The 72,089-nt window shown below is 41.5% G+C and overlaps 1 protein-coding gene and 1 non-coding gene across 2 annotated transcripts; both read right to left on the reverse strand.

Annotated features, from left to right (window-relative positions):
- Nucleotides 1-8,121: 8,121 nt before the first annotated feature.
- On the reverse strand, nt 8,122-8,228 carry LOC142168469 (small nucleolar RNA R71). Its single transcript, XR_012698328.1, has one exon. It is a non-coding gene; the product is annotated as a small nucleolar RNA R71 (small nucleolar RNA).
- Nucleotides 8,229-32,730: 24,502 nt separating this feature from the next.
- Nucleotides 32,731-34,155, reverse strand: LOC107803149 (CDT1-like protein a, chloroplastic). The gene is made up of 3 exons (XM_016626787.2): nt 33,715-34,155; nt 33,318-33,519; nt 32,731-33,222 (listed from the first exon to the last, which is right to left on the reverse strand). Exons 1-3 carry the CDS (start codon nt 34,015-34,017, stop codon nt 33,146-33,148), a joined length of 582 nt encoding a protein of 193 aa, XP_016482273.1. The 5' UTR covers nt 34,018-34,155; the 3' UTR covers nt 32,731-33,145.
- Nucleotides 34,156-72,089: the final 37,934 nt, after the last annotated feature.

Raw genomic sequence — 72,089 nt, forward strand, 5'->3', positions numbered from 1 at the left:
ATTAGAGGTGGAGGTCAGGTCATTAGAGGTGGAGGTCAGACCGTTAGAGGTGGAGGCCAGCCAATTAGAGGCCGTCCCAGGGACGCGGTTTAGAGTGGTGGGGCCCAGCCCCGATTTTATGCTTTTCCAGCTAGGCCTGAGGCCGAGTCATCTGATGTTGTGATCACAAGTATTATTCCAATTTGCCATAGAGATGCTTCAGTTCTATTTGATCCAGGATCTACTTATTCCTATGTGTCCTCCTATTTTGCTTCATATTTGGTTATGCCTTATGATTCTCTGAGTGCTTCTTTATGTGTATCTACACTAGTGGGAGACTCTGTTGTATTAGATCATGTCTATCGTTCGTGTGTGGTTACTATTGGTAGTCTTAAGACTAGTGTGGATTTTCTACTTCTTGATATGGTAGATTTTGATGTCATCTTGGGTATGGATTGGTTGTCATCTTATCATGCTATATTTGATTGTCATGCCAAGACAGTAACCCTAGCCATGCCGGGGTTACCTCAGTTAGAGTGGAAAGGAACTCCTGGTCATTCTGCCAGCAGGGTTATTTCTTATATGAAAGCTCGGCGTATGGTAGAGAAAGGGTGTCTAGCCTATTTGGCTTATATTCGCGATCCTAGTGCAGATGTTCCTTCTATGGACTCAATAACAGTTGTTCGTGAATTTTCAGAAGTATTTCCTACAGATTTGCTGGGGATGCCACCCGACAGAGATATTGACTTCTGTATTGACTTGTTCTCCGGGCACTCAGCCCATTTCTATTCCACCATACCATATGGCCCCGCCGGAGTTGAAAGAATTGAAAAAACAGTTACAAGACTTGCTTGATCAGGGATTCATTAGACCCTGTGTCTCGCCCTGGGGTGCACCAGTATTATTTGTAAAGAAGAAAGATGGCTCTATGCGGATGTGTATAGATTATCGGTAGTTGAACAAGGCCACTATCAAAAACAAATATCCGTTGCCAAGAATTGATGACTTATTTGATCAGCTTCAGGGTGCCAAGGTATTTTCGAAGATTGATTTGAGGTCTGGTTATCATCAGTTGAAGATTAGGGCATCTGATATCCCTAAAATAGATTTTCGAACTCGGTATGGGCATTACGAATTCCTAGTGATGTCATTTGGGTTGACAAATGCCCCAGCAACATTTATGGATTTGATGAATCAGGTGTTCAAGCCCTATTTGGATTCTTTTGTGGTTGTATTCATTGATGATATCTTGATTTACTCCAGCAGTCGAGAGGAGCATGAGCAGCATCTACGGAGTGTGCTTCATACTTTGAAGAATAATCAATTATATTCCAAGTTTTCAAAATGTGAGTTTTGGTTAGACTCAATTGCCTTTTTAGGGCATGTTGTGTCGGCAGAAGGCATAAATGTGGATCCTAATAAGATAGAGGCTGTTCAGAATTGGCCTAGACCTACTTCAGTTACAGAGATCCGGAGTTTCCTGGGTTTGGCAGGTTATTATCGTCGTTCATGGAATGGTTTTCATCTATAGCAAGCACATTGACCAGACTAACCCAGAAAGGTGTCCCATTCAGATGGTCAGGCGAGTGTGAGTTGAGCTTTCAGAAGCTCAAGACCGTTTTGACTACGACGCCAGTGTTGGTGTTACCTACAGGTTCAGGATCGTATACGGTATATTGTGATGCATCTCACATTGGGCTTGGTGCAGTATTAATGCAAGATGGCAAGGTAATTGCATATGCGTCGCGGTAGTTGAAAGTTCATGAGAAGAATTATCCTATTCATGACTTAGAATTGGCAGCCATTGTTCATGCGCTGAAGATTTGGAGGCATTACCTCTACGGTGTCTCGTGTGAGGTATTTACTGATCGTCGTAGCCTTCAGTATCTTTTCAAACAAAAGGATCTTAATTTGAGGTAGAGAAGATGGTTGGAGTTATTGAAAGACTATGACATCACCATTTTGTATCACCCCAGAAGGGCCAATGTGGTGGCCGATGCTTTGAGTAGAAAGGCTGTGAGTATGGGCAGTCTAGCGTATATGCCGGTTTGTGAGAGGCCATTAGCTGCAGATGTTCAGACTTTGGCTAATTAGTTCATGAGGTTAGATGTTTCAGAACCCAGTCGGGTTCTAGCTTGCACAGTCGCTCGGTCTTCTTTATATGAGCGCATCAGAGAGAGGCGGTATGATGATCCTCATTTACTTGTCCTTAAGGACATGGTGCGGCACAGTGATGCTAAACAAGTTGCTGTGGGGAGAGATGGAGTTCTGGGAATGCAGGGTCATATTTGTGTGCCTAATGTGGATGGGCTTCGTGAATTAATTCTTGAAGATTCATACAGTTCTAGGTACTCTATTCATCCAGGTACCGCCAAAATGTATCAAGATTTGCGGCATCATTATTGGTGGAGGAGAATGAAAAAGGATATAGTTGCTTATGTAGCTCGGTGTCTGAATTGTCTGCAAGTTAAGTACGAGCATCAGAGACCTGGTGGTTTGCTTCAGAAGTTAGAAATTCCTGAGTGGAAGTGGGAGCGTATAACTATAGATTTTGTTATTGGGCTCCCACGGACTTAGAGAAAATTTGACGCAGTTTGGGTCATTGTGGACAGGTTGACTAAGTCAGCACATTTCATTCCAGTGGCAGTTACCTATTCTTCAGAGAGGTTAGCTGAAATTTACATTCGTGAGATTATCCGCCTACACAGTATGCCCGTGTCTATTATTTCAGATCGAGGTATGCAATTTACCTCACACTTCTGAAGGGCTGTACATCATGAGTTAGGCACGCGGGTTGAGTTGAGTATAACATTTCATCCATAGACAGATGGACAGTCAGAGCGCACCATTCAGATATTGGAAGATATGCTTCACGCTTATGTTATAGACTTTGGAGTTTCTTGGGATTAGTTCTTGCCACCTGTAGAGTTTGCTTATAATAATAGCTACCGGTCGAGCATTCAGATGGTTCCATATAAGGCATTATACGGAAGGCGATGTCGTTTTCCAGTTGGCTGGTTTGAACCGGGATAGGCTCGGTTGTTGGGTACCGATTTGGTACAGGATGCCTTGGATAAGGTCAAGATTATTCAGGATCGACTTCGCACAGCTCAGTCTAGGAAAAAGAGTTACGTCGACCGTAAAGTTTGTGATATTGCATTCATGGTTGGAGAAAGAATACTGCTCCGGGTTTCACCTATGAAAGGTGTAATAAGGTTCGGAAAGAAGGGCAAGTTGAGCCGTAGGTATATCGGACCCTTTGAAATTCTTGAAAGGGTGGGTGGAGTAGCCTACAGGCTTGCATTACCACCTAGTTTATCAGCAGTTCATCCGGTGTTCCATGTGTCTATGCTCCGGAAATATCATGGTGATCCGTCCCGTGTGTTAGATTTCAGCTCAGTCCAATTGGACAAAGATTTGATTTACGAGGAGGAGCCGGTGGCTATTCTAGCCCGGCAGGTCCGACAGTTGAGGTCTAAGAGTTATCCTTCAGTTCGAGTGCAATGGAGAGGTCAGCCGGTAGAGGCATCTACCTGGGAGTCCGAGTCGGACATGCTGAGCAAATATTCACACCTTTCTCCAGCTCAGGTACTTTTTCTAACTCCGTTCGAGGACGAACGTTTGTTTTAGAGATGGAGAATGTGATGACCCAAAATGTCATCTTTAAATTTAATAAGTAATTCTATGTTCTAAGACCTCGAAAAGTACTAATTATCATTCCTCGACTTGCGTGCACAGTTCATAAAATTTTTCGGAAAGTTTTTATGTAAAAAATAGATTAAAATATGAAATAGAGCCTGAAAACTCAACTGAGTTGACTTTGGTCAACATTTTTAGCAAACGGACCCGAATCAGTATTTTGATAGTTCCGGTAGCTCCGTATCGTGATTTGGGACTTGAGCTTGTGCCCGGAATTTAATTTGGAGGTCCCTAACACAAGTTATGACCATTTAACAGAAACTAGTAATTTAAAGGCTAAAGATTTTGAAGTTTGACCACGGGGTTGACTTTTTGATATCGGAGCGAAAATCCGATTCTAGAAAATTGAATAGCTCTCTTATGTTATTTATGACTTGTGTGCCAAATTTGAAGTCATTCCGGATTCATTTAATATGTTTTGGCACGAGATTTGTAAATTAAAAAGTTTAAAACTCAAAGTTTGAATCGAGGTGTGAATTGCAATTTCGATGTTATTTGACATGATTTTAGACACCGAGTAAGTCCGTATTATATTACGGGACTTGTTGGTATATTCGGACGGGGTCCCGAGTACCCCAAGTGTGACTCGAATCGAAATCGGAACAAGAATTAGACTTAAACAAAATCTAAAATTTTGCCTTCTGTTATAATCGCACCTGCGGATTTTTGACCGCAGGTGCGAGCTCGTAAAAGAGAGCCTTCCATCGCAGAAGCGACCTGGGCAGGCTGGGCAAAGGACCGCAGGTGCAGAAACTTGCATGCACCCGCGCGTCCGCAGAAGCGGACTAGGCAATGGCAGAAGCGGAAGGCAGCGCAAGTGCGCATTTTTCCTCCGCAGGTGCGAGGCCTCGCCTGGCAGCCCCATTTCGCAGATGCGAGATTTTTCTCTCAGATGTGAGCTCGCATGTGCGAGCCCAGGCACCGCAGGTGCGGAAATTCCTGGGCAGTGTATATATCGAAGAGTCCGATATTTTTACTCATTTTGGTCATTTTGAGCTCGGTTAAGGCAAAGTTTTGAGAGGGTTTTTTACGATTTCGAACTGGGTAAGTGTTCTATAACAAAAAGTGATTATATTTCACGAATCCATGTCTATATTCATCATATATTTCGGATTTAGATGGAAAAAATTAGAATTTTTGTAAAACTTTCCAAAAACAAAAAATTTAGATTTGAAGGTTCATTTCACATCGGAATTGGATAATTTTTGTATGGTTGAACTCGTAGCGGAACGGGTGTTTGGATTTCGCGAGTTTTTCCAGGATTTGAGATTTGGGTCCACTGTCGAATATTTTAATTAATTTAGGATTTTTATCCGGAAAATTAATAAATTCATATGGAATTAATTCTTATGATTTGTATTGAGTATATTGAATTGTTTATGAATAGATTTGAAGCTTTTGGAGACAAATTTAAAAGAAAAAGCTGTGGTCGAGTAATTGATTGAAATTTAGAAAGCGAGGTAAGTGTCGTGGTTATCCTTGACTTGAGGGAATAAAACTCTTAAATTATTTGTTATGTGAAATGCATGTGAACGACGTATAGGCGAGGTGAGGTGTGTCTATACGTCGTCAAATTAATTGTTTGCATAATTACTTGAAAAATCATAAATTATTTTAAATCATGAATTAATTATTATAATAATTATTTTTTTTCCTATTCTTAGCCAAATATTAATTCTTGAATTTCTGCATTAATTGTTACATGCTGCTTGAATTATGTGTCTTAATTGTTATTTGACATTTAGCATATTAAATATTAAACTGTCTATTTTCTCCCTGATTTCTATAATAATTTGCTATTTGACATTGTCTGTTTCATGATTAAATCATAATTATTGTATGCTTGTTGTCTTATAATTTCATATTAATTATTGCATTTATTGGGGAAATTCCTTCTATAAGAATTGGCAAATGAATATACTGGTGGAGCGGGTTGCACGCCGCAACAGAATTGATTGAAATGAATATATTGGACGATCGGGTTGCACACCGCAACAGACTTATTAAAAGTCCATATTGGAGGATCGGGTTGCACGCCGCAACAAACTTGTTAAAAGTCTATATTGGAGGATCGGGTTGCACGCCGTAATAGACTTATTTAAAATCGACATACATATATATATTGGTGGATCGGGTTGCACGCCGCAACAGACTTGATTAAAATAAATATATTGGAGGATCGGGTTGCACGGCGCAACAAAATTGAATGTGAATATATTGTGAGAGCGGGTTGCACGCTGCAACAGAATTGATGGAAATGATAATTGGTTATAACTATTGAGTTGGCTTCAATTATTATAAATGAGTTACCTGATTTATTTCTATTTTTGTTGTTGTTACTAATATTGCGTACAGGTAATATAAGTGACTCGTCTTAGACTCGTCACTACTTCGTCGAGGTTAGGCTCAGCACTTACCAGTACATGGGGTCGGTTTTACTGATACTACACTCTGCACTTCTTGTACAGATTTCGGAGTTGGTCCTAGCGGCGTACCATAGACTTGCTCGGATTTTAGCTACTCGGAGGAGACTTGAGGTATAACTGCATGGCGTCCGCATTTCTGAAGTCTCCGTCTATTTTACTTTGGCTGTGTGTTTATTTTCAGACAACTTCATTTTTATTCAGACCTTTATTTGTATTATTTTAGAAGCTCGTGCACTTGTGACACCAATTCTGCGATGGTATTTAGACACCGTTATTTTTTATGGATTATTTCACTATATTTCAAACTCTGCTTCCGCTTTTGTTTCCTTGATTATTAATAATTTAAAAATTGGCTAATATTATTCTAACGTTGGCTTGCCTAGCAAGTGAAATGTTAGGCGCCATCACGGTCCGAAGGAGGAAATTTTGGGTCATGACAAATTTCATATATTTTGACATTATTTATCCTACTTGCTTGTTGTTTGGATGCTAATTTGTGCGACAATTGAGCTTAATAGATCTTATTTCACGTGCAGGAATGCCTGAACATGAAGTGGAGAAAAGTTGTATGAAATGGTTTCTCAAAGCTAAAAAATGGAGCAATAAAAGAAGATGTGCAAGGCAATGAAATGTCACGGCCGTAGACAGTGCAAGGCTTTGTCTAGGGCATTGTCATTGGCGCCTCTTACAGTGCCTCACAAGGAAATATTGGCGCCTCTGATGGTGCCTCGCGGAGTAATGTTGGTGCCTCTGACAATGCCTCGTGCTGACGATGCTTATCCGAGCCACTTTTATTTCCTCATTATGTTTGGACATGTAGACCTCAGCCCCACCATATAAATACCTCTTAAAGTTAGTTTTTGAAGGGTTAAACATCATTCGAGAGGCAAGAGGCTACAAAACACTCTGGAGCACGAATGGAACCAATTGTTGGATGAAGTCTTGATTGCGTATTGATATAATTGAGCCGTTTTTACTCTCTAATTGTTCAACTATGTATTTCTTGTGTTTAATTGAGGGGCCCTTGATTAATCATGTCTAGTTATCTTATATTTCTTGAGAGAGAACACTTGATTAGATTGTTGTTGAACAATGTCACTTTCCAGTAAGTTAAGAGATTAATTACTTGAATTTAAAAGCGGGATTAGAGATAACAAAGCTTTGGCGCGATCTTTATGAGTTGTACGAATTGTCAGCTAGAATAGTTCGAGAGAATACTTCTAATAAATTATCGTAATTGATCGAGAGATAATTGCGATAAATAAGAACTCATAATCTTTAGAGAGTGTTGCGGCGAGATTATAGCTAACGTGTCAGGAATTAATTCGGCAATTAGGAAAATCGTAAATTCTAGATTTTGTTTATCCTAGGTTCAATCTCATTCTTTCTAGTCGATAGTTTTTATTGTCATTTGTTGTTAGTTAAGTAATTTATGTTAAGTCACAAATCAAATCTTGAACTCTGAAAGTTGTCTGAGCTTATCATTAATGATACTGAAAAGTTGTAGTAAATAAGTTAGTTCCCTGTGGGATTCGACTCCAGACTCTTGAACGAGATTATTTTTGCAGCGATCGCTTAGTCCTTTTTATAAGTCATAGTTGGGCGTGATCAAATTTTGGCGCCGTTGCCGGGGAACTAATGGTGTTATTCATTACAACTTGAAAGAATTGCTAGGGTTTTTAGTTTAGATCAATTTTCCGTGGTGCTAAAAATATTTCCATTAAAATTCTCACATTTGAACTCTTCTGTGCCTTAGGTGCATGCCTAGAAGCTCCTTGAGAAATGGTGAACTATTTGAAGGTCTCTCAGATCCCGAGAAAGCATTCAGGACATTGAATCGGGCTAATAAGAAGGGCAAACAACTAAAATTCAATGAACAAATCAAAATTGAAATGGGTGACGTTGAGAAATCAACTTTTCAAATTGGCTGAATTCGCTCCCGATAAACTCCATTGCTACATGGGAGGAACTAGTTAAGCAGTTCTTAAAAAAGTTCTACCCACCCAACAAGACTGCAATGCAAATTGATGAGATATTGAAGTTTAGGCAAAAACCAACTGAAACTTTGCAAGAAACATGGGAGAGGTTTAAGGGTATGTTGGTGAAATGTCCACACTATGGCATCCCGGATCAGATGCTAGGACAGAGATTCTATATGGGTTTGGCTGACATTCTGAAGGCTAATGCAGATGCTTGAGCGGGGGTGTATTCTTGAGCAAATCATTCACAGAGTGTAAGATTCTTCTTGACAAGATGGCTCAAAATTCAGGCTGGATGACAAGGGATACAACACTCACTCTAATAGTGCATTCTGTTTCTCTTGACCTAAACAATACAAATGTAGAAAACATAGCCACTCTCATGACCCAGATGAGCTTGTTGACAAAGAAAATTGATGAGATGAGCACGAAACAGGTTCACATTGTTGACATAACCAATGGAGGCCTATGCACTCCTTGCATCAATCAGCCGTATGTTTGCTCATAAAGTGGAGAAAGTGATAGCCAGGGCTTTGAAGAAGACATGAATTACGTAAATAATTTTGGGGGTCAGAGGCAAGGTGGACAACAATGGGGACCTCAGAATCAGTAGTACAGACTAGCCTAGCAATAATACAATACCAATCCTATGGGAGCATAACCACAAGGCCAAGTGTCATATACTCCAATGCCAATTGAGATCGATGAGTCGACGGAGCTCACAGAGGTCATAGTTGAGCAAGCACAAGTTGACAAAGGCAAGGAGAAAGAAATTGAACAGTTCCCAAAACAGGTATTAGAAAAGACTTCTAATCAGGAAGAGACATAGAGCAGTGGGCAGAAGCTAGTTCTAGCACCATTCCCTCAAAGGTTGGTAAAGAAAAAGAAAGATGATCAATACAGGAAATTCATAGAAATGCTCAGACAATTTCTATTGAATATTTTGTTGATCGATGCTTTGAGGGAAATTCCAGGTTATGCTAAAATGATGAAGGATTTGATGTCTTGAAAGTTTGACTTCCAGGACCTGTCTACTATAACTCTGACTCAAACGTGTAGTGCGGTAGTGACAAGACCTATGGCTCAAAAGTTGTCTGATCCCGGTAGTTTCACTATCCCACGCACAATTGGAAGTTATACTTTTGCTAAAGCATTGTGTGACTTAGGAGCCAATATTAACTTGATGCCCTTGGCAATCTACATAAAGTCAGGCTTTGGTAGAGCTAGACCAAACTCAATGTTACTGAAACTAGCTGATCGCACAGTGAAAAGGCCAACAAGAATCCTAGATGATGTGCTCGTTCAAGTGGGTAAGTTCGTATTTCCTGCCGACTTTGTTATTCTTGACTGCCAAGTTGACAAAGAAATACCCATAATTTTGGGAAGGCTTTTTTTAGCTATTGGGAGAGCATTGATTGACTGTGAGACTGTAGAGTTGGAAATGAGGTTGAATAATGAAGAAATAATATTCAACGTTCAACAATCTATGAGGAGGCCTAGCGAATTTTCAAATTGTTCGCTAGTGGAGGCAGTTGATGTGATACTACAAGAGGAGGATGAGACTCTTAATATCAGAGACCCATTAAAAGCTTGTTTGATGAATTTGAAAGAAGTGGATGGTGAAGAGTTGTCAGAACGGGTTATGGCTCTCGAAGGTCAAGGTTTCTGGAAAAGGGAACCTCAATTTGAGCCATTACACTTAGAAGAAAGAAAAACAACACCTGCGAAGACGTCAATAGAGGAGCCACCATAGTTGGACCTAAAACTGCTTCCAGCTCACCTCAGGTATGCTTTCTTAGGGCCTAACTCTACTTTACCTATTATTATCTCATCTGGTTTTTTAGCTGTGCAGGTAGAACAACTCTTACAGGAATGTAAGACTGCTATTGGTTGGACCATGGCAGGCATTAAGGGTATCATCCCGGCCTTTTGCATGCATAAGATTCTCTTAAAAGAGGGGCAAAAACCTTCCAGGGAACATCAAAGAAGGCCGAACCAGAATATGAAGGAAGTGGTGAAGAAGGAAGTGATAAAGTGGTTGGATGAGGGCATCATCTTTCCTATATCAGGTAGCATCTTGGTAAGCCCAGTCCAATGTGTTCCGAAGAAAGGTGGCATGACTATTAACTAGAATGAGAATAATGAGTTGATCTCTACTTGTACAGTCATAGGTTGGCAAATTTGCATGGATTACAGAAAACTGAACACTGCCACCCGGAAAGACCATTTTCCCCTACCGTTCATTGACAAAATGTTGGATAGATTGCTAGGGAGGTCTCACTTTTGCTTTTGGATGGATATTCAGAGTACAATAAGATCACAATAGCCCCTCAAGATAAAGAGAAAACGTCATTCACTTGTCTGTATGGCATCTTTGCCTTTCAGAGAATGTCGTTTGGCCTATGCAATGCACCAACCGCTTTCCAGAGGTGTATGTTAGCCATTTTCACTGATATGGTTGAAGATATTATGGAAGTCTTTATGGATGATTTCTCAGTGGTGGGGAATTCATTCGATGATTGTCATAACAATTTGAGAAGAGTTTTGAAAAGGTGTGTGGAGACAAACCTGGTGCTGAACTAGGAGACATGCCATTTTATGGTACAAGAAGGTATAGTTTTGGAGCATCGAGTGTCAAGTACTGGTATTGAGGTCGACCATGCTAAGGTTGACGTGATAAGGAAGTTTCCACCACCCACTTTGGTCAAGGCAGTAAGAAGTTTCCTTGGGCACGCCGGTTTCTACATGTGATTTATAAAGGATTTCTTTAAAATTGCTAATCCATTATATAAAATGATTGAAAAGGATCACCCCTTTGTGTTTTCTGATGATTGCAGGTTAGCATTTGAGGAGCTGAAGAAGAGACTGGTGACTGCACCAATCATTGTTGTACCCGACTGGGAGCAGCCGTTTGAGCTCATGTGTGATGCGAGTGACTATGCTATAAGAGTAGTTTTGGGGCAGCGAAAAGACAAAATGGTGCACCCAATTTACTATGCAAGTAGAACACTAAGCGGTGCATAGCTCAATTATACTGTGACTGAGAAAGAGATGTTGGATGTAGTGTTTGCATTCGACAAATTCAGTCTTATTTGATAGGTTTAAAAGTAAGTGTTTATACTGATCATGCAACACTTAGGTACTTGATAACAAAGAAGGAGTCAAAGCCACGCTTGATTCGTTGGGTTCTTTTTCTACAAGAATTTGATTTGGAGATCCACGATAGGAAAGGAATGGAGAACCAAGTGGCAAACCACCTTTCAAGGTTGGAGGGAGATGAAAAGAAAGTACAGGTTGAAGATATAATAGAGACATTCTCGGATGAACAATTACTAGCAGTGGCAATGAAGGAGACGCCTTGGTATACTGATATTGCTAACTATTTGTCAAACGGTATTGTACCTTATGAACTCTCTTCGATTCAAAAGAAAATTTTCTTTCGTTATTGTCGGTCTTATTACTGGGATAAACCTTTACTTTTTAAAATATGTGTGGATAACATGATTCGGAGGTGTATCCCGAGAAAGATCAATCTTCTGTTTTGCAGTCTTGCCATGCTTCACCATATGATGGGCACTTTGGAGGAATTCGGACAGCCGCGAAGGTGTTGGAGTCGGGTTTGTATTGGCCGACACTATTTAAGAATGCCCATGATCGGGTGAAAAGTAATGATGAGTGCCAAAGAACCAACAACATATCTCGCCATCATGAGATGCCGATGACTACAATTCAATAGGTGGAAGTGTTTGACGTGTAGGGGATTAATTTTATGGGACCATTTGTCAGCTCGTATGGTAACAAGTACATATTGGTAGCAGTTGACTATGTCTCCAAATGGGTTAAAGCTGTGGCTCTTCCAATAAATGATGCCAAAGGAGTAATAGGATTTCTAAGAAAAAACTTTTCACATGGTTTGGCACTCCGAGAGCTATAATCAGTGAGGGTGGAACTCATTTCTGCAACAGAGCGTTCGCAAGGCTGTTAGAAAAGTATGGAGTTCGCCATAAGGTTGTCACACCTTACCACCCGCAAACGAGCACGTAAGTGGAAGTGTCCAATAGGGAAATCAAAAGTGTCTTGATCAAGACAGTGAATGCGACTCGGACTGATTAGGCAAGGAAGTTGGATGATACGTTATGGGCTTACCACACAATATTTAAAACTCCAATTGGTATGTCTCCGTACAAGTTGGTGTTTGGAAAAGCATGCCATCTTCCGGTGAAGCTTGAGCATAAAGACTTATGGGCACTGTGATAGTTGAATTTGGATATGGAAACCGCGAGCACAAGTAGAGTTACAGAGTTAAATGAACTCGAGGAGTTTCGGTTCTAGGAATTCGAGAGTACAAGATTGTACAATGAAAGGATGAAGATGATGCATGATAAGCACATTCTAGATAGGAACTTCAAACCCGGAGATCTAGTGTTGTTATACAAATCGAGATTGAAATTATTTCCGGGTAAGCTGAAATCAAGATGGTTGGGACCATTTAGAGATGTGCAAGTGTTCCCAAGTGAAGTTGTAGAGATTGAGTCTGAAGATGGAACGAACAGGTTTAAAGTGAATGTGCAAAGGTTGAAACACTACCTTGGAATGATTGAAGAAAAATGGGAGAAAGATGTGATGTACTTGGAAGAGCCCTAATATGTGAGCGAAGTGTAATCTTGAAAGCATGCGTAGTGTCGCGGCGTTAAATCAGACGCTTCCTGGAATGCAACCCATGGCCGTGTTGTATTCGTCATGCCATGACATTAACAAAGGTGCTTATTGGGAGGCAACCCAATTCATAGCGTAGATTTAGTTTAGTTTTGGTTTTAGTTTTAGTTTGATATTGAGGTGGACTAACAAGTGAATTTTGTGTGAATTTGAAGTGTTTTGATAGGTTGTAGAGCTACTTGGAAGAAAGATGTGCTCGGGGCTAAAACAATTATTGCAAAACGAACAAGAAAACACCGAGCCATAGCGGGGAAAAGTCAAATGCGCAATCTTAGCATACCTCGCGTTGCTTAGCACAAAGGTACAATGCCCCACACCCCGCCCTGCGTTAAAACTTCACTGCCCCACACGATGCCTCACAGGATCTAGCGCGTGATTATTAGCGCGCCTGCTAGCGCCTCACGGGTTTTGGATGTCGCCCCTCACACGACCTGGCTATATCCAGCGTGACAAATTTAGCGCGCCCGAGGGCACCTCGCACAACTTCAATGCCGCGTCTCATGCTGCCTCGCGTAGACCAGCGCCAAGAGGCCCAGGTAAGTCTTTCCTTTCTTTTTTTTTTTCTTGTGTTTTTTCCCTTTCACCTAAAACCCTACACCCCTCTTAATTAATTACCCAACCCCAAAAACACCCCTTCCCTTGTAAAAACCCACACACCCCAGCCTCTAAACCAAAACAACACAAACACCTTCTGCCTAACTTCCAACCCCACTATCCCATTCCCAAGCTGAAACAAAAAAAAATCCCAACTCTGTAAGTCACCATCTCACCCCACTGCCTCGTTCTATCTCTCAATTCCCACGTATGAATTTATCTCTCTCTCTCTCTCTCTCTCTCTCTCTCTCTCTCTCTCTCCCCTCTATTCTCTCTTTTTCTATGTAAATTCTAGTTGTTGGGTAATATGCTCTACAAAGTGCAACAATGGTGCATTTGTGCTAAAACTTTCCCAACCCCTAAATACACCATAAGATATCTTATGATTGTTGTAATGAGTGTTTCACACTCGATTCCCAAGCCGATTTGGGAAGATGGAGCAATCCTTCACCCACAAATAATGCATACAAGGTGTTCGATAAATTGCCTCATTGGCGATTTTAGTCCCAATTGGAGCCCGAGTCTCCGGGATTGGTTGTTTTGTGTTAGGTGAGCATGATTGATATGAAAATCTACGTATAGGGTGACTCTATGGAGTCGGGGTGGATTGATAAATCGTGTTTGCAATGACATACAAACTATGTGCAGTGCGAAATTTAGATGCTAATATGCTTACTTGATGAAGGCGAAGTCTGAATAGCCTATGGTTTAATGTAATTAGTATATCTTAGAGCTTTAAGTGTGGGGTCACTCCGACCTTATTTTTGGGATAGTTTTTGTTTCCTTGAATTGACAATTGGCATGGTTGACAGGTACGTGCAATATGGTTCGTCCAACAGCTAGTTTTAAGGCACCGGCTAAGGCTAAGGCACCACCAAAGGCAAAGGCTACCCCGTCAGGCCACCGCCAAAGAAAAGGAACAGAGTTGAGGCTATGTATGGTAGTCACAGTGGTAAAGGAAAGCAAGTGTCTTTTGTTTCAACCGAGGCGCAACCTCAAGAAAAGGCGACTTGTGAGTATGGCATCAAGAGCGTGCCCCCATCTAGGAGGGCATGGTACAAGAAGTGTCGTCCAAACTCATATCTCCCTGATTTTGCAGTTGATGAGCACAAATTGAAGTCCCGTTATCCTCAAATTTAGGAAAGAATACATGAACTAGGACTGGGTTTTGTATTTAAAAATCAGGGAGAGGCAAACTTTAGCTTAGTGCGCGAGTTCTACGCCGGGTGGAACCTTGAGGTTGAGGAGCAATTGGTGCCTATTCGTGGGAGGCTTATTGATATTTCGGCTAGCGCATCATATAGATTTTTGGATGCCCCTGATGTTCCATGTGGGCCATTGTGTGACTTTATTGACCGGCCTACTTACACAGATATTAGGCACAGACAGTGTTGTGTTAATTTGAATGCGGTGTGGATAAGAGACAAGAGATACAACAACCATGTCTCTTTGCCTAAATTGAAGTTTACAAAAATTTCTAAAGTGTGATTGCGCTTGGTGAACACGAGACTACTTCCGTGTGATCATGATTCTGCTGTTGTCTGAGAGAGAATATATGAGGTGTATTTCTTGATGAAAGGGGGGCCAGTGAATGCGGGCCAGTTGATACGTAGTCAGATGGCACAGTCTAGAAAAGGCACGCTTACTAGGATATTCTTTGTGAATCTGCTTATGCAATATTTGCGTATGGAGCAAGTGGATGAGGAGCCCAGGTTTGACATGTGGATTCCATCCACAGCTCGAGCTACTGACATCGCTGTCATGTGGGCCTGATGAGGAAGATGGTACTACATTGACTACATCGGAGCGTCAGGCTCGCGATGAGAGCGTCCTAGCTCATTTGTATAGGATGATGGACTTGCAGTTGCGGATTGGGGGTAGGCCTGCTACTTCAGAGGAGAGGACTCAGTTGACTGAGCGGTTCCCGCTCACCATACCTGCATAGTGATTGGTTAGTTTAGCTGTGGGCCAGGGGGCCACCAGATGAAGATATCAACACTCCAGAGCATTCAGTATATGGCGACGAGGAGCAGGTTGATCCAGCGGTTGATGCCACTGGTGAGGATCTGGGTGATGATGTTGATGATTGAGATGAGGCTGACCGATCCTTCTTCGATGAGGGCCAACATCTCGAGGATTGATCAGGGAGTTCTTATTCACCCTTTCTACTTTAATTATGCATTGGGGACACTGCATGTTTTAAGTGTGGGGTGGGTAACTCTCGTTTTGCATAGTAGTAATAGATTAGTAACCATATTAGCTTCTTATATTTTTAATTTCTAGCTTCTTATATTTTTACTTTATAGCTTCTTATTTTCTTTATTATTAGCTTCTTGTTTTATTATTTTAGGATACTTTAGAATAGTATTGAGTACCGTCGTGGTTTTTATTTTTATTTTTTATTTTTATATAAAAGAAAAAAATAAAAAAACATAAAAAATAGACTTTTCCCAACGATGGATCTCCTAGACAGTTTTCTTGAGGGATTTAAGTCTAAACAAAAATACAAAAAAATAATAATTAGAAAATAGAAAAAATACAAGAACATGTCTTTTATTTTTCTTAGGTAGTAATAATCCTCCGTGGTTTTTCTTCATGCCTCGGTTCTTTTTTATGGGATGTAACTTGAACCGGGTAGTAGTTTTAATTTTTGTTTTAACTTTTAGAGTAGTATGTAGGAAATAAAGGAGAAGAACTGATGTGAATTGCACTTTTTGACTTGTTTGATGGTTGCCTACTTAGGTTCTAGCATGCGTTTCACCTTCCCTGAGCTTTAAATATATGATGATGCCTTGGTAAAAATGAATAGCATGTGGTATGACTTCTATTTCTCAGTTGCTTTACTTGTGTTCACTTTGTGCTTTATGCTTAATATATCTCTTGGCTTCGAGAATACTTGTTTGATTAAGAGTATGAATGAAACCGTCCTTAGTAAGTCATGTGCCATATGTGAAGTGAGTTCTTTGCATAGTCGATGTTATTGCATTTGCGTCTAGAACTTGCCCGAAATGTGAATTGAATCGAAATCCTAGGTGTTGCTCGATTTAAAAAGTGATGTTAGGTTTTTTTGATCTTTTTGAGTTTTGTTGCCTATCATAAATAAAATCAACCCTAGTTACCCTTTTGAGCCTATAAGCCTTTCTTTTAGTACCCGCATTACAAGTCTATCCCCTTTTGTTCTGAATAATATTTTAAAAGGCATTTTCGGAGTGAGCCCTGGGGAAAGGTGCACCAAAAACGCCCCGAGGCGATAGTATGGGGCGAAAGTCTCAAGAGGCGTACGCCCGGGCGTTCGGGGCGTACGCTCGGGCGTTTGAGGCGCATTTTTGTAGTGAGACGTAAGCCACAGAGACCTTTTCAAATTAAAATAAAATTTGTTGAATAAGTCCTTCATATAATACCCAAATTCTCAAAAGTTAGCTTGTAATTACTCAAAAGTTTTAAAAAGGAACTGAAATGTATCAAATGTAAAAGTCAAAACCTTTTTATTGATTAAAGCCCTAATTCATGATCTTTTCTAATTATTTATCTTGTTCGCTAGTATGCTAATATCTCCCAAAACTACGAATATTCAATTTCTTTTACAAATACAAAGAGAACTCCATTCTCCTTCATAGCAGCAAGTCTCCTTCATAGCAGCAAGTTCAAATTTCAAATTGCAGGTTAGTCATCCTATTTGTTCCTCCATGTAGAAAATTTTATTCTTTTCGGCTCAAGTTAGTTGTGCTTGTTAGTAGCGTATAATAAATTATTTTGACTTATTTTTTGTGGGGATGGAGCGCGCGCGCGCACACACACACACACATACATATATATATATATATATATATATATATATATATATATATATATATATATATATATATATATTTCCCCCCACATATTTATAGTTTTCTTTAATTTTTATGCAATTTTACCTGTTTATAAATATTTACTGTAATTATATTATCTTATAAAATAGTAAAAATTAAATACCCATGGGGCTTATGCCTCGCTGAGGCATATGTAAAATGCCTCGCCTTACGCCCACGCCTTTTAAAACACTTGTTCTTAATTGAATTATTTTGATCCTTATATCTCTTAAAGCACTTGAATTGTAAAGAGAGCGCTAAACAGATGTAATGAGAAAACTTGGGGTAACTTTTGAGTGGAACCAATAGAAGGAAAAAATGTGCACTTGTGCTTTAAATAAAAATCCACTAGCGGCAAGGCAAAAAAAATACAAAAAAAAGAATAAATGAAGAAATAAAGGTTTCTTATTTTTGCTAGTGGATGTGGTCTGAAGCAGTGTGTAAAGAAGAAGGAAAATATTTTGGGGTGAGCTATCTTGTGATGATTGAAGGACTTTTGCGCTTAAAGATGAATACGTGATGTGTTAAAGTGCTTAGGAGGGTTAGCCACTATATCCTAAATATATCCTACCCATCCCTTAGCTCACATTACAACCATAGTAAAGTTCTAGTTGATTTCGGACCGAGCATGCCTACATTAGTAAGGTTTACATAATGGGCAAGCCTATGGTACCTTTTGCGTGCATGTGACTTTTTTTGAGAGAGAGAGTGATTTTTCTTCATGTGTGAGTCCTTAAAATATATTCTATCATGTGATTTGGATGTGTGGACTGCTTACTCTTTGTTTTATTGTGAGGGCATATGGTTTTACAAAGGATAGGTAACGTTATTAGACCTCTCTGTTAGATTAAGTAGTCAAGCCTCGAGTGCATTATGACATTGAGTTAGTTTTCGAGGCTAAGATTGTTATAATCATGTTGTTCCTGGGTTGGATATTTTGAAATTGGGCATAAGTATGGGAAGTGTATTTTGACCGCATATGCTAGAGCCTAATTGTTGCTATCAACCATGGTCATAGGTGTAGTGTTGTGAATGTGTGGCTTGTTGGGTCCTTGAAGAGGAAGTGTTTGGTTGGTTGACTCGAGGGCGAGCAATATTTAAGTGTGGGGTGTTGATATCGTGCTATAATTTCATATATTTTGATGTTATTTACCCTACTTGCTTGTTGTTTGGATGCTAATTTGTACGACAATTGAGCTTAATAGAGCTTATTTCACGCTTAGAAATGCTTGGACATGAAGTGGAGAAAAGTTGCACGAAACGGTACCTCAAAAGCTACAAAATGGAGCAATAAAAGAAGATGTGCAAGGCAATGAAAAGTCACGGCTGCAAACAGTGCAAGGCGTTGTCCAAGACACTGTTATTGGCGCCTATGACAGTGCCTCATGGGGAAACGTTGGTGCTTCTGATGGTGCCTCGCATAGTAATGTTGGTGCCTCTAACAATGCCCCACGCCGACGATACTTATCCGAGCCACTTTTATTTACTCATTATGTTTGGACGTACCTCGGCCCCACCATATAAATACCTCTTAAAGTTAGTTTTTGAAGGGTTAAACGTCATTAGAGAGGCAAGAGGCTATGAAACACTCTAGAGCACGAATCACACGAGTTTTTCTCTCCGCTTTCCATTAATATGTAGTTTAATACTTTTGTATATTACTATTATTATCTACACAATTATGAGTAGCTAAACCCGTCATCTAAGATTGATGGAAACAATTGTTGGATGAAGTCTTGATTGCGTATTGATCTAATTGAGTCATTTTTACTCTCTAATTGTTCAACTATGTATTTCTTATGGTTAATTGAAGGGCCCTTGATTAATCATGCCTAGTTATCTTGTGTTGCTTGAGAGAGAACACTTGATTAGATTGTTGTTGAACAACGTCACTTTCGAGTAAGTTAAGAGATTAATTACTTGAATTTAAAAGCGGGATTAGATATAACAAAGGTTTGGCGCAATCTTTTTGTCACGACCCCAAATTTCCCTCCGTAGGATATCGTGATGGCACATAGTCTTTAAGACCAGGTAAGCCTAATGCTTACTAAATTAATAGCAAAATTCAACCAACACCTATTAAATATGAAATAGAAATTTCTATACAAAGCTAACAATCCCAAAACCGGTAGTACAAGTCATAAGCTCTACTGAGTTCACTCTAAAAAATCTCTAAGTACAATTATTTCGGAATAGAATTAAACTGTACAAAAATAACTTCCGAAGGTGACCCCGAGGCCTGCGAACGCGATGACAGGTATACCTTGAAGTCTCCGCAGTGATATCTGGTCCGCTATCTAATAATCAACAGACTCTGAGTACCTAGATCTGCACAAAAATGTGCAGAAGTATAGTATGAGTACACCACGGTCGGTATCCAGTAAGTATCAAGACTAACTTGACGAGGTACAAGTCAAGACACTCACTAGACAAGATAACCTGTGCAGGATAGAGGTATAAAGCTAATAATGGAAGTCAGGAATCACTAAATGGCAACAAAATCAACATGTGATATAAACAGTAAAGCAACAAGAACACCGTAAGTATCATTGAAACCAAATAAGGAAGCACAAAGGACAATCAATTAATCAAGCCGTTCTAACACAAGTTTCACAACGAAATCACTCCGTGGTACTTCATCTCATATTCACAAGTCGCGGGTCTCAACCTATCATCATGTACTCACGGCATCTCGTGCCCACATCTCGAATCGCACCCGCACGGACAACTCACATGCCAAGATCACAATCCGCCCGGCATGATCACAGGCTCACAATCACAATCCGCGCGGTATGGTCACAGGCTCACAATATCAACATGGAAACAGATAATACAAGAACACATGGGCATGATTGATAAATATCAAGTTTCGTACTCATGAGCTAGTATATGTGGCATGCTACAGTGTATGCTTGTGCGAGTGTACTACTGCAGCCCAAGTCAACAAGTAATATCAAGGACATCGAATAACTCATCGAAACAACAAAACAAGTCACGCAAGGTGTATGACAAACACAAGAAAAATCACACCATCACACGAAAATCACTAACACAATGTCTCCAAACCATCACACATCATCCTTGACATTGCCGCTCTTATCTCTCCGATAGCCACCCGTATCACTCCGCCATAACAATATCATTAGCCACCCTTATCTCTCCTATAGCTACCCGTATCGCTCCGTATAATAGCCACCAATATCACTCTGTATAATAGCCACCCTTATTACTCTGCCCAGACAATAACACAATAGCCACCCATATCACTCCGTACATTCAACAATAGTGAGATGCTACCCTTATGCCCCGTATAACAACAACGGTGAAATGTCACCCTTATACTCCACACAACAACAATCAAACCACAAAACAATTCACACATGCTATCATCACAATAACACAACATGTCACTCTTATCACAAGTGTCCATAGGCCATAACCTTTCTAAGGATTCAACGATATCAATATTTTCACAACAAATAGCACACGTCTCAACACTATGTATATAGAATCTCAATAACAACAAAATGAACCGAAAAGTAACTTAACAAGGAACAACACCTCCTTTAAACACAACTTCCATTAAAATAGATTAATGACTCTCGATGACTTTAATTCCAATTAATTGTTTAAGGATAAACTCAATAGTGAAAGTGTCTCCATGAAATGGCAACTCCGGATTCTAGTGTACGAATTAAGCTAACAATGAAAGAGATGACACTAGCTAGTACTTCGTCTAAAGGCATGAGAGTAAATCGACAACAAGGGATATCATGTACCAATAATCTCAATGAAGAGCAACTCAACGATAAAAGCAATCACGTAATGGTAAAAGTGGTAACAACTCCAAATAAAGAATATAAGAGCAAACTCGACAAGTAAAGAATGTGACATGTAACGACAACTTCAAATAAAGCATGTGATAGTAGACATGACGAATAAAAGGTATAACATGTGCTAACAATTCCAAATAAGTACATAAAAGATGCCTAAGGGTCTAAACCGGTAGATTTCCACATATAAACTGAGTACGTACTCGTCACCTTGCATACACGGCTTTCACATGATACAAATAGCACATTGCAGGCGCGATTAACCTTCCTCTTCTGCGAGACTCCCTCGCTTCTGCGCCTCACGAATCCGCTCCTGCGCTTCCGCAGATGCGACCAATTCTCCGCATTTGCGGACTTACCTAGCCACCCAAAATGCGCTTATGTGCCAACTCTGCCGCTTTTGCGCCCAAAGTTCCGCAAGTGCGACCACACTAGATCCTGCCCACAACAGCTCCACCCAACATGATCCAAACGATCCGAAACCCGTCCGAAACACATCCGGCCCCCCGGACCCCCTCAAAACATACCAATAAGTTCCATAACATAACGCGGACCTGATCGAGGCCTTAAATCACATCAAACAACATCAAAACTATGAATCGCACCTCGAATAGAATTTAATGAACTTATGAACTTTTAACTTTTATAACTCGCACCGAATCATATCATATCAACCCGGAATGACGTCAAATTTTGCATGCAAGTTCCAAATGAAACAATGGAGCTATACCAACTCCCGAAAATGAAATTCGAACCCGATATCAATAAAATCAATTCTCGGTCAAACCTCTCAACCTTCCAAACCTTCAACTTTCCAATTTTTGCCGAAATGCATCAAATTAACCTACGGACCTCCAAATCTAAATCCAAATTCGGACACACGCCTAAGTCCAAAATTACCATACGAAACTATTGGAATCATCAAAATACAATTCTGGAGTTGTCTACACAAAGTCAAACTCCGGCCAACTTTTATCGCTTAAGCTTCTAAAGCAAGAATCCTTCTTCCAAATCAATCCCGAATCATCCGAAATCTGAACTCGACCACACATGCATGTCATAATACATAATACGAAACTGCTTGAGACCTTAAGTCACCGAACGGGACGCTAATTCTCAAAATGACCTGTCGGACTGTTACACTTTATGAGTTGTACGAATTATCAGTTAGAGTAGTTTGAAAGAATACTTCTAGTAAATTATCGTAATTGATCGAGAGATAATTGCGATAAACAAGAACTCATAATCTTTAGAGAGTGTTGCGGCGAGATTATAGCTAACGTGTCAGGAATTAATCCGGCAATTGGGGAAATCATAAACCCTAGATTTTTTTATCCTTGATTCAATCTCATTATTGCTAATCGATAGTTTTTATTGTCATTTGTTCTTAGTTAAGTAATTTCTGTTAATTCACAAATCAAATCTTGAACTTTGAAAGTTGTCTGAGCTTATCATTAATGATACTGAAAAGTTGTAGCAAATAGGTTAGTTTCCTATGGGATTCGACTCCGGACTCTTGAACCAGATTATTTTTGCAGCGACCGCTTAGTCATTTTTATAATGCATAGTTGGGCGTGATCAAAAGTTAAATCTCTTTTCCCCCAAGTTTATGTCAAATATAATGAACATAAATTGTTAACTATTTAACATAAACCAAAAGTGTTAACTTTGACAAACTTAAAGGATCAAAATTACTTGGGGCATACTTAAAAGACCCCTTTCAACCTTACCCTCAAATATAAGGAACTATATTTGTTATTTTCTCAGTATTAAGTATAATGAGTTAATTAAGCCAGCAACATCTACCCCTTCTCCCAAAATAAGTTGGGTGTCCATACTAATATCTATGTTTTTTTTATATATTTAGATTCTTCTCAAATCAATAATTATACAAAATACAATTAAAAAAAAAAGGGAAAGTTCCATTATACCATATCTTGTGCTAAATTTGAATGGACTTAGGGAGATTGACGGTATTTCTAGACAAGTTCCTCTCATGTAATGCTATTTTAGGTCAACTTTATTCCCTTGTAATTTTCGGATAACTCCTCGAGAATCATGTTATTTGCCTAAACTTTCATTTATTAATGATTTCACTCCTACAGACCTTTACATCCGTGTCAACATCGGGCTAATCAAATCATCTTAAATGATCTTCTATCATTTTATCCTCAATATGTACATCAAAATATTCTTTCTTCACTCAATGGGCATCATATCATCGCTTTTAGTATATTATTAAATAGTTTGGCGAGTCATCCTATTCCAATCTCTTCAAAATACTTTCAAACCTTTATGAGATTACCATTTTAATCACATATTTTTTAATCCTCATATTTTTCATTGCATCCTTACCTCAATCGGCCTATTTTTACAAGTGTATTTAATCAATTAGCAAAATAACTTGCATAAATTATGCAGTATTTGATTGATAATATAAGACAAAATAATATTTTCACAACTAGTGTAGCGATTGGTTATACAAGAGTTTATGCAAGATATAGGTTGTAAAATAGCAATACACGTATCAGCAATATGAGAATCAAACTATTTAAATACAAAAATACTTCTCAAGTAAGTAACTCTTGTATAGTAAGTTTTCAGTTGTCAATCACTCACAAATTCCTCAATTTATCAATCCTTACCTAACAATTTTTATGTAAGTAGCATATAAATCAAGCGGCTGTATACCTTGAGCCTTTGGTTCCCATCCGATCTGTGGTAGGTAACAGTCACAACCCAACATAAAGGAGGTTGTTTGGGGGTTGGAAGAAATAACAAAATATTGCTACATATGTAAGTTTCGTTCACATTGATCTTTATAGAAGACTTCAACATGTTGAATTTTAATTCTCTTTATCGCTTGCAGATGTTATTAATAGTATTTAGCGTAAGAAAACTGGTTTGTTGTTGTTGTTGTAGTGTAGAAAAATGAGCTTATCTATGACCAGTTTTAGTGATAGTTCATAAACGTTAAGTGTGATAACTGGTTATTCGGCCGTGCACTTTAGGTGCTTGGTGAGTGTAGTATAATAGTGAGTGTAAGCTAAACCTGATAAGGTCCATAATGGGAGGGCCAACCACAACAACGACAATAAATTCAGTGTAATCTTACAAGTGGGGTATGGAGAGGGGAATGTGTGCGCAGACCTTACCCCTACCTTCAAGAAGGCAGAGAGGTTGTTTTCGGTAGACCCTCGACTTAGGAAAAGTAAAAGGAAGGGCAGCAACGGGCACACCAATTAGAAAATCGAAGTAAAAATACAACAACAAACCTAGTGTAATCCCATAAATGGAGTCTGGAGAGGGTAATGTATACGCAGACCTTACCCCTATTTTATAAAGATAGAGAGGTTGTTTCCCATATACCCTCGACTCAAGGAACAATAGAGATAAGATAAAGTAACCAAGTAGTAAACAAAGGTGACAATAATGCATTATGGTGGCGAGTGTGAATGACACAACAACAACAACAACAACAACAACAATAACAACAACAACAACAACAACAAACACAACATGTAATAATAAATAACCATGACTAAGATAATACAATAATGGTCTTAGTACTACTGGTAAGCCTAGGAGGAACACACTACTAACTATCAACTTACAACCCTAATTCTCGACCTCTACACCTTCCTATCATGGTTCATATCCACAGTAAGCTGAAGCAATGACATGTCCTGCCTAATAACCTCTTCCCATACTTCTTAGGCCTACCCCTTCCTTTCTGCAGACTCGCCATGGACAACTCCTCACACCTCCTGACCGGTGTATTTATGTCTCTCCTCGTCACATGCCCGAACCATCTCAACCTAGATTCCCACAACTTGTCCTCCACAGATGCCACTCCTACCTTTTTCCTATTAACTTTATTCCTAATCCTGTCTTTCCTGGTATGCCCACCCATCCATCTCAACATCTGCATTTTAGCTACTTTCATCTTCTGGACATGGAATTTCTTGACAGGCCAGCACTCAATCCCATACAACTAGCCGGTTGAACCACCACTCTGTAGAACCTACCCTTAAGTCCAGGTGACACATTCTTATCACACAAAACCCCCCAGGCGAGCCTCCATCTCATCCACCATGCTCCAATACGATGAGTAACATCCTCGTCAATCTCGTATTGTATTGAATAATAGCCCTAAGATACTTAAAACTATCTCTTTTCGGGAGACTTGAGTGCCAATCTTCATTCCACTTCTTATTCATGCAACCCATCACTAAACTTGCACTCCATGTACTCAGCTTTTGACCTACTCAACTTGAAATCTTTAGACTCTGGCGTCTGTCTCCAAACTTCCAACCTAGCATTAACTCCGCCTCGCGTCTCATCCATCAATGTAGAAAACCGAAGCAAAAATAAAAAACTAAAACTAAGTACTACAATCAGAAAGCAGAAACGAAAGCAACAACAAGTAATCACAGAAGTCAAGAAATACGAAAATATACAAATAACACTAACTCATGTACTAAAACTACTGTTACAGACAAGGACAACGCTCGACTACCTATCCTAACCATTTACCTTTATTCTAAACTTCCACACTTTCCTATCCATGGTCATGTCCTCACGGCCAACCAGATTTTTATATTGCAACTAGATCCCTTCTCTAGTCCTTATATAAACATAAAGTTAGAATTATTTTATAACATTATGTGGTTGTTGTTGTATGTGGTAGTTGTCTCATTGACACCACCATAATGAAGAAAGGGTAATAAAGAAAGAGTAATAGACAGGAAGATCTGGTCTTTCGCCAATTCACGATATGACTCAAACATACACGCAACTTTTCTTATTAATCTAAATTATTTTGTTTTAATATCATGTTTCATCTTGAGTTATTAATATTCTTACATTGAGCTCATGGAAGTTAAGTCTTTATCTTTCAATTGCTAAACCTCATTAACTCCTTATGATATTTTTCTTCTCTAGTTAAATCTCCCGCAATATGCCTACATATTACACTTTATGTGGAGAGCCCCATTATCATCTCACCAAAACTGGCATAATGGTGTGCACTTTTTTTGACCATTCTTTTCGTGGGCCTTCTCTAACCATTTTGTCTTAATGCCATCACTCGTGACGCCGAAAGGTGCCATAAAATAAATACCCAAGAAATTTAAAGAGCACTGTTTCTTCAATAAATAGGATTTTCATTAGAGTTCCTCGTCAGAAGAGATTTATGTCTATTTTCGTTAGTATTTTCTTAATAGACTAGCTATTTTTAGATGTCAATTATATTGTATGATATTGGGAAGTTTGATAGGAAAACCAACTTTACTTTATGGAAAATAAAGATGCATGCCGTTCTTGTACAAAATAGTTTACATAAAGCATTGAAAGGGGAGAAACCATTCGATATGGAAGATGAGATTTGGGATGAGATCGATGAACAAGCTCGATCAATTATTCATTTTTATCTCGCAGATGAAATTTTGTGCGAAGTAATTAATGAAAAGACGACAAAGAAATTGTGGGACAAGTTGGAAGCTCTTCATTTGGAAAATATTCGCGTGAATAAATTGCTTAAAAAGCAATGCTTATATTCTCTTCGTATGAAAGAAGGTACACCTCTTACTTCTCATATTAACGAGTTTGAATCAATCGTAACGGATTTAGAGAATTTGGATGAGAAAATTGACGATGAAAATAAGGCGTTATTGTTATTGCGTACATTACCGTCTTCGTATAAACATTTTGGACTATGTCAAAGCTGCTTTGAAATCCAAGGAGGGAGAGTCAAGTGAAAGTATTGTCATATTTTAGATCTAAATCAAGAAAAGGATATATAGTGTGTTGGAATTGTGGCAAAACTGGTCATACCCGTAAAAATTGTGAAGTTTTGAAATTGTGAAGAATGAAAAAGACACTTTTGATCCTTTTGTTGGGGCAATGAAATTTGCATAAATTACAGAAGTGAGAAGTGAGAACTAACTCCTAATGGAAGCCTTTAGCCCCTCACACAATTATTAATTCCTGTTTCGTGACATTAAAACATGAAAAAATGATGTTAGTCATATTAAGTATTGCTCACAATGGCATATTTGATTGGTCCACCAATTTTCAAGCCAATCAGAGTCCGTCAACCAAACTCAAGAAAATTACGTATATAAACACAAAAAATGGACATAATCATTAATTGCTCTCTCTTGACCCCAAAATGCTAGAAATGATGTTAATCATGGTGAGTATTGCTCACAAGGCTGTATCCCATGGATCCACCAATTTTTAAGCCAATCTGAGTCCATTAACCAAATTTAGAAAAATCATCGTGTAATCATTAATTCACATTTCATGTGGCCATGCATAGTATTTTTATGACTAAAAATACTAAAAATAATAATATTAGTCATAGTGAGTATTGCTCACAAGGTCGTAACCGATGGATCTATTAATTTTTGAGCCAATCGGAGTCCGTCAACCAAACTCAAGAAAATCATCATGTATATAAATACACGAAAAATAGACATAATAATTAATTCCTATTCCATGACTCCAAAATATCAAAAAATGATGTTAGTCATGATGCTTATTGCTCACAATGCCATATTCAATAGATCCATCAATATTTAGACCAATCCGAGTTTGTCAACCAAACTCGGGAAAATCATCACATGTATAAACACACAAAAAATGGATAAAATCATTAATCTGAAACGCTAAAAAACGATGTTAGTCTTGGTGAGTATTGCTCATAAGGCTGTATTCAATAGATCCATAAATTTTTAAGCCAATCCGAGCCCGTCAATCAAACTCAGAAAAACCATCATGTATACATATGAAAAAATGAACATAATCATCAATTACTACTTCTTGACCCCAAAAAATCAAAAAATAATGTTAGTCATGGTGAGTATTAATCACAAGGCCGTATCTGATGGATCCTCCAATTTTAGGCCAATCGAAGTTCATCTAATAAATTTAGGAAAATCATCACATATATAAACACGAAAAAATGGACGTTCATGTTTCACGTGGCCTTTAGGACGATTTCTAAATTTTCATGTGTTATAGTCCACACCATCTGCATGAATTTGTGCAATAAGCCACCTCAAACACCGTCTGAAATCTCATTCGGCGCCATCAATACGCCAACAAGCTACAACTCGAATATGACCCATAAAGAAGAACGAACTCTGGCAAAAAACTATCCAGCTCGCGTAACGAATAAAATGGTCGAACAGATGCTATGAACCTACGTTAGAGAATGAGAAACAAGGCACACAAATAAGCATAAGGAACCATACTCAACATCTTACTGTTGCGGCGTACAACCCGATCTACACATGACACCGTTGCGGCGTGCAACCCGATCCAAACATGACACCGTTACAGTGGACAACCCGATCCAAATAACATACCCGTGGCGGCGTGCCACCCGATCCATACATAACAATAAATAAGGAAATACTCATCAAGCCATAATACTCATACCTACGAAATACCCAAATATCGACCACAAGCACGCCAAATGCATAAATACAACCATGGGAGGCGGATAGCGCCATGTGCTACAAACACTCAAGCATGACTAAAGTGCAATAAACGACCTGCATCTAGAGAGCTATCTTGCTCATACCACACCAAAAGCTAGACGTGATCATAACACATGTTCGAATAATCCAGTCGTCTCACAACCCACATGGCATAATAGAGTATTAAATAGAATATTTGACGACATGAATAACATCCAACACCCGAAGACTCCTCCATAAGCAATGTTATGCTGAATGAACACACCCGATCTAATGTAGAGCATATATTCACATTAGATCTACCAACGGACCTCAAGCCGATTCCAATCATCCCATACTGGGCCAATAATCTTTCAAGGATCCACAATGACCATATCCATAACAAACACGAGCAGCCGTCCAATCCAGAACAAACTCCCATAGTCCACTCCTATAGGAATAGAGCGCCTCTCAGGTACAAACTATCCCATCAGCGACAACACCAGATCTCCATAGCCGATCTCAATCTCTGACAATCAAAAAACTAACACGTCGCACTCATACGAACTTTCCGTGGAATATACCCCCACAACCTTCCATGCTAGGTAGCAAAATCTGAACATGAATGGCCATCAACCATGCTATTTCTGTAATACCAAGTAAGAATCCACAACCCAATACACAATGCCTCTTCCACAGAACATCGTCCTTAGGCGACATTAAGATAATGCCAGCTTATTCTGAACATCTAAATTCTCCCCCGCTCCCCCGAGTTCGTGACATTCTTATCAACACCAAACCGACACCTTGATCCTCAACTCCCAATTTCTATATCGCTCACTGCACCTAACATGCCGCTATGCGAGAGTACATGAATTTCACCATAACCCCTGAACCACTAGTAAAATAAATACTTCATCGGCTAAAACCCCTTTCACTCAGCACATTTAAGAAGAATAATTGCAACACACAACCAAATTCCCATGACCGCAGAAAATACAAACCTCAAGTCGTAGTCTAAACCGCCATAACTCTTCCGGGATCCATTTACACATAACAAAACTATCAGAATCAAATACCTCCAAATCAATTAAATTACGGTGGCTGTCAAGACCGTACATACAACCACGAATCACCTGCATAGCTTCACACACTGAAGGAATCGATGATTTCCACAACCATGCTGATTCAAACCATCACTAACTGATTTCACTTCTTCCAATTTACTCTTGAATTGCCTTTGAAGTAATAGTTTTATTCAAACACATAACGTACCTCAAACAACACTCATCCCGAGTGACCTAAATCACAAGACCACATCGTCTCAATACCCATAAACCATCTCATACCCTCCTTGTACACTCAATAGTATCTCTAACGGATACACCCGTTCTAAAAGAACTTCTACGAATCCGAAGTTGTTTCTCTCATTCCTCCAACACTGCACTGCTGATCTGATGATAACATAGAAATCCCTTGAGTATTCTTCACACTCTATGGCAAAACCCAGTCCTCAGCCACATAGCAAACCCAAAATCCATAGACACCGCACTTAAATTCTTGAACCCACTAGAACCATTATTGAGAGTCACCCACTTTGACATGTTCCCGAATATAACCAAACTCTAGTGCTTTGCTAGCACATGAACACTTCCAAGGAAACAATCAGATGAATCTCTTTCCTTGCACATCACATACATAAGAAGCATAAAGTCTGAGTCATCCCAACATCGGCACATGAATCGATAAGGTAAAATTTAGCACACATACATCAAATTCCTTACCCGAAAAACTCTTGATGTTTCTCCCCTTGGTCATAACTAATCTACAACCGATAATCCGATACTGCCAAGGCACACAACCACATGACCCAATCGTAGACGATAGGCTCACCCACTTTGCTTTAAGCCACAATTTCATAAATCCATAAATCGCAATGATTCCTCCTCCTCGGTTACCATGATTTTGCACCGCCACTCCGCAAAAATCCTCGCAATCTCTTGTTAAACTTTGCATAACATAACTTGAATTATCATCTCCAAACACACACTCGACCTCCTGACCTCTACACCATCTTCTTCAAGCGATCCCATCTCACATCGTAGTACATAATTCATGTTGGATAGAAAAATGAAATTCTTCAGAGGACCTTTACTAGAAATCACGCAACTCCTAACACCTCACATGAGATAGCCCACATGTGTAACCCCATATCGACTTCTTCCAACGACATTGCCCTGATTACAGCCATCACAAAATTAGTTAATCCTCTTAAGCCCATGCTAGCCCACCAGTCGAAGGCGCCCGCTCATTACCGTCAACATCAGATGAAGGTCTAGCGATGCATCCAAAACTCGAAGTCATATTACATCCCAAGCAAACTCTTTCCATCATATTCAAACTTTCGAAGCACAAAGCTACCATCTCAAATGAAATATACATACTTAGTCCCTTGTTCACCATGACCATAATAGCATCAAGTTTTCTGGAAGCATGTGGCTATCCTACCATGAAATCCCTATGATATGCTAACATTCCCACTCTAAGTTAACCATCTTCCAAAGAGAACTACTCGACCTATAACAATTCAACCTCCGCGAGACACCTCCCACCATGTTCTTCCTCATCATTCGCTGCCTAAATACTGCCTCAAATCATAATCCATGTCTATGGCACCATAACTAATAAATCACTACCAATTCTAAGCCTCCTCGAAGATCATCTTTTTTGAGCCATCAACATTAGAAACACTGATTCCACTTTGAAATCGCTACACACCTCCTTCTCTGACAACCATTTCTTAGGCACCATTTCACAACACATTGCCCCGAAGGAAAATCAAAGAAGATCATAACACTGACGAGCCTTAATGCGTTCAAACAAGGACGACGACACTACATCACAAATGATAATTCCACCACGTCCGAGAGTATCAAGTCTCGCTACTCTGTCAACCAAGGCCTGAACACCCATAGTCCGATTGCCTTTCATGCGCTGGAATTAAATGCCGAACCTCTAAACCATGAATCGGATAATCCTCCTTTTGAATCATTCACTGCCACGATACATAAATAGGCACTTTACCATTTACACCAATACTGCATGATAACAATGTGTGAACATTGTAATACACTGTACATAGCCTCAAAACCGTAGGCAATACTAGCACTGAGCGGAAATGATAGAGCATCCTTCCACAAGACGACGATAAAGCGCGCCCGAATACGCAGGAAGAAACATCCTGCGCCACGTCTGCATTACCACTACAACTCCTCGATGCCCGATTGATAACAACCGTTCAATATCGTATAAGAGTGAGTAGGAAGGAAATGAAGGCATAAACTTCAATGGAATCAAATCGCACGACAAGGAATCAAGAAGGGAAGTGCTCCTAACATCTCTGTAGCCTCTCGAAGATAAGTACAAACGTCTTCGAATCGATCCGCAAGACTCTACTAGACTCGCTTATGATCGTGACACCCAAGTGAACCTAGAGCTCTAATATCAAGTTGTCACGGCCCAAAACCCACTATAGGTCGTGAGGGCACCCAACGTCGCCGTTAGGCGAGCCAACAGTGAACGAACTTAATTATTTATTTTATTATTTTTGAAATCATGAATCTTATTAGATAGAGGAATTTATGCATTAAAAATCATAAATAAATACATTTCGGATAAATTATAAAGCAAATATATGTCAATGTAAAGCAAACCTTAAACAAATTCTAGAACATCCCAAAACTCGGTATCACAAGTGAATGGGCATCTACTAAAGAGTGCCATAATAATAATACAACATATGACTGGAATATAAAATAGACATGGTAAAGTAAATAAATAAGATGGAGACTCGGTGGGTTGTGACACGTAGCCTGGAATGCAGCTCACCATAAATTTCCCTCTGCAGCTGCGCCTACGCGCCAAGATGACCATCGATTGAACTTGTTAGATCCTGCACATTTTGTGCAGAAGTGTAGCGAGAGTATGTAAATCAATGCATACCCAGTAAGTATCTAGCCTAACACCGGAGAAGTAATGACGAGGGGTCGACATCAACACTTACTAGTGGTCCAATAAATAAAATACAAGAATTTTATGTAGACATGAAATACAACCACATCAATAGAATAAGAAACAGTAATTAACGTGATCCTTTCATGAAATATCAATTTAAAATTTCCATATAGTACACGCCATCTTAACAAATAAGAATCATCTAAGTAATTTATCCAATCTCCGGTCACAAGGGGATATCATGTAATTTCCAAGTTCAATCAAGAGGAAAAATCTTGTGGGTATTCGGACTCCCAGCGATTTTACGCACGAATTATGCCGAGGTCGTTCGGCCTGATCCATATAGTTGTGTACATACACTAGCGTTATAGGGCAATGAAACTGAAATTCTGCCCGATTCTCATATTTTTGTGTCTTATACCATGCTCTCTAGTGGGGCCCCAGCAACCGAAACCGAATCACCTAAAATTTTACTGGCCCATCAAAAATGACCTAAGGAACAATAGTCACCACCTCACCATGACCGTTACTTGTTTTTTGGTATTTTAGGGCCATAAAATCGAAATTCTGCCCGATTTCCAAATTTTTTTATGCTATAGCCCACATTTCATGGATCCATTCAGGAGCTATTTTTAGCAATAACCGGAGTTGCTCTTCAACTTCTCCTGCAAAGAAAGAAGACAGAGGTTTAAAGTCAGAAGCAACTTCAAAATGCCAAAGCACTCCAAGTATTTAAACGATTATCAACCGCCAGACTTACTTCTATCAGTAATCTCTAGATGGCTTGAAAGTACTTTGTGCATAAGCTCCTCTTTAGTAATCACAGAACGTTTAATTGATTGAAATAGGAAGTAAATCATGTCGAAGAACTTAGGTAAGCTCAAAATCATTTTCTTGCGCCATTTCGCTTGGGATATAGCTGGATCTTTCTCCTCTAATTGCTTTTGCTCCTTTTCTCTGATCTGCAGATCCATGAAACATTTAGCCGCTAACCTTTAGAAGTAGACCAAGAAATATAGAATATAGATTTCCTAATTTCTCAGTTCAATGGATCAATTTTTTTTTTTTAATTTAATGATGCCATGCAAAATTAGTCAAAATTATATATTATCAACAAGGAAATGGTGTCTTGAAAGAAAAGTTCTTTCGTGTCTTACCGATAGCAGAAGATTCTCAGGAAGAATGTCAAAGATTTCATCATCTATTGACGATTCTCTACTATGGATGACTTCAGAAACCTTTGAACTCTTCACAGGAGTATCAAAGGTCAATGACCTAATACGAGGAGGGTGCCTAACTAGCTTTTGTGGTGATTCAGTTAACTCTCCATCCGGACTCATATAACATCTCTTGGTAGGTTGGAGCACAGGTGTAGAAGTCATCAATTTTGCTGGTGTAGATGTATGTTTTGCTGGAGTTTCGTCAGCACTTAATAAAGGCGAACCATCTCCACCCTTCATGTTTTTTTAATGGAGTTGTGGGTAAAGGAGATGGTGGTAAAGTACCAGAAAGAACCCCTCCTGCTGATAATTTTGCTCTGCTAGTTTGTGTCGAAAGCAATTTGGAAGGAGTTTTATCGGCAGATGTAGAGGTGTAGTTCTCAGTGGAATTCTCTGCAATCTGGGGTTCTGAGACTCGACAAAGTGAAGAACGAGGAAATTCGAATTTGGAAGGAATTTTCATGTGCTATAGTCCACTCGATCCGGATCTTCCAAAATTTTTGTCGGCCCATCAAAACCGACCTAAGGAACAATAGTTGCCGCCTCGCCATGGCTGTTCATCATATTTTTGCGTTTTAGGGCCATAAAATAGGAATTCTACCCAATTTCTCAATTTTCATGTGCTATAATAGCCCACGCGAGCTGGTGGGACCTATACCACCAGACCCTGATTGCCTAAAATTGCGCCGGCCCATAAAAAACGACTAAAGGAACAATAAACACCGCCTCGCCATGACCGTTTCTCATGTTTTGGGCGTTTTAGAGCCATAAACTGGAATTCCACTCGATTCCCTCATTTTCGTATCCTATAGACCACGCCATCTGGTGGGGCCCGGGCCACTAGACCCGAATCGCCTAAATTTTTGTCGGCCCATCAAAAACGATACACCGCCTCGCTATTACCGTTTCTCGTGTTTTACATTTTAGGGCCATAAAACTGGAATTTCACCCGATTCCTAGATTTTCGAATGCTATGCCATCTGGTGTGGCCTAGCCTCTATACCCGGGTAGCCTAAAATTTTTCCGGTCCATCAAAAATGACCTGAGGAAAAATATTCACTGCCTCGCTATGACTGTTACTCTTTTTGGCGTTTTAGGGCCATAAAACTAGAATTTCGCCCGATTCTCATATTTTCATGTGTTGTAGCCTATGTCATCTAGTGATGCCGGGGCCACCGGACTCGGATCGCCTAAAATTTTGGTGGTCCATAAAAAATGACCAAAGGAACAATAGTCATATTCCTCATTGTTTGGCATTTTCGGGCCATAAAATTAGAATTTTGCCTGATTCCCTGATATTCTTATGCGGAGCCTAGGTCCACCGGACCTAGATCGCCTAAAATTTTGCATGCCCATCAAAAACGACCTAAGGCACAATAATCACCACCTTGCCATGACCGTTCCTCGTTTTTATAATGTTAGAGCCATAAAACTAGAATTCCACCTGTTTTTTTAGATTTTCGTGTGCTATAGCCCACGCTATCTTGTGGAGCCCGTGCCACCGGACCCGGATCACATAAAGGTTTTTTGGCCTAAGGAATCGAGAGTAATTCCAGTTTATGGCCCTAAAACGACCTAAGAAACAATAGTCACCGCCTCACCATGGCAGTTCCTTATTTTTTGGCGTTATAGGGTCATAAAACTAGAATTCCGCCCGATTTCTCAATTTTTTGTGTGCTACAGCCCATGCTAGCTGGTGGAGCCCAGACCAGATCTAGATCACCTAAAATTTTTGTCGGTCCATAAAAAGTAACAAAGGAACAATAGTCACCACCTTGCCATGATCGTTCCTCATTTTTTGGTATTTTAGGGCCATAAAAGTAGAATTCCTCCCCATTCCCAGATTTCCGTGTCCTATAGCCCACGTTATCTGGTGGGCCCTAGGCCACCAGACTTGGATTGCCTAATTTTTTGTCGGCCTATAAAAAAAGACCTAAGGAACAATATTCACTGCCTCGCCATGATCGTTTTTTATTTTTTGGCGTTTTAGGGACATAAAACTGGAATTCAGCCTGATTTCCAGATTTTCGTGTGCTGCCTACGCCACTAGTGAGTCTCGGGCCACCAGACTCAAATCGCCTAAAATTTTGCCTGCTCATCGGAAACGACCTAAGGAACAATAGTCAGTGCCTCGCCACGACTGTTCCTCGTGTTTTGGCGTTTTAGGGCCATAAAACTGGAATTTAGCTCGCTTCCCAAATTTTCGTGTGCTATAACCCACGCCATATGGTGGGGCCCGGGCTACCGGTCCCTGATCGCCTAAAATTTGTCGGCCCAACAAAAATGACGTGAGGAACGATAGTCACCGCATCACCATGATCGTTCCTTACTTTTTGGCGTTTTAGCACTATAAAACTGAAATTTGCCTGATTCTCACATTTTTGTGTGCTCACGTCATCTAATGGTCCCCTGCCCACCGGACCCGCATCGCCTAAACTTTTTTCGGCCCATCAAAAATGACCTAAAGAACAATAGTCATCGCCTCGCCATAACCGTTCCTCGTGTTTTGGCATTTTAGGGCCGTAAAACTGGAATTCCTCCCCATTCCCAGATTTTTATGTCCTATAACCCACACTATCAGGTGGCCCCCAGACAATCTGACCTAGATCGCCTAAATTTTTGTCGGCCTATAAAAAAAGACCTAAGGAACAATATTCACCGCCTCTCCATTACCGTTTTTTTTGGCGTTTTAGAGTCATAAAACTGGAATTCAGCCTAGTTCCCAGATTTTCGTGTGCTTATAGCCTACGCCACTAGTGGGGCTTGGGCCACCGGACCCGGATCGTCTAAAATTTTTTCGACCCATCAAAATGACCTAAGGAACAATAGTCACCGCCTCGCCATGATCGTTCCTCATTTTTTGGGTGTTTTAGGGCCATAAACTAGAATTCCTCCGAATTTCTAGATTTTCGTGTCCTATTGTCCATGGCATCTAGTGAGGCCCGGGCTACTGGACCCGTATTGCATAAATTTTTGTCGGCCTAATAAAAAAGACCTAAGGAACAATATTCACCGCCCCGCTATTACCGTTCCTCATTTTTTGACGTTCTAGTGCCATAAAACTAGAATTCTGCCCGATTACTTGATTTTCGTGTCCCACGCCATCTGGTGGGCCCGGGCCACCGGACCCGGATCACCTAAAATTTTTTCGGTCCATTAAAAAAGACCTAAGGAATAATATTCACTGCCTCTCCATGACTGTTTCTTAGTTTTTGGTGTTTTAGGGCCATAAAACTGGAATTCGACCCGATTCCCAGATTTTTGTATATTATAGTCCACACTATTTGCTGGGGCTCGGGCCACCAGACCCGGATCACCTAAAATTTTTCTGTTCCATAAAAAATGACCTAAGGAACAATAGTCATCGCCTCACCATGACCGTTCATCATATTTTGGCGTTTTAGGGCTATAAAACTGGAATTCCATCTGATTGCCAGATTTTCGTAAGCTATAGTCCACACCATCTGGTAAGGCCGGGGGCATCAAACCCGAATCGCCTAATATTTTACCGGCCCATCAAAAATGACCTAAGGAAAAGTAGTCACCGCCTCGCTATGATTTTTTCTCGATGTTTTTCATTTTATAGCCATAATACTAGAATTCCGCCTTATTCCCAGATTTTCTTGTGCTATAGCCCGTGCCATATGGTGGGGCTCGGGAAACCAGACCCGGATCGCCTAAAATTTTTTCAGCCCATCGAAACCACTTAAGGAACAATAGTCACCGCCTCGCCATGACCATTTCTCATTTTTTGGCATTTTAGGGCTATAAAACTGGAATTCTGCAAGATTCCCAGATTTTTGCGTTTCGGACAAGGAACGGTCATGGCGAGGCGGTGACTATTGTTCCTTAGGTCGCATTTGATGGGTTGAAATTTTTTTAAGGACGGGTCAGGTGGCCCGGTCCCACTAGATGGCGTGGGCTATAGCACATTAAAAACCTGGGATACAAGAGGAATTCTAGTTTTATGGCCCTAAAACATAAAAAAATGAGGAACAGTCATGGAGAGGCAGTGGCAATTGTTCCTTAGGTCGTATTTAATTAGCCAAAAAATTTTAGGCGATCCGTGTCTAGTGGCCTAGACCCCACCAGATGGCGTGGGCTATGAACATGAAAATATGAAAATCGGGCGGAATTCCAGTTTTATGGCCCTAAAATGCCAAAATATTAGGAACGGTCAAGGCAAGGCGATGACTATTGATCCTTATGTCGTTTCTAATGGGAGGAAAATTTTTTAGGCGATCCAGGTCTGGTGGCCCGAGCCCCACCAGATGGCGTGGGCTATAATACACAAAAATATTAGAATCGGGAGGAATTCCAGTTTATGGCCCTAAAACGCCTAAAAATGTGAAATGTCATGGCGAAGCGGTGTTTATTGTTCCATTGGTCTTTTTTATGGGGCGTCAAAATTTTAGATGATCCGGGCCTGGTGGCACTGGCCTCACTAGCACGCGTGGGCTATAGCACACGAAAATTGAGAGATCGGGTGAAATTCAAGTTTTATGGCCCTAAAACGCCAAAATATGAGTAACGGTCATTGCGAGGAGGTGACTATTGTTACTAAGATCATTTTTTATAGGATAGAAAATTTTTAGGCGATCCAGGTCTGGTGGTTCTGGCCCCACCTGATAGCGTGGGCTACAACACACGAAAATATGAAATTCGGAAGGAATTCCACTTTTATTTCCCTAAAATGCAAAATAATGAGGAACGATCATGGAGAGGTGGTGACTATCATTCCTTAGTTCATATTTGATAGGCCAAATAAATTTTAGGCGATCCGGGTCTGGTGGCTCGGGCACCACCAGATGGGGCTTTAGCACACGAAAATCTAATAATCGGGCGCATATCTAATTTTATGGACTCTAAAATGCCAAAATCTGAAAAACGGTCATGACGGGGTGGTGACAATTGTTCCTTAGGCGATTTTTGATGGGCCGACAAAATATTACGCGATCCAAGTTCGGTGGCCCTAGCCCCACCAGATGATGAGGGCTATAGAGTACGAAAATCTGTGCATCAGGCAGAATTCTGGTTTTATGGCCCTAAAACTCTAAAAAATGAGGAACGATCATAGCGAGGCAGTGACTATTGTTCATTAGCTTATATTTGATGGACTGGCAAAATTTTAGGCGATCCGGGTTCGGTGGCTCGAGCATCACCAGATGGCCTGGGCTATAGCACAAGAATCTGAGAATCGGGGGAAATTCAAATTTTATGGCCCTAAAATGCCAAAAAGCGAGTAATAGTCATGGAAAAGTGGTGACTCTTGTTCCTTAGGAATTTTTTAATAGGCTGGCAAAAATTCAGGTGATCCAGGCCTGTGGTCTGGGCCCCACCAGATAGCATGGGCTATAGGACACGAAAATGGGAATGGGCAGAAATTCTAGTTTTATGGCCCTAAAACACCAAAAAATGAGGAACGGTCATGGCGAGGTAGTGCCTAATGTTCCTTCAGCCTTTTTTGATAGGCCGATGAAATTTTAGGCGATTCAGATGTGGTTGCCCGGGTCCCACCAGCTAGCGTGGGCTGTATCACCCGAAAATTGAGAAATCGGCCGAAATTCCAGTTTATGACCCTATAACGCCAAAAAATAAGGAACGTTCATGATGAGGCGGTGACTATTGTTCCTTAGGTCGTTTTAGGTCCATAAATTGGTATTACTCTCAATTCTTTAGGCCGAAAAACTATTACGTGATCCGGGTCCGATGGCACGGGCTCCACAAGATGGCGTCGGCTATAACACACAAATATCTTGGAATTCAGGCGGAATTCTAATTTTATGGCTCTAACATTATAAAAAAGAGGAACGGTCATGGCGAGGTGGTGATTATTGTGCCTTAGGTCATTTTTATGGGCATGCAAAATTTTAGGCGATCCAGGTCCGGTAGATCTGGGCCCCACCAGATGGCGTAGAATATAGTTCAGGAAAATCTAGGAATCGGGCGAAATTCCTGTTTTATGGCCCTAAAACGCCAATAAATGAGGAACATGACTATTGTTCCTTTGGTCATTTTTGAAGGGCCAGAAAAATTTTAGGCGATCCGGGTCTGGTGTCCCGGGCATCACCAAATGGCGTGGGCTACAACACATTAAAATCGGAGAATCAGGCGAAATTCCAGTTTTATGGACCTAAAACGCCAAAAAGAGTAACTGTCATAGCGAGGCAGTGAATATTGTTCCTCAGGTCATTTTTTATGGGCCGAAAGAATTTTAGGCGATCCGGGTCTAGTGGCCATGCCCCCACCAAATGGCGTGGGCTATACGCAAATCTGGGAATCAGGTGAAATTCCAGTTTTATGGCCCTAAAACGTAAAAAATGAGAAACAGTAATAGCGAAGCGGTGAATATTGTTCCTTTGGTCATTTTTTATGGGCCGACACAATTTTAGGCGATCCGGGTCTGGTGGCATGGGCCCCACCAACTCGCGTGGGCACACGAAAATTGAGTAATCGGGTTAGAATTCGTGTTTTATGGCCCTAAAATGCAAAAATACGATGAACGGTCCTAGCGAGGCAGAAACTATTATTCCTTAGGTTGTTTTTGATGGGCCGGAAAAATTTTAGGATATCCGGATCCAGTGGCCCGGGTATTACTAGATGGCATGGGCTATAACATATGAAAATCCGAGAATCGGGCGAAATCCAAATTTTATGGCCCTAAAACGCCAAAAACGAATAATGGTCATGGAGAGGCGGTGACTATTGTTTCTCATGTCATTTTTTATGGGACAGAAAATTTTTACGCTATCCAGATCCGGTGGCCCAGGCCCCACCAGATAACATGGGATATAGCACATGAAAATCTGGGATACGGGAGGAATTCTAGTTTTACGGCCCCAAAACGCCAAAAAATAAGGAACGATCTTGGCAAGGCCATGAGTATTGGTCTTTAGGTCATATTTGATGGGCCGGAAACATTTTAGGCGATCGATGGGGTTAGCACACGAAATGGGCCCCACCAGATGGGGCTTTAGCACACGAAAATCTAATAATCTGGCGCATATCTAATTTTATGGACTCTAAAATGCCAAGATCTGAAAAACGGTCATGACGGGGTGGTGACAATTGTTCCTTAGGCTGTTTTTGATGGGCCGACAAAATTTTACACGATCCAGGTTCGGTGTCCCGAGCCTCACCAGATGGTGTGGGCTATAAAATACGAAAATCTGTGAATCGGGAGGAATTCTAGTTTTATGGCCCTAAAACGCCAAAAAATGAGGAACGGTCATAGCGAGGCAGTGACTATTGTTCATTAGCTCATTTTTGATGGACTGGCAATATTTTAGGCATTCCGGGTCGCTCGAGCATCACCAGATGGCCTGGGCTATAACACATGAAAATTTGAGAATCGGGCAAAATTCTAGTTTTATGGCCCTAAAATACCAAAACACGAGTAACAGTCATGGCGAAGTGGTGAATGTTGTTCATTAGGTTGCAGTTGATGAGCCGGGAAAATTTTAAGCGATCCAGTTTTGGTGGCCCGGGCCCCACTAGATGGCGGAATTTTAGTTTTATGGCCCTAAAATGCCAAACAATGAGGAACGATCATGGAGAGGTGGTGACTATTGTACCTTAGGTCATATTTGATGGGCGAAAAAGTATTAGGCAATGCGGGTCCGGTGGCCCGAGCCCTACCAGATGGTGTGGGTTATAGCAAACGAAAATCTGGGATTCAGGAGGAATTTCAGTTTTTTTGCTCTAAAACACAGAAAAATGAGGAACGGTCATGGAGAGGCCGTGACTATTTTCCTTAGGTCGTATTTGATGGGTTAACAAAATTTTAGGTGATCCAGGTCCGAGCCCGGGCCTCACCAGATGGCGTGGGCTATACCACACGAAAATCTAGGAATTTTACAGAATTCCAGTTTTATTGCCCTAAAATGCCAAAAAATGTGGAATGGTCATGGTGAGGCGGTTACTATTATTCCTTAAGTGGTTTCGATGCGCTGGAAAAGTTTTAGGTGATTCGGATCCGGTTTCCCGAGCCCCACCATATGGCACGGGCTATAGCATAGGAAAATCTGGGAATGAGGTGGAATTATAGTATTATGGCTCTAAAATGACAAAACTCGAGGAACGGTCATGGCGAGGCGGTGAATACTATTCCTTAGGTCGTTTGTGATGGTCTGGTAAAACATTAGGCGACCCGGGTTCGGTGGCCCCGGCCTTACCAGATGGTGTGGGCTATAGCATATGAAAATCTGGGAATTAGACGAAATTCCAGTTTTATGGCCCTAAAACGCCATAAATCGAGGAACAACTATGGAGAGGCGATGAATATTATTTCTTAGGTCGGTTTTTATGGGACGGCCAAATTTTAGGCGATCCGGGTATGGTGACCCGAGCCCAAGCAAATGGCGTGGACTATAACATACTAAAATCTAGGAATCGGGTGAAATTCCAATTTTATGGCCCTAAAACTCCAAAACATGAGAACTGGCCATGGAGAGACGGTGAATATTGTTCCTTAGGTCTTTTTTAGTGGGCCGACAAAGTTTTAGGTGATCCGGGTTAGGTGGCCAGGGCCCACCAGATGGCGTGGGATACGAAAATCAAGTAATCGGGCAAAATTCTAGTTTTATGGCCCTAGAACGTCAAAAAATAAGGAACGGTAATGGCGAGACGGTGAATATTGTTCCTTAGGACTTTTTTAATAGGCTGGCAAAAATTTAGGTGATTCGGGTCCAGTAGCCCGGGCCTCACCAGATGTCGTGGACTATAGGATACAAAAATCTGGAAATCTGGAAAAATTCTAGTTTATGGCCCTAAAACAATCAAAAAATAAGGAACTGTCATGGCGAGCCGGTGAGTATTGTTCCTTAGGTCGTTTTGATGGGTTGAAAATTTTTTAGACGATCCGGGTCCTGTGGCCCAAGCCCCACTAGTGGCGTGGGCTATAAGCACAAGAAAATCAGGGAATCAGGCTGAATTCCAGTTTTATGACCCTAAAATGCCAAAAGATGAATAACAGTCATGGCGAGGCGGTGAATATTGTTCCTTAGGTCTTTGTTTATAGGCCGACAAAAATTTAGGCGATCCAGGTCAGGTGGCCTGTGCCCCACCAGATAACGTGGGCTATAGGACACGAAAATCTTGGAATGGGGAGAAATTCTAGTTTTATGGCCCTAAAACGCCAAAAAATGAGGAACGGACATGGGGAGGCGGTAACTATTGTTCCTTTGGTCATTCTTGATGGGCCCACAAAATTTCAGGCGATCCAGGTCTGGTGGTCCTGGACCCACCAGCTAGCATGGGCTATAGCACACAAAATTGAGAAATCGGGCGGAATTCCAATTTTATGGCCCTATAACGCCAAAAATAAAGAACGGTCATGGTGAGGCGGTGACTGTTGTACCTTAGGTCATTTTAGGGACATAAACTGGAATTACTCTCGATTCCTTAGGCCGAAAAACCTTTATGTGATCCGGGTCCGGTGGCACGGCCTCCATAAGATGGCGTGGGCTATAGCACACGAAAATCTAGAAATCATGCAGAATTCTAGTTTTATGGCTCTAACATTATAAAAAACGAGGAACGGTCATAGCGAGGTGGTGCTTTTTGTACCTTTGGTCGTTTTCGATGGGCATGCAAAATTTTAGGCAATCCAAGTCTGGTGGAACTGGGCTCCCTACATAAAAATCTGGGAATCGGGCGAAATTCCATTTTTATGGCCCTAAAACGCCAAAAAATAAGGAACATAACTATTGTTCCTTAGGTCATTTTTGATGGGCCAGCAAATTTTTAGGCGATCCGGGTCCGGTGGCCCGGGCATCACCAGATGGCGTGGGCTAAAGCACATGAAAATCTGAGAATCAGATGAAATTCTAGTTTTATGGCCCTAAAATGCCAAAAAGAGCAATAGTCATAGCGAGGTAGTGAATATTTTTCCTCAGGTCATTTTTGATGGACCTAAAAATTTTTAGGCGACCCGGGTCCAGAGGCCAGGCCCCACCAGATGGTGTGGGCTATATCATATGAAAATCTAGGAATCGGGTAAAATTTCAGTTTTATGGCCCAAAAACGTAAAAAATGAGAAACGGTAATAGCGAGGCGGTGTATTGTTCCTTGGGTCATTTTTTATGGGCCGACAAAAATTTAGGCGATCCGGGTCTAGTGGCCCGGGCCCCACCAGATGGCGTGGGCTATAGGACACGAAAACCAAGGAATCGAGTGGAATTCCAGTTTATGGACCTAAAACGCCCAAAAATGAGAAACGATCATGGCGAGGCGGTGTTTATTGTTCCTTTGATCGTTTTTTATGGGACGATGCAATTTTTGGCAATCCGGGTCTGGTGGCATGGGCCCCAATAGCTCGCATGAGTTATAGCACACGCAAATTGAGAAATCGGGTAGAATTCCTATTTTATGGCCCTAAAGCACAAAAATACGATGAACAATCATGGCGAGATGGTGACTATTGTTCCTTAGGTCGTAATTGATGAGCCGGAAAATTTTTAAGCGATCCGGTTCCGGTGGCCCGGGCCCCACCAGATGACGGGGGCTACAACACACTAAAATCTGGGATTCGGGAGGAATTTTAGTTTTATGGCCCTAAAACGCAAAAAAACGAGGAACGATCATGGAGAGGCGGTGACTATTGTTCCTTAGATCGTATTTGATGGGGAAAAAACTTTTTAGTCAATGCGGGTCCAGTGCCCCGAGCCTTATCAGATGGTGCGACTTATAGCAAAAGAAAATCTGAGATACGGGAGGAATTCCAGTTCTTTTGCCCGAAAACACAAAAACAAAATGAGGAACGGTCATGGAGAGGCCGTGACTATTTTTCCTTAGGTTGTATTTGATGGGCCAACAAAATTTTAGGCGATCCAGGTCCGGGCCCGTGCCTCACCAGATGGCGTGGGCTATACCACACGAAAATCTGGGAATCTTGTAGAATTCCAGTTTTATAGCCCTAAAATGCCAAACAAATGAGGAATGGTCATGGCGAGGCGGTGACTATTGTTCCTTAAGTGGTTTCGATGGGATGGAAAATTTTTAGGCGATCCGGGTCTAGTTTCCCGGGCCCTACCATATGGCACGGACTATAGCACAGAAAAATTTGGGAATAAGGCAGAATTCTAGTATTATGGCTATAAAATAAAACAAATCGAGGAACGATCATGGCGAGGCGGTGAATACTATTCCTTAGGTCGTTTGTGATGGGCCGGTAAAATATTAGGTGATCCGGGTTTGATGTCCCCGGCCTTACTAGATGGTGTGGGCTATAGCATACGAAAATCTAGGAATCAGATGGAATTCCAGTTTTATAGCCCTAAAATGCCAAAACATGAGGAATGTTCATGGCGAGGCGATGACTATTGTTCCTTAGGTTGTTTTTTATGGAACGGCAAAATTTTAGGCGATCCGGGTCAGGTAGCCCGAGCCCCAGCAAATGGTGTGGACTATAACATACGAAAATCAGGGAATCGGGTGGAATTCCATTTTTATGGCCCTAAAACAACAAAAACTGAGAAACGGTCATGGAGAGGCGGTGAATATTATTCCTTAGGTCTTTTTTAATGGGCCGGAAAAATTTTAGGTGATCCGGGTCCGGTGACCCGAGCCCACCAGATGGCGTGGGACACGAAAATCAAGTAATCGGGCAGAATTCTAGTTTTATGGCACTAGAACGTCAAAAATGAGGAACGGTAATAGCGGGGCAGTGAATATTGTTCCTTAGGTCTTTTTTAATAGGCCGGCAAAAATTTATGCAATACGGGTTCAGTAGCCCGGGCCACACCAGATGCCGTGGACTAATGGACACGAAAATCTAGAAATCCAGAGGAATTCTAGTTTATGGCCCTAAAACACCCAAAAAAAAAGAGGAACGATCATGGCGAGGCGGTGACTATTGTTCCTTAGGTCATTTTGATGGGTTAAAATTTTTTTAGACGATCCGGGTCCGGTGGCCCAAGCCCCACTAGTGGCGTGGCCTATAAGCACACGAAAATCTGGGAATTAGGTTGAATTCCAGTTTTATGACCCCAAAATGCCAAAAAATAAAAAACGATCATGGAGAGGCGATGAATATTGTTCCTTAGGTCCTTTTTTATAAGCCGACAAAAATTTAGGCGATCCAGGTCAGATGGCCTGGGGCCCACCAGATAGTGTGGGTTATAGGACTCGAAAATCTGAGAATGGGGAGGAATTCCAGTTTTACGGCCCTAAAATGCCAAAACACGAGAAACGGTTATGGCGAGGTGATGACTATTGTTCTTTAGGTCATTTTTGATAGGCCGAAAAAAATTTAGGCGATGCGGGTCCGGTGGGCAGGGGACCATTAGATGACGTGAGCACACAAAAATCTGAGAATCGGGCAAAATTTTAGTTTTATAGCACTAAAACGCCAAAAAGTAAGGAACGATCATGGCGATGCGGTGACTATCATTCCTCACGTCATTTTTGTTGGGCCGATAAAAAATGACCTGAGAAACAATAGTCACATCCTCTCCATGACCATTACTCGTTTTTGGCGTTTTAGGGCCATAAAATTTGAATTTCACCCGATTCTCGGATTTTCAAGTGTTATAGCCCACGCCATCTAGTAATACCTGGGCCACTAGATCCGGATATCCTAAAATTTTTCCGGCCTATCAAATACTAACTAAGGAACAATAGTTGCTGCTTCGCCATGACCGTTCATCGTATTTTTGCTTTTTAGGGCCATAAAACATAAATTCTACCCGATTTCTTAATTTTTGTGTGCTAAAGCCCACGCGAGTTGGTGGGCTCCATGCCAATAGACCCGGATCGCCTAAAATTGTGTCGGCCCATAAAAATGACCAAAGGAACAATATTCACCGCCTCGCTATTACCGTTTCTCGTTTTTTACGTTTTAGGGCTATAAAACTAAAATTTCACCCGATTCCTAGATTTTCATATGCTATAGCCCACGCCATCTGGTGGGGCTTGGCCACCATACTCGGGCCGCCTAAAATATTTCCGGCCCATCAAAAATGACCTGAGGAACAATATTCACTGCCTCGCTATGTTAGTTACTCTTTTGGCATTTTAGGTCCATAAAACTGGAATTTCGCCAGATTCTCCGATTTTCATGTGCTGTAGCCCACGCCATCTGGTGATGCCCGGGCCACCAGTCCCGGATCGCCTAAAATGTTTCTGGCCCTTCAAAAATGACCAAAGGAACAATAGTCTTGTTTCTCATTTTTTGGCGTTTTAGGGCCATAAAACAGGAATTTCCCCCGATTCCTAGATTTTCCCGAACTTTAGTCTGCCATCTAGTGGGGCTCAGGTCCACCGGACCGAGATCGCCTAAAATTTTGGATGCCCATAAAAACAACATAAGGCACAATAATCACCACCTCTCCATGACCGTTCCTCTTTTTTATAATGTTAGAGCCATAAAACTAGAATTCCGCCTGAATTCCAAGATTTTCTTGTGCTATAGCCGACGCCATCTTATGGAGCCCGTGCTATCAGACCCGGATCACGTAATAGTTTTTTGGCCTAAAAAATCGAGAATAATACCAGTTTATGTCCCTAAAACAACCTAAGTAACAATAGTCACCGCCTCACCATGAACGTTCCTTATCTTTTGGCGTTCTAGGGTCATAAAACTAGAATTCCGCCCGATTTCTCAATTTTCGTGTGCTACAGCCCACGCTAGCTGATGGGGCCTGAGCAACTAGACCCGTATCGCCTAAAATTTTGCCGTCCCATAAAAAAAGACCGAAGGAATAATAGGCACCGCCTCGGCATGACCGTTCCTCATGTTTTGGTGTTTTAGGGCCATAAAACTAGAATTTCTCACCATTCCCAAATTTTCGTGTCCTATAGCCCATGCTATCTGGTGGCCCCTAGACCACCAGGCCTGGATCACCTGAATTTTTGCCAACCTATTAAAAAAGACCTAAGGAAAAATAGTCACCACTTCGCCATGTTACTCGCTTTTTGGTATTATAGGGCCATAAAACTGGAATTTCGCCGGATTCTCAGATTTTCATGTGCTATAGCCCAGGCCATCTGGTGATGCTCGAGCCACCGGACCCGAATCTGCTAAAATTTTTCCATTCCATCAAAAATGAGCTAATGAACAATAGTCACCGCCTCGCTATGATCGTTCCTCATTTTTTGGCGTTTTAGGGCCCTAAAACTAGAATTCTGCCCGATTCACAGATTTTTATATTATATAGCCCACACCATCTGGTGGGGCTAGTGCCACCAAACCTGGATCGTGTAATATTTTGTCGGCCCATCAAAAATGGCCTAAGGAACAATTATCACCACCTCATCATGACCGTTTTTCAGATTTTGGCATTTTAGAGTCCATAAAATTAGATATCCACCCGATTATTAGATTTTCGTGTGCTAAAGCCCCATCTGGTGGTGCCCGGGCCACCAGACCTGGATCGCCTAAAATTTTTTGGCCTGTCAAATATGAACTAAGGAATGATAGTCACCACCTATCCATGATCGTACCTCATATTTTTGCGTTTTAGGGAAATAAAACTGGAATTCCTTCCGAATCCCATATTTTCGTGTGTTGTAGCCACGCTATCAGGTGGGGCTAGAACCACTAGACCTGGATCGCCTAAAATTTTTCTGTCCTATAAATAATGATCTTGGGAACAATAGTCACCGCCTTGCAATGACCGTTACTTATATTTTGGCGTTTTAGGGCCATAAAACTGGAATTCCGCCCGATCTCTCAATTTCCGTGTGTTATAGCCCACGCGTGCTGGTGAGGCCAGTGCCACCAGGCCCGGATCGTCTAACATTTTGACGCCCCATAAAAAAGACCAACGTAATAATAAACACTACCTCGCCATGACCGTTCTACATTTTTAGGCATTTTAGGGCCATAAACTGGTATTCCTCCCGTATCTAATATTTTTGCGTATTATAGCCCACGCCATCTGGTGGGGCTCGGGGTGCGCCAGACCCAATTCCTATATTTTCATGTTAGATAGCCCACGCCATCTGATGCGGCGCGGTCCACCGGACCCAGATCGCCTAAAATGTTTCCAGCCCATCAAATATGACCTAAAGACCAATACTCATGGCCTCGCCAAGATCGTTCCTCATTTTTTAGCATTTTGGGACCGTAAAACTGGAATTCCTCCCGAATCCCAGATTTTCATGTGCTATATCCCACGACATCTGGTGGGGCCCGGGCCACCGGACCTGGATCACCTAAAAATTTTCTGTCCCATAAACAACGACCTGAGAAACAATAGTCACATCCTCTCCATGACCATTACTCGTTTTTGGCGTTTTAGGGCCATAAAATTTGAATTTCACCCGATTCTCGAATTTTCTAGTGTTATAGCCCACGACATCTAGTAATACCCGGGCCATTGGATCCGGATATCCTAAAATTTTGCCTCCCCATCAAAAACGGACTAAGGAACAATAGTTGTTACCTCGCCATGACCGTTCATCGTATTTTTGCGTTTTAGGGCCATAAAACATGAATTCTACCCGATTTCTCAATTTTCGTGTGCTAAAGTCCACGCGAGTTGGTGAGACCCATGCCACTAGACCCGGATCGCCTAAAATTGTGTTGTCCCATAAAAAATGACCAAAGGAACAATATTCACCGCCTCGCTATTACCGTTTCTCATGTTTTTCATTTTAGGGCCATAAAAGTGAAATTTCACCTGATTCCCAGATTTGCGTATACTATAGCCCATGCCATCTGGTGGGGCCTGGCCACCATACCCGGGTCGCCTAAAATTTTTTCGGCCCATAAAAAATGACTCGAGGAACAATATTCACTGCCTCGCTATGACAATTACTCTCTTTGGCGTTTTAGGTCCATAAAACTGGAATTTCGCCAGATTCTCTGATTTTCATGTGCTGTAGCCCACGCCATCTGGTGATGCCCGGGCCACCAGTCCCGGATCGCCTAAAATTTTTCTGGCCCTTCAAAAATGACCAAAGGAACAATAGTCTTGTTTCTCATTTTTTAGCATTTTAGGGCCATAAAACAGGAACTTTGCCCGATTCCTAGATTTTCCCGAACTATAGTCTGCCATCTAGTGGGGCTCAGGTCCACCGGACCTAGATCGCCTAAAATTTTGCATGCCCATAAAAACAACCTAAGTCACAATAATCACCACCTCTCCATGACCGTTCCTTTTTTTATAATGTTAGAGCCATAAAACTAGAATTCCGCCTGAATTCCAAGATTTTCTTGTGCTATAGCCGACGCCATCTTATGGAGCCCGTGCCACCAGACCCGGATCACGTAATAGTTTTTCGGCCTAAATAATCGAGAGTAATACCAGTTTATGTCCCTAAAACAACCTAAGTAACAACAGTCACCGCCTCACCATGAACGTTCCTTATCTTTTGGCATTCTAGGGTCATAAAACTAGAATTCCGCCCGGTTGCTCAATTTTCGTGTGCTACAGCCCACGCTAGCTGATGGGGCCTGAGCAACTAGACCTGTATCGCCTAAAATTTTGCCGTCCCATAAAAAAAAGACCGAAGGAACAATAGGCACCGCCTCGGCATGACCGTTCCTCATGTTTTGGTGTTTTAGGGCCATAAAACTAGAATTTCTCACCATTCCCAAATTTTCGTGTCCTATAGCCCATGCTATCTGGTGGCCCCTAGACCACCAGGCCTGGATCACCTGAATTTTTGCCAACCTATTAAAAAAGACATAAGTAACAATAGTCACCACTTCGCCATGTTACTCGCTTTTTGGCATTTTAGGGCCATAAAACTGGAATTTCGCCCGATTCTCAGATTTTCATGTGCTATAGCCCAGGCCATCTGGTGATGCTCGAGCCACCGGACCCGGATCTGCTAAAATTTTGCCATTCCATCAAAAATGAGCTAATGAACAATAGTCACCGCCTCGCTATGATCGTTCCTCATTTTTTGGCGTTTTAGGGCCCTAAAACTAGAATTCTGCCCGATTCACAGATTTTTATATTATATAGCCCACACCATCTGGTGGGGCTAGTGCCACCAAACCTGGATCATGTAATATTTTGTCGGCCCATCAAAAATGGCCTAAGGAACAATTATCACCACCTCATCATGACCGTTTTTCAGATTTTGGCATTTTAGAGTCCATAAAATTAGATATCCACCCGATTATTAGATTTTCGTGTGCTAAAGCCCCATCTGGTGGTGCCCGGGCCACCAGACCTGGATCGCCTAATTTTTTTTGGCCTGTCAAATATGAACTAAGGAATGATAGTCACCACCTATCCATGATCGTACCTCATATTTTTGCGTTTTAGGGAAATAAAACTGGAATTCCTTCCGAATCCCATATTTTCGTATGTTGTAGCCACGTTATCAGGTGGGGCTAGAACCACTAGACCTGGATCGCCTAAATTATTTTTGTCCTATAAATAATGATCTTTGGAATAATAGTCACCGCCTCGCAATGACCGTTACTTATATTTTGGCATTTTAGGGCCATAAAACTGGAATTCCGCTCGATCTCTCAATTTCCGTGTGTTATAGCCCACGCGTGCTGGTGAGGCCAGTGCCACCAGGCCCGGATCGTCTAACATTTTGACGCCCCATAAAAAAGACCAACGTAATAATAAACACTACCTCGCCATGACCGTTCTACATTTTTAGGCGTTTTAGGGCCATAAACTGGTATTCCTCCCGTATCTAATATTTTCGTGTATTATAGCCCATGCCATCTGGTGGGGCTCGGGGCGCGCCAGACCCCATTCCTATATTTTCATGTTATATAGCCCACGCCATCTGATGGGGCGTGGTCCACCGGACCCAGATCACCTAAAATGTTTCCAGCCCATCAAATATGACCTAAAGACCAATACTCATGGCCTCGCCAAGATCGTTCCTCATTTTTTAGCATTTTGGGACCGTAAAACTGGAATTCCTCCCGAATCCCAGATTTTCATGTGCTATATCCCACGAAATCTGGTGGGGCCCGGGCCACCGGACCTGGATCGCCTAAAAATTTTCTGTCCCATAAACAATGACCTAAGAAACAATAGTCATATCCTCTCCATGACCATTACTCGTTTTTGGCGTTTTAGGGCCATAAAATTTGAATTTCACCCGATTCTCTGATTTTCTAGTGTTATAGCCCACAACATCTAGTAATACCCGGGCCATTGGATCCAGATATCCTAAAATTTTGCCTCCCCATCAAAAACAAACTAAGGAACAATAGTTGCTACCTCGCCATGACCGTTCATCGTATTTTTGCGTTTTAGGGCCATAAAACATGAATTCTACTCGATTTCTCAATTTTCGTGTGCTAAAGTCCACGCGAGTTGGTGAGACCCATGCCACTAGACTCGGATCGCCTAAAATTGTGTTGTCCCATAAAAAACGACCAAAGGAACAATATTCACCGCCTCGCTATTACCGTTTCTCATGTTTTTCATTTTAGGGCCATAAAACTGAAATTTTACCTGATTCCCAGATTTGCGTATACTATAGCCCATGCCATCTGGTGGGGCCTGGCCACCATACCCGGGTCGCCTAAAATTTTTTCGGCCCATAAAAAATGACTCGAGGAACAATATTCACTGCCTCGCTATGACAATTACTCTCTTTGGTGTTTTAGGTCCATAAAACTAGAATTTCGCCTGATTCTCCGATTTTCATGTGCTGTAGCCCACGCCATATGGTGATGCCCGGGCCACTAAACCCGGATCGCCTAAAATTTTTCTGACCCTTCAAAAATGACCAAAGGAACAATAGTCCTGTTCCTCATTTTTGGGCGTTTTCGGGCCATAAAACAGGAATTTCGCCAGATTCCTAGATTTTCATGTACTATAGTCTACGCCATCTGGTGGGGCTCAGGTCCACCGGACCTAGATCGCCTAAAATTGCATGCCCATAAAAATAAACTAAGGCAAAATAATCACCTCCTCGCCATGACCGTTCCTCTTCTTTATAATGTTAGAGCCATAAAACTAGAATTTCGCCTGAATTCCAAGATTTTCCTGTGCTATAGTCGACGCCATCTTGTGGAGCCCGTGCCACCGGACCCGGATCACGTAATAGTTTTTTGGCCTAAATAATCGAGAGTAATACCAGTTTATGTCCCTAAAATGATCTAAGGAACAATAGTCACCGCCTCACTATGAACGTTCCTTATTTTTTGGCATTATAGGGTCATAAAACTAGAATTCCGATCGATTTCTCAATTTTCGTGTGCTACAGCTCACGCTAGCTGGTGGGGCCTGGGCAACCAGACCCGGAACACCTAAAATTTTGCCGCCCCATCATAAAGGACCGAAGTAACAATAGTCACCGCCTCGCCATGACCGTTCCTCATTTTGTGATGTTTTAGGGCCATAAAACTAGAATTCCTCCCCACTCCCAAATTTTCATGTCCTATAGCCCATGCTATCTAGTGGGGCCTAAACCACCAGGCCTGGATCACCTGAATTTTTTCCAGCCTATTACAAAAGAACTAAGGCACAATATTACCGCCTCGCCATGACCGTTTTCATTTTTTGGCATTTTAGGATGATAATACTTGAATTCCACTTGATTCCCAGATTTTTGTGTGCTTATAGCCCACGTTACTGCTGGGGCTTGGGCCACCGAACCCGGATCGTCTATAATATTTCCGACCCATCAAAATGACCTAAGGAATAATAGTCACCACCTCGCCATTACCGTTCCTCTTGTTTGGGCGTTTTAGGGCCATAAACAAGAATTCCTCCCGATTTCTAGATTTTCGTGTCATATAGCCCACATCATCTGGTGGGGGCCCGGGCCATCGAACCTGGATCGCCTAATATTTTGTCAGCCCATTAAAAACGGCCTAAGGAACAATTGTCACTGCCCCATCATGACCGTTTTTCAGATTTTGGTGTTTTAGAAGCCATAAAACTTGAATCCGCCCGATTACTAGATTTTCGTGTGCTAAAGCCCCATCTGGTGGTGCCCGGGCCACCAGACTCGGATTGACTAAAAGTTTTTTCGCCCATCAAATACGAACTAAGTAATTATAGTCACCACCTCTCCATGATCGTTCCTTATCATATTGCGTTTTAGGGAAATTAAACTGCAATTCCTTCCGAATCCCAGATTTTCGTGTGTTGTAGATCATGCTATCAGGTGGGGCCCAAACCACCAGACTTGGATCGCCTAAAATTTTTTTGTCCTATAAAAAATGATCTTAGGAACAATAGTCACCACCTCGCAATGACCATTACTCATATTTTGGCGTTTTAGGGCCATTAAACTAGAATTCCACCCGATCTCTCAATGTTCGTGTGCTATAGCCCAGTGCCACCAGGCCCAGATCATCTAAACTTTTGCCACCCCATAAAAATGACCAATGGAACAACAAACACCGCCTCTCCATGACTGTTCCTTATTTTTAGGCGTTTTAGGGCCATAAACTAGAATTCCTCCCAATTCCCCGATTTTCATGTATTATAGCCCACGCCATCTGGTGGGGCTCGAGCCACCAGACCTGGATCGCTTAAAGTTTTTCCTTCCCATTAGAAACGACCCAAGGAACAATAGCCACCACATTGCCTTGACGTTTTAGGGCCATAAAACTGGAATTCCACCCGATTCCCATATTTTCGGGATCATTGCCCATGCAATCTGGTGGGGCCTGGGCCACCAGACCCGGATCGCCTAAAATTTTTTGGCCAATTAAATACGACCTGAGGAACAATTGTCACCGCCTCTCCATGACCGTTCCTCATTTTTTTGGCGTTTTAGGGCCATAAAACTGAAATTCCTCTTAAATCCTAGTTTTTTAATGTGCTATAGCCCACGCCATCTGGTAGGGCCGAACCACCAGACCCGCGCTTAAAAATTTTTCGGCCCATCAAATGCGACCTAAGAAACAATAGTCACCGCCTCGCCATGTCTGTTCCTCGTTGTTTGGTACTTTTGGGCCATAGAATTGGAATTCCGCCCGATTCCTATATTTTCGTGTTCTATAGCCCACGCCATCTGATGGGGCCCGGTCCACCGAACCCAGATCGCCTAAAATGTTTCCAGCCCATCAAATATGACCTAAGGACCAATACTCATGGCCTCGCCAAGATCCTTCCTCGTGTTTTGGCATTTTGGGACCGTAAATCTGGAATTCCTCCCGAATCCCAGATTTTTATGTGCTATATCCCACGACATCTGGTGGGGCCCGGGCCTTCGGACCTGGATCGCCTAAAAATTTTCTGTCCCATAAACAATGACCTGAGAAAAATAGTCACATCCTCTCCATCACAATTACTCGTTTTTGGCGTTTTAGGGCCATAAAATTTGAATTTCACCTGATTCTCAGATTTTCTAGTGTTATAGCCCACGACATCTAGTAATACCCGGGCCACTGGATCCGGATATCCTAAAATTTTGCCACCCCATCAAAAACGAACTAAGGAACAATAGTTGCTGCCTCTCCACGACCGTTCATCGTATTTTTGCGTTTTAGGGCAATAAAACATGAATTCTACCCGATTTCTCAATTTTCGTGTGCTAAAGCCCACGCGAGTTGGTGGGCCCCACACCACTAGACCCGGATCACCTAAAATTATGTCGACCCATAAAAAACGACCAAAGGAACAATATTCACCGCCTCGCTATTACCGTTTCTCGTTTTTTATGTTTTAGGGCCATAAAACTGAAATTTCACCTGATTCCCAGATTTTCGTATGTTATAGCCCACGCTATCTGGTGGGGCCTGGACACCATACTCGGGTCGCCTAAAAATTTTTCGGCCCATCAAAAATGACCCGAGGAACAATATTCATTGACTTGCTATGACAGTTACTCTTTTTGGCGTTTTAGGTTTATAAAACTGGAATTTCGCCTGATTCTCCGATTTTCATGTACTGTAGCCCACGCCATCTGGTGATGCCCGGGCCACCAGACCCGGATCGCCTAAAATATTTCTGGCCCTTCAAAAATGACCAAAGGAACAATAGTCATGTTCCTCATGTTTTGGCGTTTTAGGGCCATAAAACAAGAATTTCGCCCGTTTACTAGATTTTCCTGTACTCTAGTCTACGCCATCTAGTGGGGCTCAAGTCCACCAGATCTGGATCGCCTAAAAGTTTGCATGCCCATAAAAATAGCCTAAGTCACAATAATCACCACCTCGTCATGATCGTTCCTCTTTTTTATAATGTTAGAGCCATAAAACTAGAATTCCGCCTGAATTCCAAGATTTTCTTGTGCTATAGCTGACACCATCTTGTGGAGCCCGTGCCACCGGACCCGGATCACGTAATAGTTTTCCGGCCTAAATAATCAAGAGTAATACCAATTTATGTCCCTAAAATGACCTAAGAAACAATAGTCACCGCCTCACCATGAACGTTCCTTATTTTTTGGAGTTATAGGATCATAAAACTGGAATTCCGCCTGATTTCTCAATTTTCATGTGCTACAGCCCACGCTAGCTAGTGGGGCCTGGGCAACCAGACCCGGATCGCCTAAAATTTTACCGGCCCATCAAAAAGGACCGAAGGAACAATAGTCACCGCATCGCCATGACCGTTCCTCATTTTTTGGTGTTTTAGGGCCATAAAACTAGAATTTCTCACCATTCCCAAATTTTCGTGTCATATAGCCCATGCTATCTGGTGGCCCCCAGACCACCAGGCCTGGATCACCTAAATTTTTGCCAGCCTATTACAAAAGAACTAAGGCACAATATTACCGCCTCGCCATGACCATTTTCATTTTTTGGCATTTTAGGGTCATAATACTGGAATTCCACCTGATTCCTAGATTTTCGTGTGCTTATAGCCCACGCCACTGCTAGGGCTTGGGCCACCGAACCCGGATCATCTAAAATATTTCCGACCCATCAAAATGAACTAAGGAACAATAGTCACCGCCTCTCCATTATCGTTCCTCTTGTTTGGGCGTTTTAGGGCCATAAACTAGAATTTCTCCTGATTTCTAGATTTTCGTGTCGTATAGCCCACACCATCTGGTGGGGCCCGGGCCATCGAACCTGTATCGCATAATATTTTGTCGGCCCATCAAAAACGGCCTAAGGAACAATTGTCACTGCCCCATCATGACCGTTTTTCAGATTTTGGTGTTTTGATGCCATAAAACTTGAATTCCGCCCGATTACTAGATTTTCGTGTGCTAAAGCCCCATCTGGTGGTGCCCGAGCCACCAGACTCGGATTGCCTAAAGGTTATTTGGCCAATCAAATACGAACTAAGGAATTATAGTCACTACCTCTCCATGATCGTTCCTCATATTTTTGCGTTTTAGGGAAATAAAACTAGAATTCTTTCCGAATCCCAGATTTTCGTGTGTTATAGCCCATGCTATCAGGTGGGCCCCGAACCACCAGACTTGGATCGCCTAAAATTTTTTTGTCCTAGAAAAAATTATCTTAGGAACAATAGTCACCGCCTCAATTTTCTTGTGCTATTTCCCACGTCTGCTGGAGAGGCCAGTGCCACCAGGCCCGGATCATCTAAACTTTTGCCACCCCATAAAAAAGATCAATGGAACAATAAACACCGCCTCTCCATGACTGTTCTTTATTTTTAGCCGTTTTAGGGCCATAAACTGGAATTCCTCCCGATTCCCAGTTTTTCATGTATTATAGCCCACGCCATCTGGAGGGGCTTGAGTCACCAGACCTGGATCGCCTAAAATTTTTCCCTCCCATTAGAAACGACCCAAGGAACAATAATCACCGCCTTGCCTTGACCGTTCATAATATTTTGGTGTTTTAGGGCCATAAAACTGGAATTCCACCCGATTCCCATATTTTCGGGTTCATAGCCCACGCCATCTGGTGGGGCCTGGGCCACCAGACCCAGATCGCCTAAAATTTTCCGGCCAATTAAATACGACCTAAGAAATAATTGTCACCGCCTCTCCATGACCGTTCCTCATTATTTGGCGTTTTAGGGGCAGAAAACTGAAATTCCTCTTAAATCCTAATTTTTTAATGTGCTATAGCCCACGCCATCTGGTGGGGCCGGGCCACCGGACCCGCACTTAAAATTTTTTTGGCCCATCAAATGCGACCTAAGGAACAATAGTCACCGCCTTGCCATGTCCGTTCCTCGTTTTTTGGTACTTTTGGGCCATAGAATTGGAATTCCGCCCGATTCCCATATTTTCGTGTTCTATAGCCCACGCCATCTGATGGGGCCCGATCCACCGGACCCAGATTGCCTAAAATGTTTCCAGCCCATTAAATATGACCTAAGGAGCAATAATCATGGCCTCGCCAAGATCGTTCCTCGTTTTTTGGCATTTTGGAACCGTAAAACTGGAATTCCTCCCGAATCCCAAATTTTCATGTGCTATATCCCACGACATCTGGTGGGGCCCGGGCCACTGGACCTGGATCGCCTAAAATTTTTCTGTCCCATAAAAAATGACATGGACCTCTCCATAACCATTACTCGTTTTTGGCATTTTAGGATCATAAAATTTGAATTTTGCCCGATTCTCGAATTTTTCATTTGTTATACCCACGCCATCTAGTAATACCCAGGACACTGGATCCGGATATCCTAAAATTTTGTTGGCCTATCAAAAACGACCTAAGGAACAGTAGTTGCTGCCTCACCATGACCGTTCATCGTAATTTTGCGTTTTAGGGCCATAAAACATGAATTCTACCCGATATCTCACTTTTCGTGTGCTAAAGCCCACGTGAATTGGTGGGGCCCATGCCACCAGACCCGGATTTCCTAAATTGTGTCGGCCTATAAAAATCGACCAAAGGAACAATATTCACTGCCTCGCTATTACCGTTTCTCATTTTTTACGTTTTAGGGCCATAAAACTGGAATTTCACCGATTCCTAAATTTTTGTATGCTATAGCCCACGCCATCTGCTGGGGCCTGAACACCATACCCGGGTCGCCTAAAATTTTTCGGGCCCATCAAAAATGACATGAGGAACAATATTCACTGCCTCGCTATGACAGTTACTCTTTTTGGCATTTTAGGGCCATAAAATTGGAATTGCGCCTGATTCTCTGATTTTCATGTGTTGTAGCCCACGCAATCTGGTGATGCTCGGGCCAATGGACCCAGATCGCCTCAAATTTTGCTGTCCCATTAAAAATGACCTAAGGAACAATAGTCCCGGTCCTCAGTTTTTGGCGTTTTAGGGCCATAAAACAGAAATTTCGCCCGATTCCCAGATTTTCCTGTACTATAATCTACGCCATCTGGTGGGCCCCAGGTCCACCGGACGTGGATCGCCTTAAATTTTGCATGCCCATCAAAAACGACCTAAGGCACAATAACCACCTTGCCATGACCATTCCTCTTTTTTATAATGTTAGAGCCATAAAACTAGAATTCCGCCTGAATTCCAAGATTTTCGTGTGCTATAACCGACGCCATCTTGTGGAGCCGGTGCCACCGGACCCGGATCACATTATAGTTTTTCGGCCTAAAGAATCAAGAGTAATACCAGTTTATGGCCCTAAAACGACTTAAGGAATAATAATCACCGCCTCACCTTGAACGTTCCTTATTTTTTGGCATTATAGGGTCATAAAACTGAAATTCCGCCCAATTTCTCAATTTTCGTATGCTACAGCCCACGCTAGCTGGTGGGGCCCGGGCAAACAGACCCGGATCGCCTAAAATTTTGCCGGCCCATAAAAAATGACCGAAGGAACAACAATCACCACCTCTCCATGACCGTTCCTCATATTTTGGTGTTTTAGGGCCATAAAACTAGAATTCCTCCCCATTCCCAAATGTTCATGTCCTATAGGCCACGCTATCTGGTGGGGCCCAGACCATCAGGCCTGGATCGCCTGAATTTTTTCCAGCCTATTGAAAAGGACCTAAGGAATACTATTCACCACCTCGCCATGACCGTTTTTTATTTTTTGGCATTTTAGGGTCATAATACTGGAATTCCACCTGATTCCTAGATTTTTGTGTGCTTATAGCCCATGCCACTGCTGGGGCTTGGGCCACCGAACCCGGATCATCTAAAATTTTTTTGACCCATCAAAACGACCTAAGGAACAATAGTCACCGCCTCTCCATTACCGTTCCTCATGTTATGGGCGTTTTAGAGCCATAAACTAGAATTCCTCCCGATTTCTAGATTTTCGTGTCCTATAGTCCACAACATCTGTTGAGGCCCGGGCTAATGGACCCGGATTGCCTAAAGTTTTTTCGGCCTATTAAAAAAAACCTAAGGAACAATATTCACTACCTTGCCAGACCGTTCCATAATTTTTGGCATTTTAGGGCCATAAAACTAGAATTCCTCCCTATTCCTAGATATTCGTGTCCTATATCCCACGCTATCCGGTGGGGCCCAGACCATAGACCTGGATCGCCTAACGTTTTGTCAGCCTATTAAAAAGGACCTAAGGAACAATATTCACCGCCTTGCCATGACCATTTTTCATTTTTTGGCATTTTAGGGTCATAAAACTAGAATTTCACTTGATTCCCAGATTTTCGTGTACTTATAGCCCACGCCACCGGTGGGGCTTGGGTCATCGAACCGGATCGTCTAAAATTTTTCTGACCCATCAAAACGACCAAAGGAACAATAGTCACCACCTTTCCATGACAGTTCCTCATATTTTGGGCGTTTTAGGTCCATAAACTAGAGTTCCTCCTGATTTCTAGATTTTTGTGTCCTACAGTCCACGACATCTGGTGAGGCCCGGGCTACTAGACCCGGATCGCCTAAAAATTTTCCGGCCTATTAAAAAAGACCTAAGGAACAATATTCATTGCCTCGCCATTACCGTTACTCATGTTTTGATGTTCTAGGGCTATAAACCTATAATTCTGCCTAATTTCCAGATTTTCGTGTGCTATAGCCCACGCCATCTGGTGGGCCCCAGGTCCACCGGACCTTGATTGCCTAATATTTTACATGCCTATCAAAAATGATCTAAGGCACAATAATCACTACCTTGCCATGATCGTTCCTCGTTTTTATAATGTTAGAGCCATAAAACTAGATGTCCGCCTAATTCTTACATTTTCGTGTACTATAGCCCACTCCATCTTGTGGAGCCCGTGCCAGCAAACCCATATCACGTAAAAGTTTTTCGGCCTAAAGAATCGAGAGTAATACCGATTTTTGGCCCTAAAACGACCTAAGGAATAATAGTCACGCCTCACCATGACCGTTCCTTGTTGTTTGGCGTTATAGGGTCATAAAACTGGAATTCCGCCCGATTTCTCAATTTTAGTGTGCTACAACCCACAGTAGCTGGTGGGCCCCAGGCCACAGACCCGGATCACCTAAAATTTTGCCGGCCCATCAAAAACGACCTAAGGAACAATAGTCACCGTCTCTCCTTGACCGTTCCTCATTTTTTGGCATTTTAGGGCCATAAAACTAGAATTCCTCCCCATTCCCATATTTTCGTATCCTATAGCCCACACTATCTGGTGGGGCCCAGACCACCAGACCTGGATCGCCTAAATTTTGCCGGCCTATTAAAAAATAACTCAGGAAAAATATTCACCGCCTTGCCATGACCGATTTTCATTTTTTGGTGTTTTAGGGTCATAAAACTGGAATTCCACCTGATTCCAACATTTTCGTGTGCTTATAGCCCACGCCACTGGTGGGTCTTGGGCCACCCGGATCGTCTAAAATTTTTCCGACCCTTCAAAATGACCTACGAAACAATAGTCACTGCTTCTCCATAATCGTTCCTCATTTTTAGGGTGTTTTAGGGCCATAAATTAGAATTCCTCCCGATTTCTAGATTTTCGTGTCCTATAGTCCACAACATTTGGTGAGGCCCGGGCTACTGGACCCGGATCGCCTAAATTTTTGCCAACCTATTAAAAAATACCTAAGGAACAATATTCACCCCCTCGCCATTACCGTTCCTTATTTTTTGATGTTCGAGGGCCATAAAAGTAGAATTCTGCCCGATTACTTAATTTTCGTGTTCCATGCCATCTGGTGGGCCCAGGCCACCGGATACGGATCACCTAAAATTTTGCTGGCCCATTAAAAAAGACCTAAGGAACAATATTCACCGCCTCTCCATGACCATTTCTCAGTTTTTGGTGTTTTAGGGCCATAAAACTAGAATTCTACCTGATTCCCAGATTTTCGTGTGTTATAGTCCACGCTATTTGCTGGGGCTCGGGCCACCGAACCCGGATCGCCTAAAATTTTGTCGTCCCATAAAAAATGACCTAAGGAAAAATAGTCATCACCTCGCCATGACCGTTCCTCATTTTTTGGAGTTTTAGGGCTATAAAACTGAAATTTCGCTCGATTCCTAGATATTTGTATGCTATAGCCCACACCATCTGGTAAGGTCGGGGTTATCGATCCCGGATCACCTGATATTTTATCGTCCCATCACAAACGACCTAAGGAATAGTATTCACCGCCTCGCTATGACCGTTCCTCGAGTTTTGTCATTTTAGAGCCATAATACTAGAATTCCGCCTGATTCCTAGGTTTTCCTGTGCTATATCCCGTGCCATTATGGTGGGGCCCGGGAAACCGGCCCCGGATGGCCTAAATATTTTTCAGCCCATCGAAACCACTTAAGGAACAATAGTCACTGCCTCGCCATGACCATTCCTCAATTTTTGGCATTTAGGGCCATAAAACTGGAATTCTGCAAGATTCCCAGATTTTCGTGTGGTAAAGCCCACGCCATCTGGTGAAGCCTGGGCCCGGACCTGGATCATCTAAAATTTCTTTGACCTATCAAATACGACTTAAGGAAAAATAGTCACGGCCTCTCCATGAACGTTCCTCATTTTTTTCGCGTTTCAGGGCAGAAACACTGGAATTCCCCCCAAATCCCAGATTTTCGTTTGCTATAACCCACACCATCTGGTGGGGCTCGGGCCACCGGACCCGCATTGCCTAAAATTTTTTGCCCCATCAAATATGACCTAAGGAACAATAGTCACTGCGTCTCCATGATCATTCCTCATTTTTTGGCATTTTAGGGCCATAAAACTAAAATTCCTCCCAAATCCCAGATTTTCGTGTGCCCAACGCCATCTAGTGGGCCCCGGGCCACCGGAACCGGATCGCTTAAAATTTTTCCAGGTCATCAACTATGACCTAAAGAATAATAGTCACCACCTATCCATGATCGTTACTCACTTTTTGACGTTTTAGGGCCATAAAACTGGAATTCCTCCCGAATCCCAGTTTTTCGTGTCCTATAACCCACGCCATCTGGTGGGGATCGGGCCATTGGACCCGGGTTGCCAAGAATTTTTGTAGGCCCATCAAAAATGACCTAAGGAACAATATTCACCGCTTCACTATTACCGTTTCTCATTTTTTTACGTTTTAGGGCTATAAAACTTTAATTTCACCCGATTCCCAGATTTTTGTATGCTATCACGCCATCTGGTGGGGCCTGGCCACCAGACTCGGGTTGCTTAAAATTTTTTAGGCCCATAAAAAATGACCTGAGGAACAATATTCACTACCTCGCTATGACTGTTACTATTTTTGGCGTTTTAGGGCCATAAAACTGGAATTTCTCCCGATTCTCCGATTTTCATGTGTTGTAGCCCACGCAATCTGGTGATGCCCGGGCCTACGGACCCGGATCGCCTCAAATTTTGATGGCCCATCAAAATTGACCTAAGGAACAATAGTCCCATTCCTCATTTTTTGGCCTTTTAGGGCCAAAAAACTGGAATTTCGCCTGATTATTAGATTTTCGTGTGCTATAGTATTGCGACCAAACACACTCACGCAAGTATACGCGGTCGTCAAGTAATAAAGTGACTAAAAGTCGGATATCGAACCCATGAGGACTTATGATTAACTATTAACTAAATTAGACTATCCTTATTATCTAAACAAGAATTAAATCTAAAAATATTTTATTCCAACTAATTAAATAAGAAAAATATAAATAATAAACTTTGAACAGAGAAAGAGCAGATTTTAATGATATCAATGTAATGAAAACGATCTAGGGTTATGGGCTATCTAACAATCCTATTGTATTCTTCAATTGAATTGACCGACTAATTTATCTAGCTTATTGGTTGACAGGGTTAATGCTCATAAGAATCTGTCGAGTTCTTACTCGCCTATTCAAGCTAACCTAACGCCTATATGTCTATGGAGTTAGAATCAACAAGAACACATTTATAATTCTTGTAAATCAACCAAGCAAGGCAATTAGGTATATGTCTATCCTAACTACGAATCCGTTCCCCGATGCCCGAGTTCAAGAACTTGCCCTACTCAATCCTATATGCAATATAGAATTCCCACTTTCGAGTTCAATTCTAGATTCGTAGATAGTATTCAATTGGTGATCAAGCAATTAAATAATTAAGCGCAAGATTGAATAAATAAACTAATATGATAAATCAAGAAGTCAAAATCAATATCCGAATAACAATAGTCATGAAAGAACCACAACCCTAGAACGTGAAGTTTAGCTCCATATAGACATGGTAGCCAAACAACAAATCATATAAAGAAACATAAAAATTACTAAGTTTGGTGGGAGAAAGATGAAACTTGATGAATTCCGGCCTCCACAGCTTTTTCGTGGCTTTTTTCCCCTTCCCAATATGTTAGATGCCCTAAAAGAGGCGTTTTTGGCTTATATATTGCGTACCAAAGTCGTGGGCCAAAGTTCTCCTATTTCTAATCCAAATCAGCTTCAGGGATTGATGCTAGGGTGGATGCGTCGCATCCACCTCGTCCTCCACTTCTCAGCTTCGGATGCTACGGTGGATGCTTCGCATCCACCTCGTCCTCCACTTCTCAGCTTCGGATGCTACGGTGGATGCTTCGCATCCACCTCGTCCTCCACTTCTCAGCTTCGGATGCTACGGTGGACGCTATGGGCCGACTTCACTGCTAAGGGTGCACGAAATCTGATCTTTTTCTAGATTGGATGCGACGCATCCAATCTCTCTTCCTCTACTTAGAGCACCTTTTATTCATATTTTTGCACTCCAAACACCCTAATTCACCACACACAACTCAATTAGTCATAAAACCAATAATTAAACCATGTTGGGCATTTTAAAGATCAAATAACATCAAGAAGCAGTTAAAACATGGGTAAAGTAACATCAACACATATCGAAATATGCCAAACATCACTACCCCACACTTAAACCTTTGTTCGTCCTCAAACAAACCATCATATAGTAGACGAAACAAAATTAAGCTCTTATCATTCAAAGCACACTGCACCTATGACCATGGTTATTTGCAACAATTAGGCTCTAGACTATGCATCACATACACTTCCCTTTACTTATGCCCTTCTTTAAACATATTCGAACAAAGACAACATGCTCACAACAACCCTAACCTCAAAAACCGACTCAATGTCACTATGCACTCATGGCTTGAACACCCAACATCATAGAGAAGTCTAATAACGTTACCTATCCCTCGTGAAACCATGTGCCCTCACAACAAAAGCAGAGAGAGTGAAATCAATCCACACATTCGAATCTCATGCTCACAAAGAAAATCGCTCACTCTCACAAAAGAAGTCACATGCATGTAGTTGGTACCATAGGCTTGCCCTTAATGTAAATCTCTACTAATGTAAGCTCGCTCGATCTAAAATCAATTAGGACTTTTTCATGGTGGTAATGTGGGCTAAGGGACGGGTAGGATATATTTAAGGAATAGTGATTCACCCTTCTATGCACTTTAACACATCATCAAATAACTTAAGCGCGAATTCTTCAACACCCTTTCAATTTCACCAATAATATCACTCCAAACAATATTTCCTCTTTCTTTAAGCACTACTTTAATTCATACCCACTAGCAAGAACAAGACAACAATTTATTCATTTATATTTTTCTTTCTTTTTTTTTCTTTTTCTTTCAATTTTGCTAGTGGTGTATTATTTTACAAAATAAGTGCACCCTTCTTTCTTTCATTGGTTCCACTCAAAAGTCACCCCACACTTAGTCCCTTCTTACTTCTTTTAGCGCTCATCTAACAATTAAAGTGCTTTAAGAGGTAAAAGGATCAAAACAATGTCAATTAAGAATAAAAAGGGTATAGGCTTGTAATGTGGGTACCAAATAAAAGGTCTACAGGCTCAACAGGGTTAACTAGGGATAGATTTTATTTGTGATAAGCAATAAGCTCAAAAAGATCAAAGAAAGCCTAAAATCATTTTTCAACCCGAGCATCACCTAAAATTTCGCTTCAACTCACATACCGGGCAAGTTCTAGACACAAGTACACTACATGGACTACACAAAAACCTCACCACACATGGCACATGACTCGCTAAGGATGGTCACATTCCGACTCTCAAACAATGCAAGTATTCACGGAGCAACGAGATATTAAGCATTAAGCGCAAGGTGAACATAAGTCATGTAAACGAGACATAGGCACCACAAAACATGCTGTCCAATTTAACAAGGCATCATCAATAAATTCAAATCATACAGAAGATACTACACATGCCAAAGTATAAATATGTTACTATCAAACAAGTCAAGGGCGCCTAGGTTCATCATTCTTGCTCCTTTTATTCTCTAAATTCCTAATCTACTCAGAAAAAAAAAACTACCCGGTTCAAACTACATCCCATGGAAAAGAACCGAGGCACAAAGAAAAACCACAGGGGATTATTACTACCTAAAGAAAGCTAAAAGACATATTTGGGATTTTTAGTTTAGACTTTAATCCCTCAAGAAAACTGTCTAGGAGATCAATCGTCGGGAAAAGTCCAATTTTTCTACTTTTTTTTTCACAAAAGCTACTACACTTAAGAATGAGTACTACAACTAAGCTAAAATAGCACAGAAACTCATCCAAACGATCTCCTCACCCCACACTTAAAATTTTGCAATGTCCTCAATGCACATTATAAATAATAAGAGGGTAAACGAGACTCCCTGGTAGGCCAAAGGCCGAAGCAATAGCGGCTCACGAGGTACTCAGACTTCCCCAGACATCGTCCTTTGTGTGGGCACCCCACACTTAGTCCTCACCATCTAGCTCGCTTTTGCACTCTTCTAATGGCTTTGCTTCCTATGCTCATAATCCTACAAAACAAAAATAAATACTACAAAATAATAAAAATAAAATAAAATAAAAAGTAAACAAAAATAAAAGAAAGCAGTAACGCTGGGTTGCCTCCCAACAAGCGCCTGATTTAACGTAGCGGCACGACGTGAACCACTTTTTGCCTCCACCTCGAACTTATGAATTGAGCCCCTAACATGGCATCCAGTTTGCGGCTATGCTCCAGTGGTGGGGCTACAAAGATAACCAGGCCAAGTAATAAATTTTTCACTCTACACTTCTCGGCCTTTAGATGAGGAATGTATTTTTTGCTTTTTGGCATGACAAATTCAAAAATATAGGCATCATGTTCCTCTTCCATTGACTCCTCCAAAGGCTTAGATGACTCGATTTCCATGTCATCATCCAAATACAATGTCGAAAAATGTTTAGAATGAGGACCAACACGCCCCAACTTTAGAATTGTATTACTATTTATATCCTCATATGTGCACATATTAGAGTCTTCAAATATAACATTATCTGCTACCTCGCATGGCTCTAGTGTACTTTTCTCAACATGGGCATCATCAACAGAAATATGCTCGAATGATTGGCTCTCCACTTTTAGCTCCTCAATTTGGCGTATAAGCTCCTTTTCAGCTTCTGACAACTCATTACTATTTTGTTGGGCGATAGACGCAACAACCTTTGCATTTAATTTATCTTGCAAGTCGTGAATAGTAGTGACAAATTTATAGATCCCTTGTCCCAGTTTAGATCTTCCCTCTATAAAGTGTCTCATCCCATCAGTAAGTTCCTCATGTTGAGCTTCATATATTTCTAACTTTTCAGCCTGTTCTGCCAGCCAAGTTTGGCTCAAAATCTCCTCTTTTTCAAAAATTTTCTCTTGCTGGTACTCGCTCTCTTCATTCAATTCTTCCATATTAGCCTTCATTCTTGTGATTGTTTCCGTCATTCTTTTCATATCTTTTTTGAGTTCATCATGTTGCTCTGCTACTTGCCTCATAATATACCTAATATATGCATCATGTTCCATATCCTGCACTTCATTGCCCCTATCAAACTCACAAACATTGTTAGAAAGATCATAATAAGGGCTCTGAGAAGGATGAAAAGAATTAGGACAACCATCCCAATGGCTATCTTGACCACCACACATATTACAAATATTCCACTTGAAGGATTGAGATTGTGCGCACAACTCGCTCCCGGGAACATTCTGACAATTTTTCCACCAGTGGGGTCCTCCACAATATGGACAGGGATCATCAAAATAAGAATAACCATCATTCGAATAATTCTCATTCCAAGGTGCCATGCTAAAATAAAAATAAAACAAAATACTAACTAAACTAAAGAAAGAATAGAAAAACAAATGTCTAATCTAGAAAAATAGCTAATTTCTAAGTCCCCGGCAACGGCGCCAAAAACTTGTTGCGACCAAACACACTCACGCAAGTATACGCGGTCGTCAAGTAATAAAGTGACTAAAAGTCGGATATCGAACCCATGAGGACTTATGATTAACTATTAACTAAATTAGACTATCCTTATTATCTAAACAAGAATTAAATCTAAAAATATTTTATTCCAACTAATTAAATAAGAAAAATATAAATAATAAACTTTGAACAGAGAAAGAGCAGATTTTAATGATATCAATGTAATGAAAACGATCTAGGGTTATGGGCTATCTAACAATCCTATTGTATTCTTCAATTGAATTGACCGACTAATTTATCTAGCTTATTGGTTGACAGGGTTAATGCTCATAAGAATCTGTCGAGTTCTTACTCGCCTATTCAAGCTAACCTAACGCCTATATGTCTATGGAGTTAGAATCAACAAGAACGCATTTATAATTCCTGTAAATCAACCAAGCAAGGCAATTAGGTATATGTCTATCCTAACTACGAATCCGTTCCCCGATGCCCGAGTTCAAGAACTTGCCCTACTCAATCCTATATGCAATATAGAATTCCCACTTTCGAGTTCAATTCTAGATTCGTAGATAGTATTCAATTGGTGATCAAGCAATTAAATAATTAAGCGCAAGATTGAATAAATAAACTAATATGATAAATCAAGAAGTCAAAATCAATATCCGAATAACAATAGTCATGAAAGAACCACAACCCTAGAACGTGAAGTTTAGCTCCATATAGACATGGTAGCCAAACAACAAATCATATAAAGAAACATAAAAATTACTAAGTTTGGTGGGAGAAAGATGAAACTTGATGAATTCCGGCCTCCACAGCTTTTTCGTGGCTTTTTTCCCCTTCCCAATATGTTAGATGCCCTAAAAGAGGCGTTTTTGGCTTATATATTGCGTACCAAAGTCGTGGGCCAAAGTTCTCCTATTTCTAATCCAAATCAGCTTCAGGGATTGATGCTAGGGTGGATGCTTCACATCCACCTCGTCCTCCACTTCTCAGCTTCGGATGCTACGGTGGACGCTATGGGCCGACTTCACTGCTAAGGGTGCACGAAATCTGATCTTTTTCTAGATTGGATGCGACGCATCCAATCTCTCTTCCTCTACCTAGAGCACCTTTTATTCATATTTTTGCACTCCAAACACCTTAATTCACCACACACAACTCAATTAGTCATAAAACCAATAATTAAACCATGTTGGGCATTTTAAAGATCAAATAACATCAAGAAGCGGTTAAAACATGGGTAAAGTAACATCAACACATATCGAAATATGCCAAACATCATATAGCCCACGTCATCTGGTGGGCCCCATGTCCATCGGACCTGGATCGCCTAAAATTTTGCATGACCATTAAAAATGACCTAAGGCACAATAATCACCACCTCGCCATGACCGTTTCTCGTTTTTATAATGTTAGAGCCATAAAACTAGAATTCTACCTGTTTTCTAGATTTTCGTGTGCTATAGCCCACGCTATCTTGTGGAGCACGTGCCACCGGACCCGGATCACATAAAGGTTTTTTGGCCTAAGGAATCAAGAGTAATTCCAGTTTATGGCCCTAAAACGACCTAAGGAACAATAGTCACCGCCTCACCATGACCGTTCCTTATGTTTTGGCGTTATAGGGTCATAAAACTAGAATTCCGCCCGATTTCTCAATTTTTGTGTGCTACAACCCATGCTAGCTGGTGGAGCCCAGACCAGACCTAGATCGCTTAAAATTTTTGTCGGTCCATAAAAAGTAACAAAGGAACAATAGTCACCCCCTTGCCATGATCGTTCCTCATTTTTTGGCATTTTAGGGCCATAAAAGTAGAATTCCTCCCCATTCCCAGATTTTCGTGTCCTATAACCCACGTTATCTAGTGAGGCCCAGACCCGGATCATCTAAAAATTTTCAACCCATCAAAATGACGTAAGGAACAATAGGCACCACCTCGCCATGACCGTTCCTCATTTTTTGGGCATTTTAGGGCCATAAACTAGAATTCCTCCCGATTTCCAAAATTTCATGTTCTATAGTCCACGACATCTGATGAGGCCCGGGCTACTGGTCCCGGATCACCTAAATTTTTGCCGGACTATTAAAAAAGACCTAAGGAACAATACTCGCCGCCTCGCCATTACCGTTCCTCATCTTTGACATTCTAGGGCCATAAAACTAGAATTCTACCTGATTTCTAGATTTTCGTGTCCTATAGACCACGTCATCTGGTGGGCCCATACCACCAGACCCGCACCTCCTAAAATTTTTCCGACACATTCAAAAAGACCTAAGGAACAATATTCATAGCCTATCCGTGACCGTTTTTCATTTTGTGGTGTTTTAGGGCCATAAAAATGGAATTCCACCTGATTCCCAGATTTTCGTGTGTTATAGTCCACGCCATTTGCTGGGGATCGGGCCACCGGACCTGGATCGCCTAAAATTTTACCGTCCCATAAATAATGACCTAAGGAACAATAGTCATCGCCTCGCCATGACCGTTCTTTATTTTTTGGCGTTTTAGGGTCATAAAACTGGAATTTCACCAGATTCTTAGATTTTCGTATGCTATAGCCCACACCATCCGGTAAGGCCCTGGCCATCGAACCAGATTGCCTAATATTTTGCCTCCCCATCACAATCTACCTAAGGAATAATAGTCACTGCCTCATCATGACCGTTCCTCGATTTTTGTCATTTAAAAGCCATAAAACTAGAATTTCGCCTGATTCCTAGATTTTTGTGTGTTATAGCCCGTGCCATATGGTGGGGCCGGGGCAACAGGACCCGGATCACCTTAGATTTTTCCGTCCCATCGAAACCACTTAAGGAACAATAGTCACTGCCTCTCCATGACTGTTCCTCTTTTTTGGCATTTTATGGCCATAAAATCGAAATTGCACCCGATTTTTGTGTGGTATAGCCCACGCTATCTGGTGAGGCCTTAGCCTCCGGACATGGATTACTAATAATTTTTTTGTCCCATCAAATACTACCTAAGGACAAATTTTCACCATCTCTCCATGACCGTTCCTCATTTTTTTTGCGATTCAATGCAAAAAGGCTGGAATTTCTCATGAATCCCAAATTTTCGTTTTCTATAACCCACACCATCTGGTGGGGCTCAGGCCACCAGACCCGCATTGCCTAAAATTTTTTCGGCCCATCAAATACAACCTAAGGAACAATAGTCACTGCCTTGCCATGATCGTTCCTCGGTTTTTGGCGTTTCAGGGCCATAAAACTAAAATTCCCCCACGAATCCTAAATTTTCGTGTGCTATAGCTCATGCCATCTGGTGGGGTTCGGGCCACCAGAATCGGATCGCTTAAAATTTTTCTGGCTTATTAACTACAACCTAAGGAACAATAGTCACCACCTCACCATGCCCGTTACTCGCTTTTGGTGTTTTAGGGCCATAAAACTGGAATTTTGCCCGATTCTCAGATTTTCATGTGCTATAGCCCACACCATCTGGTGATGCTCGAGCCACCGGAACTGGATCGCCTAAATTTTTGCCGGTTCATTAAAATATTATCTAATAACAATAGTCACCGCATCTCTAGGACCGTTCCTCATTTTTTGGCGTTTTAGGGCCATAAAACTAGAATTCAACCCGTTTCACAGATTTTCGTATGCTATAGCCCACACCATCTGGTGGGTCCCGGGCCACCGGACCTGAATCGCCTAATATTTTGTTGGCCCATCAAAAACGGCCTAAGGAACAATTGTCACTGCCTCGCCATGACCGTTTTTCATATTTTGGCGTTTTAGAGGCCATAAAACTGGAGTTCCGCTCGATTATTAGATTTTCGTGTGCTAAAACCCACGCCATTTGGTGGTTCCCGGGCCATCGGACCCGTATCGCCTAAAATTTCTGGCCCATCAAATAAGAACTAAGGAATGATAGTCACCGCCTCTTGATACGCTCAAATTTCACCTAAATAAATGGTGTAAGGCGGTCAA

Source organism: Nicotiana tabacum, chromosome 13 (genome assembly GCF_000715075.1).
Source record: "Nicotiana tabacum cultivar K326 chromosome 13, ASM71507v2, whole genome shotgun sequence".
Lineage (NCBI taxonomy): Eukaryota > Viridiplantae > Streptophyta > Magnoliopsida > Solanales > Solanaceae > Nicotiana > Nicotiana tabacum.

Coding starts and splice junctions, on each gene's coding strand:
- LOC107803149 (XM_016626787.2), bottom strand. CDS start 34,017: ATGAAGGGTGGAGATGGTTCGCCTTTATTAAGTGCTGACGAAACTCCA. Junction 33,520..33,714: donor CTGAGAATCTTCTGCTATCG/GTAAGACACGAA, acceptor ATGGATCTGCAG/ATCAGAGAAAAGGAGCAAAA. Junction 33,223..33,317: donor TCTAGAGATTACTGATAGAA/GTAAGTCTGGCG, acceptor CTTTCTTTGCAG/GAGAAGTTGAAGAGCAACTC.